This window comes from Cebus imitator, unplaced genomic scaffold, assembly GCF_001604975.1.
Source record: "Cebus imitator isolate Cc_AM_T3 unplaced genomic scaffold, Cebus_imitator-1.0 Scaffold237, whole genome shotgun sequence".
Classification (NCBI taxonomy): Eukaryota; Metazoa; Chordata; class Mammalia; order Primates; family Cebidae; genus Cebus; species Cebus imitator.
The window spans coordinates 2,124,905-2,196,993 of NW_016107552.1; positions in this window are offsets into that span (position 1 = coordinate 2,124,905).

The following is a 72,089-nucleotide window of genomic DNA, read 5'->3' on the forward strand; positions in this document are numbered from 1 at the left end:
ATTATGTGATTGTGCATATATGTGAAAGTAGGTGTGAGTCTGCCAGCAAGTGTGTGTGTTGTGTGTGAGAGTGTATAATTATGTGACTGTGCATACGTGTGAGAGTGGGTGTGAGTCTGTGAGCAAATGTGAGTGTATAAAGGTGCAGGTGCATGTGGGGAATAATTGAATGTGTGAAGGACAGTGAATGTGAGCATGAAAATATGCACAAGCGTGGGAGTGATGAGTGTGTATCTGTGTGAGTGTAATGTGAGAGTGCGTGTGCCTCTGTTTGCATGTGAGTCTGTGCTTGTTTGTGGTAGTGTGTATTAATGTACATGGGTCTGTATGAGTGAGACTGTCAGTGTGCGCTAGTGTTTCTGTGTAAGTGTGAGGCTGTGAGTCAGTGTGTTTGTGTGAATGTATGAGACTATATGCATGTGTGAGAATGGATATGCCTGTGTGAGAAGGTGAGTGTTTCAGTAAGTGAGAATCTATAAGTGAGTGTGAGATTGTGTTGTAAAGATTGAGGGTGAGTGAGCTGATGAGTGTGCAGGTGAATGAGTATGAGTGTGGAGTGTGCAAATTTGTGGGTGCATGTGTGTATGCCAGTCTGTGAGCAAACGCGAGGGTGTGGGTGCATGGGAGTGGATGAATGTGAGCATGGGAGTGTGCATGAGTGTGGGAGCCCACACGAGTGTATGCGTGGGAATCTGGAGAGGGAAGCAAGAACTTCTCAGAGTCTTCTGGATGGGTGAACGCCTGAGCTAGCTCTGCGGCCAGTGATGGAGAGAGTCAAGGATGTGCAGGGAGAAGGTGGGGGCTATTCCAAACCCCATGGCTTCTTCTTTTCCCTGGTCTAACATGCTGTTCTTTTTTTTTTTTTAATTTTACTCTAAGTTCTGGAGTACATGTGCAGATCTTGCAGGATTGTTAAATAGATACACACATGCCATGGTGGTTTGCTGCCTCCATCCCCCTGTCACCTACATTAGATATTTCTCCTAATGTTATCCCTCCCCAATCTCCCCACCTCCTGTTATCCCTCTCCTAGCCCCCCACACCCCAACAGACCCCTGTGTGTGATGTTCCCCTCCCTGTGTTCATGTGTTCTCATTGTTCAACATCCACTTATAAGTGAGAACATGCAGTGTTTGTTTTTCTGTTCTGTGTCAGTTTGCTGAGAATGATGCTTTCCATATTCATCCATGTCCCTGCAAAGGACATGAACTCATCCTTTTTAAAGGCTGCATAGTGTTCCATAGTATCTTTTGCCACATTTTCTTTATCCAGTCTACCACTGATGGACATTTGGGTTGGTTCCAAGTGTTTGCTATTGTAAACAGTGCCACAATCAACACATGTGTGCATGTGTCTTTATAATAGAATGATTTATAATCCTTTGGGTATATACCCAGTAATGGGATTGCTGGATCAAACAGTGTTTTTATTTCTAGACCCTTGAGGAATTGCCACACTGTCTTCCACAATGGCTGAACTAATTTACACTCCCACCAACAGTGTAAAAGCGTTCTTATTTCTCCACATCCTCTCCGCATCTGTTGTCTGTTGTCTCCAGATTTTTTAATGATCGCCATTCTAACTGGAGTGAGATGGTATCTCAATGTGGTTTTGATTTGCATTTCTCTAATGACCAGTGATGATGAGATTTTTTCATGTTTCTTGGCCACATAAATGTCTTCTTTTGAAAAGTGTCTGTTCATGTCCTTTGCCTACTTTTTCATGTTTTTTTTTTCTTGTAAATCTGTTTCAGTTCTTTGTAGATTCTGTGTAAATTCATTTATTCATCCATTCACTTATTCAGTCATCACATTTCTGACTACTTCTCTGCGGTTCTATATTAGAAACCAAGGCTACTATAGGAATCACACAGGGATACATTCATTCACTCAACAAATGTTCATTGAGTACTTACTAGGTATCCAACAAAGTTATTCATTCATTTATCAAATCTCTGACTCTTACCCTTGGTTCTATGGTAGACATAAAGCTTACCATAAACTGCACAGGGATATGTCAATTCATTTGACAGATGCTCATTGAGCATCTACTATGTGTAAGACAGTCTGTCCATCCATCCATCCATCCATTCATTCATTCAATATATATTTATTGGGAGTCTATTTCATGCCAGGGTACTCCTAGGTGCTAGAAATGTCATGGTGAACAAGACAGATATGGTCTCTGCCCTTGGGACATCTGGCAGAGTCACCCCTGTGTTGGTAGCTTTAGGGAATCAGAGAGTCTTCCATTCCAGGTGATGGGATAAACAGGCTTGCTCCAGGTGGTCACCTGAGGAGATGGAGGTGAGGATAAGGATGGGGCTCCTCCTCTCCTCCAGGTGCTGTCCAGAGCCTATCCTTCTCTAAATTCCTTACAGGCAGCCTCTCCTGCTACATGTGAGCGTTCTCAGAAATCCCCGCTCACCAAGGACAGGACTGCATGGTACCAGCTCCCTGTGGTGCAGCACTGTCTCCACCCAGGCGCAGCACTTTTCTTGCTCTGAGTGGTTCTGCCTTCAGCCTAATGCGTGGATATTTCCATTTCAAAAGCACTGTCATGATGCATATCCACCTCATCCCTCTACTCTCAGCATCACGGAGCTGATGTCTGGCTGGGGGGTACTGCACGTCTAATAATAATGCTTGTTATTGCAGTCAGGACTCACCCCAGCCTCCATTCTGAGCACACTAATCAAACATCACCCTGGCTTCCTCTCCAACGGCTTCTCAACCCTGCCTCCCCTGCAAGAACTCTGGCTTCGGGCAACTTCTCAGGGATTCCATGGCTTATTTTTGCCTGACCAAGCTGATTTTTTTTCCCTCTCTTATTCTCTCAAGGTTTTGTTCCTGGTACAGTTGCTGGATATGCTCCAGCTTTGCAGTGAACTGAAATGTTATTCATTACAGGAAAAAAAAAAAAAAAAAAAACAACAGCAAAGACTGCAGCTTCCCATAAAATAGGTTTTTAACCATTAGGGAAAAGCTGAGGTGAGGAGTGGAAGCAAAAATGTAACTCTTGTGGCAACATTCTTGCTGCTAATATTTGCTTAAAGTAGACTACTTGGATTCGAATCATTAGGATCCTTGTTAGGAACAGAAGCCAAGAAAGGTATTGGACGGAGAGGCAGCCCAGCCAGAAGAGTCTCCAAACAACCGTTGTTTCATTCATTCACTCATTAATTCATTCAATAAATATTTATTGAGCACTTTCATGTGCCAGGCACTGTGCTAAGTGTTCGCAGCACATTTATGAGTGGAACAGACAGACTCCCTTCCCTCATAAATTTTATAGTCATGGGTAGAGATAGTCTATAAAGAAATCACCCAACAACCTGTGAAATGGGAGAAAGTATTTGAAAATTGAATGTTTGATAAGGAGCAAATATGCAGAACATATAAATAATTCCTGCACTCAGCAATAACATCAAAAACATAAACAAACCAATTAAACGACAGGCAAAGAACTTCAACAGACATTTTGCAAATGAAGATGTGCAAATGGTCAACCAGCACATGAACAGGTGCTCGACATTACTAGTCATTAGGGAAATGCCAATCAAAACCACAAGGAGATACCACCTCTCAGCCATCAGGACAGTTACTAACCAAACAAAAAACAGCAAATGTTGGCAAGGATGTGGAGAGATTGAAACTCTTGTGTACTATTATTGGCGGGAATATTAAAAGAGTGAAATAAGCCCATCACGAAGGACATACAGTGCAAGATTCTGCTCAGATGAGGTGTCTATGAGGTTGAATTCAGAGACAGAAAGTAGAATGGTGGTTGCCAGGACTGGCAGGAGTGTGGGGATGTGAAGTTATTGTTTAATGGCTATAGTTTTAATTTTGCCACATGAAAAGGGTTATGGTGACAGATGGCTTTGATGGTTGCACAACAATGTAAATATACTTAACACCACTGAACTATGCATTTTTCAATGGCAAAGATGGTAAAACTGTATGTGTATTTCACCACAATTTTTAAAAATTTTCCAATTGCATGCTTTTAAAGTTTAACAAGTGCTATCTGGGAAAAGCACAGAGTTGTGACCACAGTGCAATCAGGGAGATGGTGACCAAATCCTATTTGATGAATGGTGAGAAAAGTTTCCCTGAGGAGGTGACACTTACGCCAATATCTGAAGGAGGAGTTGGAGAAGTAAAGAAGAAAAGAAAGGAGGGAAGGGCATTCCAAGCAGAGGGAACAGTGTGAGAAGGACCTAAGGTGGAAGGCAGGTTGTCTATGGGTAGGGCAGGTTGAAAAAAATGGTGATATTGTAGTGGGAGGTGAGTTTGAAGAGGCAGAGGAGAACCGAGTATCAGTCTGTATCTCAAATTCAATGGGATCTCGTTGGAAGGTTATACCCAGATTCCTCCTGACTAGATTCATATTTTAAAGAGCTGATTCCAGCTTCATTAAAAAGATCATTCTCTTGCAGGATAGACTGTAGAGGGCAAAAGCAAAAGGAAAGAGACCAAGAAAGAGGTTACTGCCTCAGTCCCGGTGAGACACAATGGTGGATCGGCACCCATGGGCAGGAGTGAGTGCATCAGCCGCCAGTGAGTAAGGAGCTGCTGTGAGTGAGGAATCAGAAGCTAGGTTTTCAATGGGGCAACCGTGTCAGGTTTTGGTCTGAGATGGGCAAGATTGTAAACTGGAAACTAGTCATGAGATCAAAATGGGAAGCAAGAAAGGAGACAAGGGTTGGGGCAAGGAGCTCAGGGATGAGCCCCCATCACTGGAGGTCAGCTTGCATGGACTTCATAACATGCAGGCAGACCTGATAGCCAGAAGAGCCGGAACGTCTCCATGTTTACTGCAGTTGTGTAGGTAATTTTTTCAAGCTAGTGAAACACTAATGGGACCAACTGACAGGAGGTTCCGGGTGAAAAATTCTAAAGCCTGTTTCTGTTTAGGTGAGTATCCTAAGTGTCCTATGCTTGCCTCACAATGCTGAGCTCCTGAGTCACTGATCACGTTAAGTGCTCTGTGCTGCTACGGTAGCCTTCCTTCATGACGAAAGTAAGACCCCCTTAAGAATGGAACAGACTAAATTGTTGTCAGTGTCTCAAAGCAAGATGGATCGCATGACCCTGGGCAAGAAACGTCTATTCAGGTTTATTAGGAACTTGCACCGCTGTTCTGTCACGAGCATGGTTTATTTGTGTAAAAAAATAAAATAAAATAAAGGAGAAAATCACTGTCGGTTTCATTCATTTTCAGAGGCCTCGTGTACGAATACAAACACCCACAGAAAGCAGCGAGGACAGTGAGATACTAAGATTCCCTAAATTGTTTATGACTTTTGTTGCAATAACGGTACTTTTGAGATCCCTTCTTCATGAAATAATCCTAAATGTGAAATAAAAGCTTTATGGATAGAATTGTGTAAGCTCTCACGTTACTTGTAAAAGGTGAAAAACTGAAAACCACCTAACTACAAAACCACAGCCAATAAATTCTGCACCATTCCACTCAATGGAATATTATATAGCCATTAAAAATGATGATTACAAAATATGTATGCCAAACTGGGCAATGCTTATAATAAAGTTGAGTCAACCTGTGTTTAATTCCAACTACAGAAAGACAAATCCACAATGGCAAATATCATTCAGAACAAAACTGGAAGGAAATGTATCAAAATATTAACGACTCTTATGTGGCAGTCATGGAACTGTTGATAATTTTCTTCATTCAACTTTATTCAACAATATTGCTATAGTGTGTACGCATTTGATAATTGAAGGAAGTTATTTTAATAAGAAAAACCATTGCCAGTTAGCTTAATACTGGAGAAATGGTCTGAGCCCCAAGAGAGCCCAGGTTTTCAAATGTTGATTACAGGGATCAAGGGAGGGAGGAGATGAAGGCGGCATAGGGAGGCATGTTGCATGGTGCTGATGAACTTGGCCTTGGGCTTGGTGTTAGATTTCGAGTCTTGGCTTGGCAATTCACTGACTGTGACCTTGTGTAAAGGACTCAACTTCTCTGTAAGTGGTTCCTCTTCCTCATCTGCAACATGGAGATAATAATAGTGTCCCTACACAAGCCTTGTGAGGATTATTCAAAACAAAGTGGGTAATCACTTAACAATGTACCTGGCATGTAGCCTGTCCTCTATAAACATTAGCTAGTCTTACTATCATTGCCAAGGGACTGTCTTCAAGAGACATTTGTAGAAATTGTTGATAGCCGAAAAATTCAGATTTCTTCAATCCAAAGGAAGCAGGCTGCATAGGTTCTTTGCTCTGGAAGAAGAGTGATGTTATCATTGTCTACTGAGCTTTGTAAATGGAGTTAGTGTTGCATGGCTGAGACAGAAACTCAGGCTAAGGGTGACTCGCTTTCTCTCAAGGAGCTGCCAAGAGCATCTGCGAAAGGTTTTGCATCAAATAGGCTCATGCAGTCACTGTCACACCAACTGAGGCCACTATAACTGTTCCCCTGGCTGAAAAGCAGCAGCTATTAAAGAGATATTGCCCCCAAATGATCAAAGCACCAAGTCAAACTCTTTGGCATAACCTCCTCCAAGTCTGGACTGGGTTGTCTTAGCTGCTGGATCACAACCCCTATTTCACCTCCCCCCATCACTGGGAGAAAGTAGGCTTCCAAAATTCAGTTCAGGGTCCAGATTCATGGTTTCATCCAGTTGGGGTACATGATTTTGCACTTCTACAGCTCTGCACAAGCTGTTTCCTTCCATCTGAATGTTCCTCCTGCCACTTCCACCTACCTATGAACTCCTACGCAGCCTTCAAAGCTTAGCTTAAATGTCACCTCCTCCAGGAAGTCTTTCCTCAACACCCCTTGCTCCAGGATTAATGCCTCTCATAGAAACGTTTCCCTGCCTTGTACACTGTTGAAGGTGCACATGCCTTCATTATGATCCCTGCTTTTCTTCTGCTTTGTAGCTCTTCTCACCACCGTACCTAAACTGCTCATTATAGAACTGTCTAATTTCTCCATGAAAGCAGGAATCATGTCTCTCGTCATGACTGTCATCTTGAGCAGCTAGCAGGACTTGGCACACAGTAGTTCTTCGATCAATATTAAATAGATCAATGAATGAATGAATGAATGACTTCACCTTCCTAGTTACTCCTTGTTGCTCCACAGAATAGGGTTTTTTTTTTTTTTTTTTTCAGACAGAGGAAAGCTCTTTCAGGCGGATGAAATGGCACTTTTCCTCTCTCTTGTGATGGAATGGGGACGCACAGCCCAGATCCCTCTTCAAGCCCTATTGGCAGATGGCGCTGTCAGGGAAGGCTCAGCTGCAGAGAGCTGCCTCGCCCCAGGGCATGGCCTTCCTGGGTGATGTGGGGTAGAAAGCCTGATCTCATTGGCCAAATTTAGGACAATCCTGAAAGGCCATGCTAGGCCCTGGCCTCCCATGGAGATGGCCCTGGTCTGTATCACGGTTCCTCATCTCTCTCTGCCCAGTTCAGCATTCGTCCCCATTCTTTCTACAGGTGTTCCTCTTAAAGGTTCTCTCCATCACTCCTTAACTGTCTCAAGGTCTGCTTCCCCAAGAACCTCACCTGCAACATCTTCAATCCCTGCAGAGTGTGGGGTACTAAGGAGCTACTCACTAAACATTGCATGCATGAATATACGGTGGGGTGAATCCCTCTGTGAATGCAGGCAGCCCTGCCTGTCTCTCACTCTAGGCTGTGAACTCTCCACCTATGTCTTTTTCACCTGTTACCTCAGTACCTAGCACCATTCCAAGTACCCAACAGGTGATCGACAGGTGCAGGAAGAATGATGGGCACCTGAGTTCCACAGGAGGCTAGAATGAGACAAGAGAATGTGGATGAATCAGCCTACTCCCATTTTCACTCTCAGACCTTAAATTTAAACAACGCTATCAGCAGCTGCTTTGCTAAGGGCGGGCCAGAGCACCTCTCTTTCCCTTTTCATTTCTACAATGATCAGGTGGGATGAATGAGTTTTCTCCTGTGCCTTCCTTTTCAAAGACCCTTTCATTACTGCTTGTTTGAAGACAAGACATGGGCTTGGAACACAGCTGAAGATGATAACAATAAATGTCTCTTTACAAATGACTTTCATTACCCGCAGTCAATTTGAGGCTTGCAGGGCATGGAAAGAGGCCTCAGCAGGTTTAGAATTGTGGGGGATTAGCACAAATTGATTCTGGCAATTAACTGGGCAGTTCTCTAAGGCCCAGGCCCATGAGAGGTTGCTCCTCCCACTGCAGCCTGAGTTCTGCATGTAGAAGCACTCAGGGCTGCAGAAGGCATCTGGCCTTCACCGACAACCTAGGGGCCATTTTCTAGCTGAGTAATCTCAGGCGCAGAGCCTTAGTGACCTCCCCTGTAAAATGGGGCCACACCAGAACACAGCCTCTACCAGAAGACAGAAGAGCAGCAGACATCGCAGGCTTATGATGAAGGAATGTAGACAATTTCCTTCCAGTGAGGCTTCAGCTGCAGCTTGGACTTTCCACCCCACGGAAGCCAGTGTAAAGGCTGGGATTCCAGCTAAATGTTGAATCAGCTGGATTGGATCTAACTTGCAACCATGCCCCCTTGCTAGCTGTGTGACCTTGTGCAAGATGATTATCCCCTCTGAGCCTCGGCCATTTAACCTGTAAAATGGGCTAATAATGCCTATTCTTTGAGGTAAATGAGAGAATTAAAATAGCCCATGGAACACATTTCACGTGCTGCCTATGAGCCAGAGTTTTCTTCTGTAATAATTTAGATTATGGATGCAGTTCTATGTCCAAGGCAAATATTTCAAAGCCTCTGTGGAATCTACAAAGTGGCTGACAGGGGCTGTACCATGTACTCATCCCTGGCTGGCCCAGTTATTTTTTACCAACCTGAATCAATTTTTTAAAAATATTAAACTTCAATTTTTTTAATGATTGCATAAGCAACACATGTTCATTGTAGTATATTTGGAAGCCACAGAAAAGCACAAAGAAGCAAATAACTATCACCCAGAGATAAACATTGCTAATGTTTTGGCTTATTTTCTTGTTGTCTATATTCTATGCTGTATTCACATATGCAAACGTGCATAAATATTGGTGCTCCCTCCCTTAATTTGGGTAACACATTATTACATGGCATAAATCAGACTGTAACCTGGCCTTTTTACTTAATATATCGTGAACATTTTTCTGTGTAATAAAACATTCTTTCGTAACATGATTTTAATTTTTTATTTTATGGTATTCTCATTCATGGATGTATCCTTCTTTTTTGGCCATTTTCCCTATTGAGATTTCTTCTCCCCCTAAATTCCATTATTATAAACAACACAGTGATGAACATGTTTGTGCCCCAAATATTCGTAGGCCTTTTAGATTATTTCCTTAGGACAAATTCTTCAATGGGAATTCCTAGGTGAGAAGATACTCATATTTCTGAGGCAGGATTCATGCATCCAGGGGTCCTGTGGTATAATATGATCTATTTACACATTAAATATCAACATGATTTCTAAGTATTCTGTTGCCAAAATATCTGTCTCCCCAGAAAGTCTTACTAATTTGCACATTTTCCAGTTAGTGTACGAGTATGATATTTCCTCATACCGCACCAACATTGGTGTCTTAGTCCATTTTGTGTTACCACACTAGCATACCTAAAACTGGGCAATTTATGAAGAAAAGAGGTTTATTTGGCTCATGATTCTGTAGACCAAGAAGTTCAACAGCATGGCCCTGGTGAGGGCTTTCATGCCGCATCACAACTTGGCAAAGAAGGTAAAAAGGTAAGCAGACACGTGCAAAGAGGGAAAAACAGAGGGACATCCCAGCTCACACGGGCTGGTTGTTTGTCATCTCCAAACCTCATGTTGAAATGTAATCCCCAGTGTTGGAGGGGGGCCTGATGGGAGGTTTTTGGATCAGAGGGACAGATTCCTCACGAATGCCTTATTGCCATCCCCTTGGTGATGAGTGAGTTCTTCCTCTTGATTAGTGAGAGATCTGGTTGTTCAGAAGTGTGTGACACCTTCCCCCTCATCTCTCCATGTGACTTGCTGACCCCTCTTTGACTTCTGCTATGATTGTAAGCTTCCTGAGGGCTCACAAGAAGCAGATGCTGGTGCTATGCTTCACGGATAGCCTGCGGAGCTGTGAGCCAATTAAACCTCTTTTCTTTATAAATTACCCAGCCTCAGATGCTTCTTTATAGCAATGCAAGAACGGACTAACAAACTGGCTGTATACCAATCCACTCTCTTGGGAACTAATCCATTCCCAAGAGACCTAATCTAGTCTCACTGGAGCAGGAATTCACTCACTACTGCCAGAATGGCACCAAGCAATTCATCAGGGATCTTCCCGCATGACCCAAAGAGCTCCCACCAGACTCCGACTTCCAACACCTCCACGTTGGGGATCCGTTTTCAACATGAGTTTTGGTGAGGACAAGCAAACCATATCTAAACCATGGCAATTGCCTACCAAAAAAAATTTTTTTAAGCTTTGTCTAATTTATATTTTTAAAATGTAGAATCAAAGCGAAACTCTATTCCTCATTCATACCGGTTTCCACCACAAGCTTGCTGCATAACCTTGGTCACTTCCCCGCTCTGGATTTCAGAATATTTATCTGTCAAATAAGGGGTTAAACTTTAACAGGATTCTTTTGGTTGCAAGTGACAGACGCAAAACCCAACTGGCTTTTGGTAAGAATGAATAATTTTTTGGTTCATGCAACCGTAAAATTCAGTGAGGAGAAATTCAGGCACAGTTGCGTCCAGTACTCAAATAATATCATCAAGAATTGGTTTCCTCTGTCTTTCAGAGGTTTCGATTTGGTTTGCTTCCTGGGCAGTCTCTCTTCTTAGTCAGCTCTGGCACCTCCAAGCTGGCATTCTGCAGCTTAGCAGCACCTCTCTTGTGATAGAATCCCAAGAGCCATTCCAAGTAGACCGGTGAGACGTGTGTCCATTATAAACCAGTCATTGTGGAGAAGGAAGGAGGTCTAGGCTCATCGACCACATCTATACCCTGGAGTCTCCTGGCAGCTGGGGAGTGATGGCTTCAGACAACCTTCAAGGATCTTCTAACCCCGACATCCCGTAGTCCAGGAAACTGGTTTCCCCAGCATATTTCCTGCTGGGGTTTTGCATATGTAGTTCCTCTGTGGCCAAAGTCTCCCACCCATTAAATCTCATGGACGCCTCGTTTCAGTTATCTTTGCTTTCCGGGGGGTGCTGGAATGGATGGGGAGGTTAATTATCATATAAATTTATAGACTTCTGTTTGACAAACATTGTCCTTTCCTTCCAAAGGCACAAAGCCATTTTCATAAATATTAATCAGAAGGAAATGGCAATTGACTCAAACAGGAGAGGAAGTGGCAAATTGCTTTTTCCTCTCTAGGACAGAAGAGCAACATTCATTTGTTGTATGACCAGAGGGTATCTGGCAGGCTGCCTGTTTCTGCCAGCTTTCAATAGTAATTATTAACAATAATAATATTAGTAGCTACTACTGATGATGTACCTGCTGTGTACTACACATAAATGTGATACTTCACGTGCATTCATTTTAACTCCTATTTTACAGATGAGGAAACTGAGGCTCTGGAAGATAACGTCACTTGCCCGGGAAGACACAGATACTGTGAAGTTGAATTAGGATTCAAACCCTGTTAACTTGCCCTCAACCTCTGAGCCATAACTGCTTATCATACTGCCCAGGGGTTCTCCATGAGGGAGGAACTTAACTGTCCCTTGTCATTTGAGTTTTGGGGGAACTATAAGTCAGATTTCTATGTTATGTCTTTTGGGCATCAAGGAAGATAGCTAGGGGATCCTGGCTGCTTTTGTAAAAAGTTGTCGACATGCAGACCTCACAGGCTGAGGGGCTTTGGAAAGATCTTCTCCAGCCCTGGCTTTGGGCAGGAGCTAGGAACTGGGTGCCAGGTTTATACACCTTGTGCTCATCTTGCGTCCATGATAACTTTCCCACTTAACTAGTCTTGGGCCCATTTTACAGATACCGAGACCAGAGGGATGACTGAGACTAGATCACCACTTTCACTCATTTATTTAATGCATATGTAGATGAATACTTCACTGAATCTTAGCCAACTTCCTCTTAACAAACTTGCGATGTTTGTAGACTCTCGGTCTTGCTAAAAATCATGATGACTGGTACCCACTGCCCACTGATGCCTAGCCAACACCGCTGTCATTTCCCCAGGCACTTGACACCTCTCAGCCAAGGTCCACACTCACTTCAAGTCGCTTCTTTCCAAACCTGTTTATGCTGGTTGTACATGTCATTATAATTGCACAATTTAATTAAGTAAGCCCATTAAAGAACTGCTATCAAATTAGGTGTGGGAGGTGACCGTTTAGGCTCAGAGTTAATGCATATCACATAGATATCACTTGGCAAGAAAAATTATATGAAAGACCAACAGCAAAATACATACTCGGGAAGAAAGCCTCACCTTCTGTCTTAAGGTTAGTGAATGAATGTACACGTCTTTAAGTTTAATAAAATGTGTTGAGGAATTTATCATTTTCATTCTCGGTTTTAACCATTTTCCTTTTGATTTACTGACCAATTACTCGGTAAAAAGGGCTCCTCTGTGTGTCCAACACAACCAGGTGCAGAAGGATGTAGGGTAGGCAGGAAGGTAGAGGAATTTGACACACTGAAAATGAACTCACACTTTTCTGTTTTCTCCTGTTGCAAACACTCTCGTTCCTCATGAAGAACAAACGACACCAGAATCTGCCATCATGATCAAGCCCGAATCAGTTGTCGCCATGCGTTCCTTCTGTCCCTCTTGCCCACAGACAAAGCCCCATTGAGCCACCTCTTTGACATCTCCCAACCTACCCTACCTTCTCTCCTCCCCCATTTTTCTCCCTCCCTCCCTTCTACCCTTTTCTCCTCCCTCCCTCTCTTCATCCCTTCATCCTCTCTTCCCTTCTATCCTCCCTTTCTCTCCTCCTACCTGCAAGTATTTATTCAGCCTCTTTCATGTGCTGGCCACTCAGCTGACTCTGGGGAAGCATTAGTGAGCCTGGTTGACAAGATGCCTGCCCTCAAGGAACTTATAGTCTAGTAGAGAAGACAGAAAATTAAGTCAGTAAACCAGAAAACACATTAATAATTACAGATGGACAGTGAGAGAGAACTTCAGAGGGGGCTTATTTGGAGGAAATCAAGGAGGCCCTCCATGAGGAGGTGATGTTTAGGCTCAAATCCAAATGATGAGAAAGAGCAGCAGGGAGACAAGCCAGGAGAGGATATTTTGTGGAGAGAGAACATTACAGAAGAAGGCTGGAAATCAAGTTAGAAAGGAATAAAGAGATCGAGACCAAACAGCCCAGGGTGACTGGGGTCTGGAAAATAGGGCAGCATGGGACTATCTGGGAGGTTAACAGGGTTGGAAGCCAAGATGAGGGTTTGTGTTTTATTACAAAAGGCAATAGGAAGCTTTGAAAAGTTTGGGGCAAGGAGCCAATACTCTCTTTTTTAAAACATTGAACTTTTTATTTTGAGACAGCCGTAGATTCACATGCAATTGTAAGACATAACACAGAGATCCGATGTACCTTTTACCTAATTTTCCCCAGCGGTAACATCTTGCAAAACTGTAGTCCAATATCATAATGTAGATACTGACCTTGATCCAGTCAAGACACAGAACACTTCCATCACCATAAGGACTCATTCCCACCAGCAGTGGATGAGCGATTTGATTTCTCCACATCTTTGCAGCAGTTGGTGTTTTTATTATTTTTTATTTCAGCCATTCCGATACGTGCATGGTGAGATCGCATCGTGATGTCTCATTTGCATTTTTCTGATGCCTGATGCTGTTGACTTCTTTTCACGTGTTTAATTGCTGTCTGTGTATCCTCTTTGATGAAAGAACAAATACACTTTTACAAATGTATCACTCTGCCTTTATGGACAAGCCTCTCTCCTCAGTTAGACGGTGAACTCCTCAAGAACAAGATATGACCATGAATGGTGCTGGACAAATGTGACTCAAATGAACACATTCAGAACCAGGAACATTATCGAAGCTGGGACATGGTTTGCCCTGGGTCAGGGTCTCCTTCTCGCATCTCAGACTCTGCCCCAACAGTACAAACCTTACCCCCGCTCACTGGCACACAACTGATGGTGTCAGTAACTTTCATCTAGAAAGAATTTGATGCCCAGAGACTTGCACTTGCTGTATAATTAGGTCTAGCAAAGCTTATGAATGTACTCCCAGATCATAATCACTTTTTAATTATATTTACCTTTGTCGGCAAAGAGGTGAGGTGTATCATTGGCTCTAGGAGGTAACAATTCAAATCTGCATCCAAAGAGGCAGGTGCGCTGAGGAGGAGGTACAGGCAGAAAAAAAGTGCTTGGAAAGAACCAAATAAACTGAAACAGAGCCAAAATTAAAGCTCTGACCTCCCGACTCAGTTTTCGATTCTGAGGCCAGAAAGTTGAGGGTCCTGTGGTTTGTATTCTCTGTGCACCATGAGGGAAATTCTGTTTTTAAACAGTAATATTTATTTATGGAATAATATCAACGATGAAATAAATGAGCCACATTTCCATAAATAAATAGAGATAAAGTTAAAAAACAATGTTGGGTGATTTCAAAAGATAATACACAGAGTGATATAATTTGTATAAAATTTAAAACATGCAATTATATAATTTTTATGGATATATTTTGTGTCAGACATTGCTATTCATCTACCCAGTATTTACTTCTCCTTTTGGATTACTAAAGTATTACATTATGAGCAGAGCTCATTAAAAATGTCCACACCTGGCCAGGCGCGGTGGCGTACACCTGTAATCCCAGCACTTTGGGAGGCCATGGTGGATCACTAGGTCAAGACATCGAGACCATCCTGGCCAACATGATGAAACCCCATCTCTACTGAAAATACAAAAGTTAGCTGGGCATGGTGGTGCGTGCCTGTAGTCCCAGCTACTTGGGAGGCTGAGGCAAGAGAATCACTTGAACTCAGAAGGCGGAGGTTGCAGTGAGTTGAGATTGTGCCACTGCACTCCAGCCTGGCAACAGAGCAAGACTCAAAACAAAACAAAACAAAATGCTCACATCCCAGACTTCTTGCAGCTAGGGATGCCCATAGGGCCAACTCTGGTCAACAAGAAGTCAAAGCGGCCTATCAGAAGATCTTCTGGTTTAGATGATTCTTATTCTTAATTTTTATTTTTTCATCATTTCAACTTTCATTTTAGATTCAGGGATACATATGCAGATATGTTACATGGCTATATTGTGTGATGCTGAGGTTTGGGATATGAATTCTCTCATTACCCAGGTAGTCAGCGTAGCACTCAAGCGCTAGTTTTTAAAGCCTTGCCCCTCTCCCTTCTCCCACCTCTATTATTTCCAAGTGTCTATTGTTATTATCTTTATGTCTGTAAGTGTCCAATGTTTAGCTCTAGCTTATAAGTGAGAACATGTGGTATTTGGCTTTCTGTTTCTGTGTTAATTCGCTTAGGATGATGGTCTCCAGCTGCATCCATGTTGATGCAAAGGACATGATTTCGTTCTTTTTATGGCTGTATAGTATTCCACAGTGTATACATACCACGTTTTCTTTATCTAATCCACCATTGGTGGGCACTTAGGGAGACTCCATGTCTTTGCTATTGTGAACTGTGATGTCATGAACATTGTTCGTTAAAACAATTTGTTTTCTTTTCAATTCAATTTATTTTCTTTTCTACTTATCCACTATGGGTCGAATGGTAGTTCTGTTTTGTTCTTTGAGAAACCTCCAAACCATTTTCCACAGTGGCTGAACTAATTTACATTCCTACCAACCGTGCATCAGTGCTCCCTTTTCTCCACAGCCTCACCCATATCTGTTTTTTTTTTTTTTAAATTAATAATAGTCATTTTGACTGGTGTGAGATGGTGTCTCACTATGGTTTTGATTCTTATTTCTCTGATTATTAGTGATGTTGAGCACTTTTTTCATGTTTGTTGGTTGCTTGTATGTCTTCTTTTGAGAAGGGTCTGTCCATGTCTTTTTCCCATTTTAATGGGGTTATTTTTTTGCTTGTTAAATCAAGTTTTTTTTATAGATCCTAGATATCAGACCTTTGTCAGATGTATGGTTTGTAAATATTTTCTCTCATTTTTTAGGATGTCTGTTACCGAGTTGATAGTTTCCTTTGCTGTGCATAAGCACTTTAATTAGGTCTCAATTGTCAATATTTGGATTTGTTGCAATTGCTTTTGAAGACTTAGTCATAATTCTTTCCGAAGGCTGATGTCCAGAATGGTGTTTCCTAGGTTTTCTTCTAGGGTTCTTATAGGTTGAGGTCATACATTTAAATCTTTAATCCATCTCAAATTAAATTTTGTGTGTAGTGAAAGGTAGGGGTCCAGTTTATTTCTTCTGCGTATGGCTAGCCAGCTATCCAAGCACCATTTATTGAACAGGTAGTCTTTCCCCCATTGCTTATTTTTGTTGACTTTGTCAAAGATCAGATGGCTGTAGGTATTTGGCTTTATTTCTGGGTTCTCTATTTTGTTCCATTGGTCTATGTGTCTGTTTTTGTACCAGTGCCATGCTGTTTTGGTTACTGTAGCCCTATAGGACAGTCTGAAATCGTATAACGTGATGTCTCTGGCTTTGCTCTTTTTGCTTAGGATTGCTTTGTCAGTTTGGGCTCTTTTTTGTTCCATATGAATTTTAGAATAGTTTCTTGTAGTTCTGTGAAAAATGACATTGGTAGTTTGTTAGGACTAGTACTGAATTTGTAGATTGCGTTGGGCAGTACGGCCATTTTAATGCTACTGATTCTTCCAGTTCATGAGCATCTGATATTTTCCATTTGTTTGCATCTTCTGTGATATCTTTCAGGAATGTTCTATCATTCTCCTGGTAGAGATCTTTCATCTCCTTTGTTAGATGTATTCTTAGGTTGTGTGTGTGTGTGTGTGTGTGTGTGTGTGTGTGTGTGTGTGCTGTAAATTGGACTGTATTCTTGATTTGGTTCTCAGCCTGAATGTTATTGGTGTATGCTAGTGATTTTTGTACACCAAGGTTTTATCCTGAAACTTTACTCAGGCCGTTTATAAGTTCCAGGAGACTTTTGGCAGAGTCTTTAGGGTTTTCTAGGTGTAGAATGTTGTTATCAGTGAAGAGAGACAATGTTTTTCTTCTTTTTCTCTTTGTATGCCTCTTATTCCTTCCTCTTGGCTGACTGCTCTGGTTAGCACTTCTAGTGGTGAGAGGGGGCATCCTTCTCTTGTTCCAGTTCTCAAGAGGAATGCATCCGGCTTTTGCCCATTCGGCATGATGTCGGCTGTTGGTTTGTCATAGATGGCTCTTATTATTTTGAGGTTTGTTCTTTCAAAGCCTACGTGGATGAGAGTTTTTATCCTGAATGCATGTTGAATCTTGTTGAAGTCTATTGAGATGATCACGTTTTTTGTTTTTAACTGTTTACGTGGTGAATCGCATTTATTGATTTGCATATTTTGAGCCAGCCTTGCATTCCAGGAGAGAAGCTTCTTTGATCATAGTAAATTAACTTTTAAATTTGCTGCTGAATTCAGTTTGCTAGTATTTTGTTGAGAAATTTTGCATTTATGTTCATTAGGGATATTGGCCTGTAGTTTTCTCTTTTTTTGTTGTGTCTTCGCCAGGTTTGGGTATCAGCAAGATGCTGGCTTTGTAGAATGAATTAGGGAGAAGTCCTTCCTGCTCGATTTTTTTGGGATAGTTTCAGTAGAATTGGTACCAGCTCTTCTTTGTATGTCTAGTTGAATTTTGCTATGAATCCATCTGGTCCATAGCTTTTAGTATGGATTCAATTTCTCTACACAATATTGGTCTGTTCAGGGTTTCCGTTTCTTCCTGATTCGATCTTTAAAGGTTGTGTGTTTCCAGGACTTTATTCATTTCCTCTAGATTTTCCAATTTGTGTGCATAAAGGTGTTCATAATAGTCAGTGAGGACCTTTTGTATTTCTATGGGATCGGTTGTAATGTCACCTCTGTCATTTCAGTTGTGCTTATTTGGATCTTCCCTTTTATTCTCTTTGTTAATGTAGTTAATGGTCTATTAATCTCACTTATCCTTTTAAACAACCAACTTTTAGTTTGTTGATTTTTTGTATAAATTTTTATGTCTCAATTTCATTCAGTTCCACTATGATTTTAGTTATTTCATTTCTTCTGCTAGCTTAGTGGTTCATTTGTATTTGTTTTTCTAGTCCCTCTAGATATGATACTAGATTATTAATTTAAGATCTTTGTAACTTTTTGGCATATTTAGTGCTGTAAACTTTTCACACTGCTTTCACTGCATCCCAGAGATTTTGATATGTTGTTTCTCTTTTTATTTATCGCAAAGAATTTTTTGATTACCCAAAAGTCATTTAGGAGCAAGTTGTTTAATTTCCATATAATTGTGTGGCTTGAGAAGGTCTTTTTTGTATTGATTTCTATTTTCGTACCACTGTGGTCTGGGAGTATGGTTGGTATAACTGCATTTGTTTGAATTTATTGAGACTTGCTTTATGGCTGAAAATGTAGACAATCTTGCAATATGTTCCATGTACTGATGATGTGGTTGATGGATGCAGTATTCCATAGATGTCTATTAGGTCCAATTGATCTAATCTCAAATTTTAGTCTGGAATTTCTTTGTTAGTTTTCTGCCTTGATGATGTGTCTAATGCTGTCAGTGAGGCATTGAAGCCCTTCACTCTTATGATGTGGCTGCCTATGTCTTTTCATAGGTCAGAAATAGAGGGCAATTCTTAAATACTGAATATGTACTTAGTAATATGCGAAGCACTTTCTGAAAGTATCTCATTTAATCTGCAACATAAAGTTAGTAACAAATGTGTAAAGGAGTATTGGTTCACCAAAGAGGCTACACAAATGGAAAAGAAGTAGATGAAAAGTTGCTCAATTTAGCCATCAGGGAAATGCAAATTAAAATCCCAGTGACCTATCACTATACAACTATCAGAAGAGCTGAAATAAAAAATAGCTGGTAGATACTATAATTATCGCCATCATTTTACAGAGAATACTGAAGCACAGAGATGGTAAGTAGCTTACTCAGGATCACACAGCCAGAAAGAGGCAGGGCCAGGATTCAAATTCAGCTCTGCCAGGTATCAGAGTCTTTTAAGAAACCTCAATGCTATAGAAAATTAACATGATTTTGGATGTATGTTCCCATGAAAATCTCATGTTGAATTGTAGTCCCCAGTGTGGAGGAGGGACCTGGTTGGAGGTGATTAGGACATGGACTTTCCCCTTGCTGTGCTCAAGACAGTGAGTTTTCATGAGATCTGGTTGTTTAAAAGTGTGTAGCACTTCCTCCTTCACCTTCTTTCTCCCGCTCCAGCCATGTAGGATGTGTCTGTTTCCCCTTCACCTTGTGTCATGATTGTAAGTTAAGAGGAGAGGAAGAAGCAGAGGATGAAGAAAGAGGGAATGGAGGAGGAGAGGAGAGATAAAGGAAAAGAGAGGGGAAAAGAGGAGCAAAAATAATACCTTTTGTGACTTAATCCTAGAAGCCACTCACTATCACTCCCACTACATTTTACTTGTTAGAAGTGAGTCTTGTCCACACTCAAGAGGAGAGAAATTAGTCTCCACCTTTTGTTAAGAGGATTGCTAGATAATTTAAGAACACACTTGAAAACCACCACAATGGAAGACAAAAAGGGGGCAACTGAGAGAGGCAGTTAAAAATCTCCAGGGAGAAGATGTTTATGAAAACGAGGGGACAGATACAGAATCTGATGGTTAATTACCTGTGTGTGTCTGGGATAGGAAGTTAGGAAGAGTCCACAGTTAGCTCTCCAGTTTTTTATTTGGGCAGAGGATTGCATGATGGTACCAATTCCAAAATCAAAGATTGCAGAGGAGAAGCAAATTGGATGTGAAACATGTATATGTTCAGGGGAGTCTATGTGTCTCTCACACGGACATATACAGAAAGTGGTTAGATATTTGGATTTATAGCTTAGCTAAGAAACCCCAGCTGGACCTATGGACTTGGGAACTCTCAGCATATTGCTGAAGGCTGAAGCCATTAGCTTGGGTGGGATCTGCTAGGGAACATTTTGGGTAGTGGGAAGAGGAGAGGACTGAACTTAGAAAATCCCTGGAGCACATTGATATTTAATGCTAAAACAGCAGAGAAGAGCCTGGATAGAAAAAGAAACATTAGGAAAGACCAGAAAGGTAGGAATGAAACCAAGAAAAATAAGTGCTTTAGAGCCTAACAGAAGAGGAGTTTCATGGAACAGTGTTATCAACAGCATAAAGTGGTAACAAGAGGTCAAATCATAGCAGGCATCTTGAAATCTCAATTCAGTTGCCCTACCTTGGTCAGATCCTTTCCCTTCTGAGTGCTTTGGTTTCATCATCCAGAAACATAAAAATGCTATCTCAGGGCTACTATGAAGATTTAGACAATGTGGATGGCCTAGCAGTGTTTGAGGTACAGTGGGTGCTTAAATAAGTGATAGTTTTTCTTTCATCATGCCCCCAGGATAGACACATCAATAAACATTTTCAACAAAAAAAGAACCAGAGCATCCTCTATTAAGTGCACATTTCATTTTTTTCTCTCACATGTAAAAGGGTATGTGCTGTGGGAGAGATGGTTGGTGGGTTGGGTGATTCTTCTTCAAATGGTCTGGGCTGTCAAGGACTGACTCCTCCGGTTCAAACTGCATGACGGCTGTCATTTGATGCCACTAAAGCCAGCTCAGAGTGAACCCCCATAGTGAAGAGACTACCACCCATGCCCTGGGCATGCACCCCTATCTGCAGCTGATGAGAGAGCTGGGGACGTCAGAGCTGTCAACCCAGCCTCTTATTCCAGCAGTGAATTTCCAGCAAATGGGGTATGTGTATATAATTATCAGCGATGTCGATCCTGACATTAAAACAAACTGTCTCAAACTCCCATCATCTCTAACGAATGGCAGTTTAGGAGGGAGCTGTGGGCAGAGCCGACATGTCAGCAATGAGTAGGAAAGGCATATAACTTGGCCCGCTGGGGAACACGTACAGCAGAAAAATGGAGGAGGAATTTAATAGCGCAGATTACGTTTTTAATTACTTTAGCAAACGAACTGTTCTTGTGCTTGAGTGGAATTGTTGGGGAAGCCACCCCCAGTGTTCCCAAGCTGCCTGAGTCACACTATAGTGGGGGCTGGTTCTGGGGAGCTAGAGCACTTCTAGGGTGGCACAACTGGGCTTGCAAGCTATGTGTTCTTCCCAGAGACTCTTATTCCCCATCAGTCTGTGGGGCAGATTATGATCAGCATGTTCAAGAATGCAGAAGCTGCAGGCAGTCGATCTGAAGCCTATCCCCACCATTTATTAGCTGTGTGACCTTGAACAAGATCATTGCTGTGGGTTGAGTTGTGTGCTCCCCGGATTTGCATGCCGAAGTCTTTTTCCCAAGCTTCCAGGAATGTGTTCTTATTTAGATATAGGGCTGTTGCAGGTGTCATTTGTTAAGATGAGTTCACACTTGAGTAAGGTGGGCCCCTCATCCCATGTGACTTGTGTCCTTATAAAAATAAGAGAATGTGAACACAGAGACACACACAGGGAGAATGTCACGAGAACTTGAAGGCAGAGATAAGCGTGGTGCTTCTACAAGGCAAGGAACACCAAAGATTGCCAGAAGCGAGGTGGGGCCTGGAACAGGTCCTCCCTTAGCACTTTCAGAGGAATCACAGACTTGCTGACACCTTGATGTCAGACTTCTGGCCTCCAAACTGTGAGATAATACACCTCTGTTGTTCTTATGGAAACCATAGTGCACGAATACAAGAACTTTACCTCTCTTTGCCTTGGTGTTTTAGTCTATAAAGATAATGATGGTACCTAGACCTCATAATACAATTATGAGGCTTAGGTGAAACTTGTGTAAAGCACTTGAAACAGTGCCTGCTACATGGCAAGCTCTCCACCACTGTAACCTGTCAGTTTTGTTACTAAAAGCTCTTTGCAGTGGGATAGGATGGGGGGTGGTCTTCAAATGAGAATTAAAAGAGGGAATCAAATTGAATTGGGCGCCTAATAATTAATGAGAGCTGTGTTAGGCTCCTTACACACTTTGCCCAATCTGACACTCATATCTAGAAGGGATTTGAATGCCCTTTACTGACAAGAAAGTTGAGGCTCAAAGAGGTGAAGTGACATCTTCCCCAAGGCTTCATAGGTTGTAAGCATCTAATGAAATATTCAAAGTGTGGGCATCTGACTTGGAAGACAATAGCCAAGCCATCTTCTAGCTGAGTGTCTCCACATGCATTAACACTGAAGACGTTGTTCACATTCTTGAGATAGGGAAAGTAGTAAGTGGTGACGGAACAGGCAGCAGGAACTGTGAGCAGCCACTGGGGAGGGACAGATCTGGGTTCTGGACTCAGCACCATCACTTCCTGACTGTCTGACCATGGACAAGTCACTTCTTGCTTTGAACCTTAATTTTATCATCTGTGAAATGGGAACAATATCACCTACCTGGAAGGCATATGGTGAAGACATTTGACAATGTCAGTGAAGGATAGATACTCAATAAATCTTTGTTAATGATTACCATTCTCACCAGGAGAGACTATCATGTCACATCTATTGCATGCCAGGAGCCTTGCAAAACTGGATGTTGGCGGGTCTCTGCTTGATCATTTTGTGGGTAGTCTCTCTGGGCCTCAGTTTTATCACCTATAAAATGAGGTTATTAATCATCAGGATCGTTTTAGGTGGTCACTCCTGATATTCCCACTTAGTTGATGAGTTATGACTTCAAGGCCCTTGCTCATACAGAGATAGGAGGTTAACGGCCCCTCTGATTAATTTCTATGCATTCACAATTTCTTTGAGTCTCTACTTTTGTATTCCAGTCTTGTTTCAGTTGCTTTAGCTGTATAACAGATTGCCCCAGAACTCACAGTGGTGTAAAACAACCATTTAGATGCTCACCAGATTCTGGGGGCCAGGAATTCAGACAGGGCACAGCAGGAATGGTCTGTCTCAGCTTCACGATTCCTGAAGTCTCTGCTGGAAGACTTGAAGGCTGGAGCTGGAATCATCTAGAGTCCCATTTATTCTTATGTCTAGAGGTTAATGTTGACTATCGGTTGCAACCCCAGTTCTTCTCTGTGTGGCCTCTGTCTGTGTGGTTTCTCAGCATGGGCTGGTTTGGGCTTCTTCATAGCATGATGGATGTATTTTGGAAGTAATTGGAAAGAGAGAAGGGGGTGGGAGAGAGGGAGAAGGCGAAGGAGAGAAAAATGACGAGGGAAGCTGCAAGAGAAGACTGTATCCTGCCTATGACCTCACCTTGGAAGTCCCATAGCATCATTTCCACCATTCTCATACACACACACACACACACACACACACACACACACAAACGCGCACACACACACACACACACACATTTTTGAAAAATACAACCTGTCAAGTTTTTTCATAGATCTTAGGTAAAAACACGTCATCAAAGGTTACTACAAAAAGCAATGTTTGAATATCAATGAGTAGAAACCACGTGTGTTTCCACAACAGAACACTGTCCTCCCAAGACCAAACCTCCCATGATCTGTGACCACAAAGGCCCAAAAGGAGTTTATAAGAGACAAACCCGTTGTAGGACACCCTCCTGAGGCCCTTATACAGTTTGTTTCTGTCCCCACTCAAATCTCATCTTGAACTGTAGTTCCCATAATCCCCACATATCATGGACGGGACTTCTTTAGAGGTGATTGGATTATGGGGGTGGTCCTCCCATGTAGTTCTCATGATAGTGAGTTCTCATGAGATCTGATAGTCTTATATGGGGCTTTTCCCCCCTTTGCTCTGCACTCATTCTCTCTCCTGCCACTCTGTGAAGAGGTGCCTTCTGCCATAATTCTAAGTTTCCTGAAGTCTCCCCAGCCATGAGGAACTGTGAGTCAATTAAACCCCCTTTTCTTTTTAATAAATTACCCAGTCTCAGGCGTTTCTTCACAGCAGCATAAGAGTGAGAATGGACTGCCGGGCGCGGTGGCTCAAGCCTGTAATCCCAGCACTTTGAGAGGCCGAGGCGGGTGGATCACGAGGTCAAGAGATCGAGACCATCCTGGTCAACACGGTGAAACCCCGTCTCTACTAAAAATACAAAAAATTAGCTGGGCATGGTGGCGCGTGCCTGTAATCCCAGCTACTCAGGAGGCTGAGGCAGGAGAATTGCCTGAACCCAGGAGGCGGAGGTTGCGGTGAGCCGAGATCGCGCCATTGCACTCCAGCCTGGGTAACAAGGGCGAAACTCCGTCCCCCCCCCCAAAAAAAAAAGAGTGAGAATGGACTAACACAGGCCCCTGGAAAAGAGGATACTATAGGCTTTATTTCCCTAGTTGCTGTCAGCCTAGGGGAGTGCAGGACCCAGCAGCCCATATCTTGTTAGGAGGAAAACACTTCCCCACCTGGAAAGAAGGAAGGACAAGAGCTCATGGTATCCACTGCACTGTTTGCTTAGTCCCTGCCCAAACCCATGGAGATTTCACCCTGGACAAAGAAGAGCATTATTGGCTTCTCATCTGCATCCTCTGTCATTTTAGGGCTGGCTTACATGTCATGAGGCAGGCAACTCTCTGAGCTGGACAGAAGCCTTGTGTGATTGCCCCTCGGGCAGGAGGCAAATTGAGGAAGCATCCCCGAAAATTATTTAGTATCACACAAGTCATTTTTCCCTTAGGGAGAATTGCATTCCTTTCATTATTCATTATGAAAAATTGAGGACGTATTATGTACCGAAATATCATGGTGAGCAAGTGTAGTTTATGGAATCACCGTCAGGCAGTTAGAACTCAGTTTATTGAGTGCCCTAATGAGGAAAGCAGAGGCAGCTGCAGAGTCCAGAGGAGGCTGGATTCAGCCTGAGACGCGGAGAAGGCTTCCTGGAAGAGGGATATCTGGGAAGAACCTTGAAACTAGAGGAGAAGCTAGACAAGCAAAGAGGAGGTGGAGTGAGAATGAGAGTTTTAGGCAGAAGACACCCCATGTTCAAAACCCAGAGATCCAGGTGTGGGGAGAGCTGTGTGGCCACAGCCTCTAACCCCCGTCAGTGGACAGAGTGAAGGTTTGGTCTCACCACCGCTGAAAACACTGTGCCTATTGGATATGATGATACTGCCTCTAAAAGGGCTGGCGCTGGTGCTGGACTGGACATGGGGGGGCGGGACTTGGAAATGGGATGGGAAGAAAAATGTGACTGAGGAATGTGGCAGTGGGTTTGGAAATGGCGCAAATTTTTATAAGACGATGGGCAAGAGTTGTAACAAGGAGGGGAAAGGAGAGAGGATGGAGGAGATGCAGCTGTAAGGAAGATGGGAAGGGACTGGCTGAGCTGAGGCTGCTCAAGGCAGAGAAGGGGCAATCACCATGCAAGAAGTGGGAGGCTGTGTGTGTGTGCAAATGCGTGTGTGGGCATGCGTACATGAATGCATGTGTGTGCATGTATGTGAGTGTGCATGTGTGCTGAAGATTCACTTAGATGGGATTCAGGTGCTCATGCAGGCACACACACACACACACACACACACACACACACACCGCTACACACAGGTTCCACTTTGGTCATTTCCAATGCCCAGGGGGTCCCTTTGCCTTGGCAAACTGTTTTTCTTTTTTGGTAGCTGGGGAGACGACCCCAGTTATTCACCCAAAGAAACCATGGGGGAGATACCTCAAGCAGAAAATAAAGAACTACAACGCACTGTTCTTGTGGCTAAAAACAGCTAACATTTATAAAGTACTTACTTAGCACCAGCCACTGTGTAAGTGATTTTCACAGATTATCCTACTGAGCCCTCTGCAGACTCCCTGGTGGGCCATGGGTTGACTGGAAAATACTTTGCCTCATCCCAACCCCAACGCAGGCTCCGTGAGATGAGACCTATATCCTAAAGCCAAGAGGCCTGCCAGAACTGAGAAAAGCTTGTTTCTTGCCACCCTATCACTCCATTTACTGGAGCTATTTTTTCAGATAGAACATACATGGTCTATGCCCTTTTTAGGCCGTTCCGACAGACACCTGGTTCTCTCTTGATTTTCAGGCACTGAGAGAGCATCCTGGTGAAAGCATTCCGCAGCAGCATCCTTAGTACTAAGACCTCACAGTCCACTGAGCCTAGACAATCTGACTATCCTTTTTTACAGGAATCTAGAAAGTCCACCCTCCTGTATCATCAGAATAGCCTTGGGAGAGCAGACGACCCTGTTATCAAACCCATTTTACAGATGGCAACACTAGGGCTCATAAAATCACCTGAGCATAGACAATTAGTAACACACAGTAAGTAGCAGAGGCTGGTATGGGCCAGCGGTTCTGAATCCAGGCTCATACACTTCTCTAATGCTCTAAGCGACACAACATCACCAAGTTAAATTCAAGTGGGAATGGAGTACTCTGACAGTGCCCCGAAGAAACAGAAAGTCATCAATGATTTTTTTCCCGGTGGACTATGGGGCTGGGTCTTCAAGGCTATGTAGGAGCGTGACTGGTGAGGAAGGTATGGCAGTCAGGAGAGGAAATGGCACATGCAGAGATCAAGCATTGTGATAAGTTAAGGTGAATTAAGGATTTTGGTGTGGCTTGAGAGTGGGGTGCATGGTGATAGGTGAGGCAGGGAGGAGACTCCAGGAAATGAGTCAGGAATCAGCTTTTGAAGGACTTGGGTGCCATATTGAATAATGCCGTCACCGTTGGATGATCACCACCATTATCATCACTGTCATCATCACTGTGACTTTACCTTATGACCATTAAGGACCCAAGAGTCCACAGAGGCAACAACAGCTTAAGTTTGCTGATGGGAGGTAGGGTTGCTTCATGGTTAAAAACAGGCTGGAGAGTCAGGCAGCTGCACTCAAGTCCCAGACCTCTGTCTCCTGTCGTGTGCCCTTGGATAAATTATGTGACTTCTCTAAGCTTTATTTTCCTTATCTGTAAAATGGGGATGTAGTAATAAAAATATGTAAGTCATAATTACGGAGAGCAGCAAATAATCCACACCTGGTACTGAGCAGCATATCTGGCACATGGTAAGTGTTTACGTAATATTAACTGCCATTAGCATTTTTATTGAAGGAAACCTCTGGAGGAAGCATCAGGGGCCACAGGGCAGTGGCTAGATAAATGTGATCACTCTGGAGGATGTGGCAAAAATCTAGAGCAGCCGGGATGAATCCTGGTTCAAGGCTGAAGCTCTGGGGACAAAAAGTGGAGGGTCAATTTGCTAGAAGACTGGTGAGCATCATTTAAATAGAGGATTAAATAAGCTAGCGTATATGGAGGCATCCTGTCAACTGTACACATTTGAGTATGATTACAATTAGGGCTATTTTCATCAGCTTTATTTCTTGGGGGCCTGACAGCCCCAGTCCTCTAGAGAGAAAATGCCATTTAATTCTCCCAGATCAAATATTTAACAAACATAACACTGCATAAATCAAGCCTTGCCTATGTAGCGTGCACTCTGTATTTTCAGTTGCTGAGGGGAACTCCGGAGATTTACCACCTTGGCCGACAATTCTCTGCCTGAGACTGCTATCTGTAAAAGGGACCGTACACAGGTTCTGACAGCCAAGAACACAGTACCTGGAACTTGACTGCCTGGGTTTGAATCCCAGCTCTGCTTCTTAACGTCTGCCCTTGGGCAAACGACTCAGCTTTTCTGGGTCCCTGTTGGTAAAATGAACAGAATAGCAGCTTCACTTCATGGAACGCTTTTAAAGATTCAGTGTAATGGGAGGACAGAATCTGGAGTGTGAGCATGTCTATTACCATCATCACCATTTTACCATCACCATCCTCATCATCTCCATCATCATACTTTACTTATTGTGCTTATTATTGTTTCTTTCTTTTTCTTTTGAGACAGAGTCTTGCTCTGTCACCAGGTGCCAGGCCGGAGTGCAGTGGCATGATCTCGGCTCACTGCAACCTCCGCCTCCCAGGTTCAAGCAATTCTCCTGCCTCAGCCTCCCGAGTAGCTGGGACCACAGGTGCGTGCCACCACGCCCAGCTTATTTTTGTGTTTCTTTTATAGCAGAGACGGGGTTTCTCCATGGTTTCGATCTCTTGACCTCGTGATCCACCCGCCTCGGCCTCCCAAAGCGCTGGGATTACAGGCGTGAGCCGCTGCGCCTGGCTGCCTCCCAGGTTTAAGCGATTCTTGTGCCTCAGCCTCCCAAGTAACTGGGATTACAGGCATGCACCACCACACCAGCTAATTTTTGTGTTTTTAATAGAGACAGGGTTTCACCATGTTGGCCTGATCTGGAACTCCTGGTCTCAAATGATGCACCTGCCTCAGCTCCCCAAACTGCTGGGATTACGGGCATGAGCCACCACGCCAGCCTATTATTGTTATTCACAAATTAATAAATGCATGTTTTCACAAACATTTCTGTCTTAATTTCTGATACTGGAAATGTTGTTGCTACAACCCCCATAAACAAAAGTTCTTTGGGGTCTTTGATCATTCCAGAGTGTAAACAGACCAGCAAGTTTGCGAACAAGATAGGCTGATCAGTTACAACAGAGCAGGCAGGTAAGCACTTGGAGTGCTTCTCAGATAGCAGGGATCAGTCCCAGAACTAAGACTGCAGTGGGTTTTCTGGACCCTACGCCAGGGTGGGGTCTGTTGATCTTGGCCAGACAGTGACCACAGCTGACTGGCCCATACAGGGGCAAAGGGAGGTCTGATGTCTTTTCAATCTGCAACTCCAAAACCACTGCAGGTTGACCACCCTCCAGAAGCTACAGGCAGAACCTAATAGTTGGTGCATCACTTTATAGACCATTAATCTCCCCCATGTCAGGAAGAAGTGCTTGGCTCAGGTTCACGTAATTGTCTGCTCTGGGAGTTGCTTTATTGTCTCTTTACTTTGGCCCCAAAGAGCATCATTCTACTAATTAAAGAGGTCTTTATTCCCAAGTCCTCTAGGGAGAAGGCACACAGAGAGTTATTATGCCAAGCTCGGAGATTGATTCCTTGTCCTAATGGTGTCCTTTCTGGGAGAAGAGCAGGAACAAAAAAGTTTCTAAGTATGTACTAGGTAAGGAAGGTCATATCATCTGAACATTTTCATCTGTGGTTAGGAAGACAGCCTTCAAAAAATCAGTTCCTGCAAGCCACAGACAAGTTGTGTGACCCTGGGTAAGTGTCTGAGCCTCTCTGGTCCCCAGTGTCTGCACCTGTGCAATGGGTATAATCATCACATCAGCCCCTTGTAGGACTATACTGAGGATGGACTGAGAATCCTGTTCGAGAGTGCTTAGGACCCAGTGGATGCTGCAGTCAGCATCACTAACAGTGCCTCATACTATCTGCTACTATCACAGAGAACAGACTATCACTACTATTTTAATAAATCCGTGAGTAGCAGAAGAGCCGAAAGCTCAGAGAGTTAAATTAGTATTCAAGGTTACGCAGCCACTAAGTGGCAGAGCTGGGATTTGAGCCCAGTTCTGCTTGGGTCAGAAGCAGAAAGTCCCATGGGAGGTCCTCACTGGGGTGGGGTGAACTGAATCCAGGAGCTAAAAGAACATGCTGCTTGGCGACTCCTGCTGTTTGGATCTGAGATCTGATTTTTCCTCTTTTCACCTTGAGGCGAGTTGCTAATATTTGATAGGGAACCTGAAGAACAAAGATCTGAAACAGGATTTGTGCAACCGCTTTGTCTCCACTCCTTACTTTATTTCTTTGTCCCTGAATGGCAAGAAGAGGATTTGCAGGGAGTCTGTTCGACTAGAGCAGCAGTCCCATTGCTAACACAGCTTTAAAATGATCCGAAGATATTTTAAATCATTTTTTTCCTGAAAGATATCAATTGTAAGGATATTACACAAACCAGGTGTGGAATGAATGAAGATGGGGAGGGGAGAGAAATATGGGGAATGAGGCCTAGGGGGAGACCATGGAAAGAGCATTTCCACAATTGAGCTGTTGAATTAAGGAATCGATAGAATGCCCCAATTATGGTATCAAATGGAGGGAACAAAGAGATGTGAAACTTACCTTTAAAATGAATGAGGGAGTGGAAAATTAACACCTTGCAGATCAATGACTTCTACCGATTTGGAGAGAAAGAGCTGTGTTTATGTCCTTGATATCACTTGTGGAAGAAGAGGAAAACTGTCAGATAAGAGAGGGGTGTGTGTGTGTGTGTGAGTGTGTGCGTGTGTGTTTAGGGGTTGTGTGGAGAAAGAAGCAGAGAGAGAAATATAAAGTGGAAGAGACACAGGTGTTAGAATCAGTGAACACTCCAGGTTCAATCCCAGCAGAGACACCAGTGGATTTCTGACTTTGTCCCAAAGCCCTCTGTCCCTGTCCATCCAGGTCCCCCAGGTGAGAGAGCTCAGGTGCCTCCACCAGCGTGAAGGTTTATGAGACCCTTTCCTGGCTGGGACACCCCATCTGAGTGTCCAGCCTGTATCTATGGACTGGAGTCCAGCCTGGGAACTGAACAGACTCCTACTTGTCACCTGCAGGAGACGCTGGTGGGGACAGGGGTCAGAAGGTCTATCCAGATTCAGTTCTGCTGGAACTTGCTATGTGCCCTTGGGCAAACCAACCAAACACTCTGGGCCACAATTTTTCCATTTGTAAAATGGGAAAGGGTTGAGATTAGGCTTACATAAGGTCATGGTTCTCAGGCAGGCTCTGAAAGTTCAAAAAAGACCGGGCACGGTGCTGTAATCCCAGCACTTTGAGGGAGTGAAGTAGTAGGATCACTTGAGGCCAGGAGTTCAAGACCAGCCTGAGAAACATAGTGAGATCCCATCTTTTTTTAAAAAATCAAGAAATTAGCCAGGCATGGTGGTGTGCACCTGTAGTCCCAGCGACTCGGAAGGCTGAGGTGGGAGGATCGTTTGAACCTGGGAGGTTGAGGCTGCAGTAGCTGTGATCCTGCTCCTGTACTCTAACCTGAAAGACAAAACAAGACGGTGTATCAAGTAAATACATAAATAAATGGAAAAAGTTCAAAAAAGGAAAAACAGATGTATATAGAGGTAACAAATTTCTAGTATGATTTGTGGATATCGACGCCCACTTAGTTGCAATTCCTGGATAACTCTCCAGTCCTCCTCTTGACTGGGAGGAGTCCATCTGCTCAGTAAAAAGATCACTGTATCTTCAGGCTGAGGGAGGAAAATGTTCGGAGAATTTATGTCTTGTTCTATTCCAGAGAAAAACCCCTTACAACCGGCCATGAAACTCAATGGGGAGAAGAATGGTAATGATAATATAATAATAAAGATAATTAAAAAGGGGAAAAACAAAGCCACTCAGATCAACTAGGATAATGTATGGCCAAGGGAAGTGCCTTATCATGTTTTTGTTTTGTTTTGTTTTGTTTTTGAGTAGAAGTCTTGCTGTGTTATCCAGGCTGGAGTGCAGTGGTGAGATCACAGCTCGCTGCAGCCTCAACTTCATGGGCTCAAGCAGCCCACCCACCTCAGCCTCTCAAGTAGCTGGGATCACAGGTGTAGGCCACCACACTTGGCCAATTTTTAAATTATTATTATTTTTTGTAGAGATGGGGTCTCACTATGTTGCCCAGGCTGGTCTCGAACTCCTGGGCTCAAGTCATCCGTCTACCTTGACCTCTCAAAGTCTTAGGATTACAAGTGTGAGCCATTGTACATGGCCCCTGTGAATTTTTTTTTCCTCTAAAACTTCCTGGCCTAATCTTCATCACTGTTTTATTGTTTTTGAATGGGCCACTCGCTGCACAGTAACTCCTTTTGGAAACAGTTTGTGGAAGTGATCTTCAGTTTCCAGTGCACCCTGGGTCCCTTCTTCCGTAGGGGCCTCCTCTTTGTCTTGAGATGGATTCTGAAAGGAAATGGCTCATCAGGGCTCCCATCTTGCTTTCGGCATTCATTCTGCTCTGTTCAGAAACAAGCCAAGGGAATTTACCAATTGGAAGAAAACAACACCGGCAATAATTCGGGCCGAAAGCCAGGCTTCTTCTCCCTCTCAGGCCTGTGGGCAGTCTGAGGATAGCAGCTTGATAATTGCTTACTAAATCAAGGGATCTGGCAGGAAGTGAATTCCTCTGGGTATCTCCTTCTTCATTGCCTAGAATTCACCAGAAACAGGAAATGGAATTCTTCACAAGCAAGAACCTTCTAGATGAAATAACTAAGTTGCAGCCAGCTGGAATCCAGGAGGGCCTGCAGCTCTGTAACTGTGGCTAGCATTGTGCTCTCCATTGGCAGCTATAGGCAAGCAGTCTTCACCTGCTCTGGGAGGTGAGTTTAGTCAACACCCCCGCTTGACAAGTGAAGCATGGGGTTGTCATGGCAACATGGAAGGTGTGTGGGCTCTGAAGGTTAGAGAGATGAGGGCTGGGATCTTGCCCATGGCTCACCGTGTGACTTTCTGCCATCTATTTGTCCATTCAGCCTCAGTGTTCTCATCTACAAAGTGGTGAAAACAATTTCCACACTGTTTCATAGAGTAGAGACAGTGTGCATAGAAAATCTTGCATTCAGGAAAATGCAAATCAAAGCCACGATGAGGTATCATCTCGCCCCAGTCAGGATGGCTATTATCAAATAGGCAAAAAATAACAAATGCTGGAGAGGATGTGCAGAAAAGGAAACCCTTATACGCTGTTGGTAGGAATGTAAACGAGCATAGCTACTATGGAGAGCAGTATGGAGGTTCCTCAAAAAACCACAAATAGAGCTACCATATGATCCAGCAATTCCACTACTGGGAATTTATCCAAAGGAAAGGAAATCTGTACTTTGAAGAGATATCTGCACTTCTATGTTTGTTGCAGTACTGTTCACAATAGCCAAGATAAGGCATCAGCCTAGGTATCCAGCCACAGATGAATGGTTAAAGGAAATGTGGCATGTATGCACAATAGAATACCATTCAGCCATAAAAAATAATAAAAGCCCTTCATTTCGGGGGGACGGATGCAGCAAACCATCGTGGCACATGTATACTTATGTAACAAAACTGCACGATCTGCACATGTACCCCAAAAAAGTAAAAAAAAAATTCAGTCATTCACAAAACCATGGATGGAACTGGATGACATTATGTTAAGTGAAATAGGCCAGGAACAGAAAGTCAAATACTGAATGTTTCCATTCATCTGGGGAAGCAAACGAAAGTTAATCTCATGCAGGTAAAATGTTGAAGAAAGAATGCTAGAGGGTGGGAAGGATGGGGGAAGGGAGACAGAGGGAAAGATTTATTAAAGAATGCAAAATTTGCATTTCTCTAATGACCAGTAATGATGAGCATTTTTTCATATGTTTGTTGGCTTCATATATGTCTTCTTTTGCAAAGTGTCTGTTCATATCCTTCACCCACTTTTGAATGAGTTTGTTTGTTTTTTTTCTTGTAAACCTGTTTTAGTTCTTTGTAGATTCTGGATATTAGCCCTTTGTCAGATGGGTAGATTGCAAAAATTTTTTCCCATTCTGTTGGTTACCGATTCACTTTAATGATTGTTTCTTTTGCTGGGGAGGAAGGCAGCAAACCACACTGCCATGTATGTACCTATGCAACAGTCTTGCATGTTCTTCACATGTATCCCAAAACCTAAAATGCAATAATATATATATATATACATATATATATGTATATATATATATAAAAGAATACAAAATTACCCTGATCTGAGCACCATATATGAATTGAAATGTCAGTATACCCCATGAATATGTACAATTATTATTTGTCAAAAAAAGTTTAAGGAAAGATCTTGCATTACATAAGAACTAACAAAAAGAAAAGAATGAAATGACTATCATTCGCTCATCAGTTAAGGGCCTCTGAGAGGTCTGGTAACTTGCCCATGGAAACATTCCTTGTGGGTTTCGGGTTGGGTTTGAGCCTTCGTGCTGAGACTAGGCCCCAGGATGCTTTCATTATGTACATATCATGCATAAAGCAAAGACACTAAAATGTAGGAGAAATGGCACTCTTCCCATCTCCTTGGTACCTGGTGATTTCCTCCCACAGTCCTCCCTTCCCGCAGAAAACACTTTGTTTGTGAAGATTGATGTTTTACCTTCCCTTTCATTGAGACTCACCTGACCAGAGTCCCACCCTTTCAGGGTTCCAATTTCAGCTTTTTCTCATTGCATCAGAATCCAGAATGGACGTTTCCAATCCTGGATTAAAATCAAATAACTACAGAGGCCAGTCAGTTGTCATGAATGTGAGAGGCAGCCACAGATGAGACATCAGGGAACGCTGGGTCCTGGGACAAACCCAATCTGAAATTGTCTCCATCAAAAAACTTAAAAAATATATCAAAGGCAAAATATATCTCTGGGATGCAAGTAGCTCACAGACCACTTGTAACCTTTGATCTATTTTTCATCTTCTGCATTCTGCAGAGGGAAATGTGATTTGCCTATAGCCACAGTGTGAATAAAGTCTCTCTACAGCCACAGTGGTTTAAAAGCCACATTTCTCTACTCCCAGCCCAAGGCGTTTTCTGCTCTCAAGTCTCACTAATTCATACTAGTGTGTTAATGATTGACTAAGCACTTACGGTACTCTTAGGAGGATGACAGTAATGACAGAAATCTGGCCAGGCATGGTGGCTCAGGCCTGTAATCCCAGCACTTTGGGAGGCTGAGGCGGGTGGATGACTTGAGACCAGGAGTTGGAGACAAGCCTGGCTAACAGCAAAACCCTGTCTCTACTCAAAATACAAAAAATTCGCTGGGCATGATGGCATGCACCTGTAGTCCCAGCTACTTGGGAGGCTGGGGCACGAGAATTGCTTGAACCTTAGAGGTTGCAGTGAGCTGAGATTGCACCCCTGCACTCCAGCCTGGGCAACAGAATGAAACCCTGTCTCAAAAAAATAAAAAGGGACAAAGAAATCTATGGACAGAGACAGTATATTGGGAGACATTTGTGGATAAAGGCACTGTTTGCCCCTTGCCATGGAAATGTTCATCTCTGCTGCATAGATTTATTTTCTATGCCTCCCCACTGTTCACAGGAATTGGTGATGCCCATTATTTCCTGCTTGTTTTCCCGGCATAAGAGGCTTCCTGCAGCAGCAGGGTTCCATTCTAGGGGAACAGCCCACTGGTTCCTGGATGCTCCCCTCCTCTCCAGGTCGTGGGCTTTACCACAGCACAGGAATTGACCTGGCAATGAATTCAAAGTGAATGCCGTCTTGCTATATTTCCTTATGATTTCTGCAGGAGAGAAGGAAGCATCACGCACTTTATTTGAATTCCATGACCTTTGCAAACACATGTCTGCTTCTTATTTTATTCTGTTGCAGAGGAAAATGTGAAAGCCCATGTGACAGGAGAGGAAAATGTGAGACCCCAGAAGTTTCCCTTGGCTGTGTCTCAGTGATGTATGTGTTAGGAGACCACACAGTGTTTGCAGACAGAGTGCTTGACTGGCAGTTCTGGTTTGTGCAACACCCAAGTTTTAAGGAACTTCCATTTTTCCATCTCTAAAATGAGGAGAATAATGATGTAAGAATGTAAAGATGATGGCCAGGCGCGGTGGCTCACGCCTGTAATCCCAGCACTTTGGGAGGCCGAGGTGGGCTGATCACGGAGTCAGGAGTTCGAGACCAGCCTGGCCAATATGGTGAAACCCCAGCTCTACTAAAAAATACAAAAATTAGCCAGGCGTGGTGACACATGTCTGCAATCCCAACTACTCAGGAGACTGAGGCAGGAGAACCACGGAGGTTGCAGTGAGCTGAGATCATCCACTGCACTACAGCCTAGGTGGCAGATCGAGACTCCATCTCAAAAAATGAATAAATAATGTAAAGATGATGTAAGAACTGATGTAAGAATAAAACTAGAAAATGTAGCCCAAGTGCCTAGCACAGCAACCAGCACCTATAAATGCTCAATAGTGAAGGATATTCTAATGAGGCAGCCTCAGGAGAAGTGGCACGTAGCGCAGGGTGCCACACTATGGCCTGAGGGCCAAATAAACTACAGTTTTACTGTGACATAGTCACGCCCATGTATCTGTGTATCTTCTGTGGCTGTGTTTGTGTTGCTATGACAGAGTTGAGACGTTGCCGCAGAGGGTACGGATCAGAAAGTTGCAAAAATTCACTATCTGGCTAAAGCGTAGTGACCTCTGGCGTAGTGGAATCAGACAGAGTTGAGTTCATGTCCTGATGGTGATGGAGCAGGTTGCTTTGCTTCTCTGAGCCTCAGTTTTCCCATCTCTAAATTGGGAATAATAACTGACCCTTCTTATAGAGATATCATGAAGTGTGAACGTTACAGGCTGATACGTAGTAGGGACTTAAGTGTTACTGTGCATTCTGTCACCTGTCTGCAGCCACTTGGCCTCAGACTGAGGCCCTCTGAGATCTTGGTTACTCTCCAGAGACTGAGATATGGTCTCTGGTGGCAGACAAAATCTAGCCGACAGTACAAGCATGGCCATTCGTAGAGACCAGAAGCTGGCCCCTGCTAAATTCTTGACCTGCACGAGCATGGTCACCTCTTGCTATCATTCCGTGCATAGCTCTGTTAGCATTCCTATTCTACAGATAAAGAAATTGAGCTTTGGCGAGTTTAAGTTAAATGGCAGCAGAGCTGGGATTTGAATCCAGGTCTCTCTGACTCCAGAGGCCAGGCTCTATGAAAGGCTGTCCTGCTATCCAGGCAGGACAAGAGAGGAGGCTGCTGAAGCCTCTGAAGTCAGAATGACAAATTCAGACTAGAATGTCAGAGTGGGAACGGGGGTTACGGATTACAAATGGGTCTAGTCTGCCCATTAACAGATGTGTAGACAGAGCTCCCAAAGGGTAGAGACTTGTCCAAAGGGATTTAGAGTCAGAGCAGGAAACACCACTGGGCCGCCAGCTCCCACATCGGTGCTCTGTCGATAGGCCATGGTCTCTGAGGCCTGCTGGGCTCAAGGCCTTGCCTCTACCCAGCCTCTGCTCCAAGTGGACTGGATCCTCTCGGTTCTTTGCAAGTGCCCTGTCACCCCGCCATCTCCTTGCCTTTGACGGGTGGCTCCCTCTGTGCTGGCTTCCTCTCACATCACCTGGCTGACTGCCGTTCATCCTCTAAGATCCCTCCTTAAATACATCACTGTCCTAGGAAGCCTTCCTGAGCCTCCCAGCCTGGGTCGGTTACCCCTTCCAGACTGCCAAATCCCTGATGCTTCCCCTCATTTTGCGTCATGATGATCAATCTCCCAGAACAGGAACTTAACCAGTGTTTGCTGCATGAAACAGGAATAGGAACTTAACCAATGTTTGTTGAATGAATAAATGATTGAATGAGGCCAGGCATGGTGGCCCATGCCTGTAATCCCAGCACTTTGGGAGGCCAAGGTGAATGAATCACTTGTGGTCAGGAGTTAGGGACCAGCCTGGCCAATACGGCGAAACCCTGTCTCTACTAAAAATACAAAAATTACCTGGGTATCGTGGCACGTGTCTGTAATTCCAGCTACTCTGGAGGCTGAGGCAGGAGAATCGCTTGACCCTGGGAGATGGAGGTTGCAGTGAGCCAAGGTGGCGCCACTGCACTGTTGCCTGGGTGACAGAGAGAGACTCTGTCTCAAAAAAATAAATAAAAATAAAAATAAATGATTGAATGAATGAAAAAATGATGCTCCGAGAGATCTCCCATGGAAGGGAGGAGGCTGTGGTGAGCAAACAAGAATTCGTGAAATGAGGAACAGTCCCCTCACTGCCTTCCATTCCTACTTCCATATGCCCACCCCCTCCCTCCATGGAAGGAGCACTAGAGAGAGAGAGTCAGGCAGTGATTTCAGCTGTTAGCCCTGCCACTGACTCCTGAGAAACCTTGCACTGTGCCCTCCCTCTCTTGGGGTCAGGGTTTCTTCATGGACAGACCCGAGTGAGGGTCAGCCTTGGACCAGCCAAGGTCTCATTAGCAGTGGGGTATAAGAATCCGTAGCACACTTTGTCCTCAAATGCCCCCCGGAACGTCTCCTGAAGGGTGACCAAGGCATTTTGAACCCTCATCCCTTGTTCTATAATCAGGGCCTATCTCAGGTATCAGAGATATTAATTTTTTTTTTTGCAGGGATATTTTCCTATTGTTTACCAAATTAATATGTGAGAGGTAGACAAATCACTTCATGGCTGAAGATTGGTACCAAGCTAATATGCTCAGTAAATGTGCTGATGCTGAGGTTGGGCTAATGACAATTTAGCCAATTCAGCAGCTCTAATGAAATCAAACTGAAGGCCGAGACCTATGGCCAGGACTGCGCAAATCAGGAGAAAGGTTACATAGGATGTCTTCACCATTTAATAATCGTGTGAACTTGGGCAATTTGTTTGTCTTCCTGTGACCCAGTTTCCTTCTCTGCCAAATAGAAACGATATTGACAGTATTGTCTATGAGGACTGAATGAGTTACTATTTGTAAAATTCTCGGAACACTCCCTGGAATACAATAAGCTCCCTACAAGTATTTTTAAACAAATAAGGTAACTTTTCTAATGAGGGTAATAATAGTTGGCTTATATGTAAGACTTAGAATGTAAGGGGCAAGAGAGTAGAAATTTTGTCTGTTTTGTTCGCTGCCAGGTACCCTCTGCTTATGGGAGTTCTTGCACTTAGTAAGCCTGCGAATATGTGTTAGGTTGAATGAATGCATGCGTATAACCACGATGCCGATAAAGAGCTAGATGCAAGCTCTATTCTAAAATATAAAGAAGCTTTTCAGGCAAACACGTCGAACATGCAACATAAGGAAGTCTTCAAAGAGGATGTATCAGAAAAATAAAAATGACATTTACGGGCAATAAAAGTAGGAAGGACATCTATAGTCCTTACTAGGTTCTAAGTACTTCACACAGATTGACCCATTTAATCCACACAACCATCTATCATTGCCTCCATTTTACAGATGAGGCAACTGAGTCACAGAGGTCTATTTACTTGCCCAAGTTCACACAGCAGAAGAGTTAGTGGAACCAGGATATAGACTCCAGCAATCTGACTTCAGAGGCCAGCCATGCTTTTAACTGTTATACCATACTGTCTCTTTCAAAGCAGAGCTGAGGAACCTGTGGCTACAAAAAAAAAAAACAAAAAAAAAAAAAAAAACAAAAAAAACAAACAAAAAACACAAAGAGCAACCAGGTAAGCAAACACCATCATACACAGACATACACAAAAATCTAAGGGGAAGTGTTGAAAAAATACAAAATCCCTCTTGCCTCAGGGAAATATGATCTCAGAAGACTGGGAGAGGCTCTTCCCCTGCCCAATTCTTCTTTTCTAGGTCTGGAATATGGCGAGGGCGTATCCGCTGCTGTCCTCTCTTGTCTGAGGTCTTGGATTTCTGTGCAGACCCTCCGTTGCCAGCTTCAGAACCTGGAGCCTGGAGCTACCATGAAATTCAGGTCCCATGGGCTGAAATACGCTGCTCATTTTCCAGCAAAATCTGCCTCCCCGTAGACTTTCAATGTGCAGAGCAAAACGGAAACCAGAAAGACAGAACGCTTTTATCAAAGGAACAACTCTGGGAGAAACTGAGAGGCTGCGAAGCCTTGGGAAGGCAAATCAAAGGCAAACTTTGTGGAAACACTTTGTGAAGCAAAAGAAAATTCCATCATGCTTGCAAGAGTGTGACTGACTCGGAGGGTAATTTACTTGGAAACAGAGCGAGGCTGTGTCTGCTGGATCACGCCGAAGCAGCAGACCCAGAAGGGAAGTCGGACAAACACCCAGACAAGCCGTTTGTCAGATAATTGGCATAAAAATTTTGTTTTTCCCTCACCTCTTGAATTATTTGGGTGTTTCACGAAAGATCTTATATCTTCTAGTTTTATGTGATAGCACAACCATGAAGAGAAATTTGTTCCTTATTATTTCATTTTATTCTTATCTATCTACCTGAGGATATGTTAGATATATCAGTTTCTATCCATCTATCTATCTTCCAACTATCTGAATATATATTAGATTCTATCCATTTATCTATCTTCTATCTAACTGAGTATATATTAGATATATATTAGGTTCTATCTATCTATCTTCTATCTATCTGAGTATATATTAGATATAGATTAGGTTCTATCCATCTATCATCTATCTATCTGAGTATATATTAGCTTCTATTCATCTATCTATCCTCTATCTGTCTGAGTATATATTAGATTCCATCCCTGTATCTGTTCTCTGTCAATCTATATGAGTATGGTATTAGATATATATTACATTCTATCTATCTGAGTATATATTATTAGGTTCCATCTATGTATCTATATAAGTATATATTAGATGTATATTAGGTTTTAACCATCTAAGTATATATACTATGTATCTATCATCTATCTATCTAACCTAATTGTTATATATAAAGTAATATAAGTGAAATCTAAAATGTATCAGAGAGAGAGAATATAATATGTATCAGGCACTATACTCCAGGGAGTATACACATACATTAGATTAGCCTACATGCTAGGTTATGAGGATTTAGTAATATACAAGACAGACATGATAAGACAGGGACAATCTGACCTCACAGTAATTATCACCTAGTGGACTACAATAAATCTGTTAAATGTTGGCGTGGGAGAAGCATGGAGGAGTGGGGAGCTGTGGGGTCAACAGAAGCCCCAAATCAGCCTAAAGGGTGAGAAGAATGATAGTTGATAGGGAAGAATCACTGGAGAAAGACATTATCAACAAAGAATGTTAGTCATCAAGAAAGAATCACTGGGAAAAGACACTATCAATAAACAGCAGTGGACTAAAATTCAGCATCAACATCTATAGTCTTTGTTGCTCTCTCTTTCTGTGATAATGAGCATGTCACTTCTCCTAAGGACCTGTGACCACATGCATTAAATCAGCTCAGCACTTCTCAAAGTATGTTCCCCAGAACTCCTGTCCTTCGCTCTGTGAAAAACGGGTTCCCCAGCTAACCAGGCACGAGAAACCCATAGGAGATCTTCCTCTATTGAGAACGCATACTGCACTTTAAGGCATAATAAAGGCTCCAACAAATACTACAGTAAATTAATAACAGTAATAATTGAGTTGAACCGTATTTCCAAAATGTCTTTGACAATCCATGTTTTTAAAGTAGACTCTCACTGTTCTATGATTCCACATAATGCTTTCTGAAAACTGCAGAAACATAACTGTGTTCTTAAGAACACCTCGGCTGGACACGGTGGCTCAAGCCTGTAAAACCAGCACTTTGGAAGGCCAAGGCAGGTGGATCATTTGAGCCCAGGAGTTTGGGACCAGCCTGGGCAACATGGCAAAACCCTGTCTCTATAAAAAAATACAAAAAGTAGCTGGGCACGGTGCCACTGCACTCCCACCTGGGAAACACAGTGAGGCCCCGTCTCAAAAAATAAAATAAAAATGAAGAATAAAAACACTTTATATGTGAATATTACTTTAAAGTTTGTAAGCACATTCATAGTCCCCTGCACGATTCTCACCGAAAGTCTGAGAGGACGATGTAACTCCTTCCTCCATCCTTCTTTTCCTTCCTTCCTTCCCTGAACACTTTTTTTTGAATGCCTACCTCTACCAGAATGCAACAATTGTAAAACATGAGGAAATTGGGGTCTATGCAATTTGCCTAAGGATATGAGCTAGATTTAGAGCCCAGGCTGCGTAGCCCAGGGCAAAATCTGAGAAACAGCAAGTCGGGGCCAGTGGTTTCACAGCAGCGATGTGTTCTGTGGTAACTTCTCTAAAGCCATTCTTGACTCTCACCCGCATAGAAGTAACCACTGACTCCTTTGTGTTTTCTTAACTTCTTTTTTGTTTGTTTGTTTGTTTTGAGACCGAATCTTGCTCTGATGCCCAGGCTGGAGTACAGTGGCGCAATCTTGGCTCACTGCAACCTCTACCTCCCAGGTTCAAGCAATTCCCCTGCTTTGGCCTCCCGAGTAGCTGGGACGGCAGGTGTGTACCACCATGTCCTGCTAATTTTTTGTATTTTAGTAGAGATGAGGTTTCACCATGTTGGCTATGATGGTCTTGATCTCCTGACCTCGTGATCCGCCCGCCTCGGCCTCCCAAAGTGCTAGGATTACAGGCGTGAGCCACTGCACCCGGCTGTATTTTCATCTTATGCTCCTATCAAAGGTTGTAAACTAAAACCCTCCAGAGGCCAGGGAGCCAGCCTAAATAAGCCCAGTAGACCCAGTGCAGCAATAGGGAGTGGTGGTAACTGAAGCCAGTTGAAGAAATGAGCTCTTCTAGCGGGGAGCAGCCATTACTTAATTCCAGCTGATGTTGGCCCTGTGGGAATACATAATTGGGATTTCCAGATCTTCTGATTAGCGTGTGTGGCAGGGGGATCCTCTAATATAGATTCTTACAGACACTTCTTGATGATTCTTGGCCATGATTTCGATATTTATGATGACTTCAAAATATGCTAAAGGGTTGAATTTGACTCAGAGGGCACCAGTGAGAAATCCCCCAATGAATATGCGTCAATCCCAGCATTTGGCATCCTTTATTATACTTAATTTACATATCTACTCCCTCCCCCTACAACAGGACTGCAATGGCCTTGAGGGGAGGGATTGTTGTGCATACATCTTGGATTGTCCCAGGGTCCACTACAGAGTTGGCACATTAAAGGGGTATAACAAATGTTTGTAGAATGAAGGCTTACATCCCTTCCCTCCAAAACAGCTGAAAAATAAATAGATGAGAGCTTTTAATTAAAAAGTAACAGGATGAAATATGCATGAGAATCCTATTCTTTGACAGGAGGCAGCATGTTGAAGAGAAGGATTTTCAAATTATGTTTGCCAGCAAAGCTCCCAAAAGACTAAAAAAGTTTTCTGGGCATGCAGTCTCGGCTGGCGAAATCCCCTTCTCCGTTCTGCATTGCAACTAATGCTCATTCTGTTTGGATAGTTCTCAAAGAAGAACACTGCTTGTGAAAATAGGTTACCGCCCTCGGCGGCTGGAGAGATCTACAGCTGAGGAATCCAAACACATCTCAGCTGACCTCGCTGCCATCACTTGGACTGTTAATGTCTGGGAATGCTTTTCCTCCTGATAATGAAATAATACAATTGTGTACTGCCTTCAATAAGAGCTGTGATTCAGCAGCCTGAAGGTTTAATTATGGGCTTCAAAATCAAGAGAGATCTGAATTGGGCTCCCTGCTTTGGCACAACTACCAAGGTGACCTTAGCTGGGGATTAAACCTCTCTGAATCTCAGTTTCCTTTTCTGAAAAAATATGTGAATAATAATGCTTACCTTATTTTGTTACTGCAGGTTGTAAACAGCACATCTGAAAGGCTTGGCATAGAATAGATGCTGAGTAAATGACAACTACCATCATCTAAAGAGATGGTTTCCTAACTTATCTTAGCAGCAGGATCCCTTTCCAAATTAAATTATGCATGGAATTCTGACATGGAAAATAGAGCAAATGAGAGATGCTCAGATTGGGTGGAGGTGGGGATACAAATCTGCCTCCATCCCGGGGAAACTCTTCAGACTCCTGGAACTCTAAAGAACAGAGTGTAGAAACCATGGGTCTATTCCAACTGTCTCTTTCCAGGATGTGAAGACTGAGTTGCAAGTGGAGGTGCAACTTGGCTCAAGGCACACAGTAGGTCTTCAAAGGAACTGGGGATCAGACCCAGAAAACTGGGATCTTAGGCTGGCAGTGCTAAGAGAGTGACAGAGTAGAGATGTAAAGCAATGGCTTTGGAATCTCTCCATCCTGGTTTATATCCTGGATCCATTTGTGCTGTCTGTGTCAATGCATGCATCACCTACCCTCTATGAAACTCGCTTTCCCCTGCTGTGAAATGGAGACAATGAATAGTTCTAACCTGCAGAGCTATTATGAGAAACAAATAAGTTAATATACATAAAAGCACCAAACAGACTACTTGGCACATAGTTGACATTATATCAGAAATTAATAATAGAAATAATTATAACCACATTAACAATATCTTGAGCCCATATCAAAATTTACATTACACCAAGAGCTTTAATAGTTGTTTTATCCTTACAACAACCAATGAAGTAGTGACTGTCCCCTCCATTGCACATGTGAAAAAAAAAAAGAAGCTTCAAGAGATGTAGTCATTTTCTTAAGGTCACTGAATAATACACTAGTGATGCAGGATTTTGATTTATCTTTTGCAGGGGTCTACTGAAACTCTACCCTATTGCCTTAGAGCTGCACTGCCATCTAGCTGGACTGATAAGCTTTCCACAAAAACATCCTTGGTCCACAAATGGCAGATACGTGGCATATGTACCATCACTCTCCGCTTCTATGCTCATGGCAGACATTGCTAATCGATTCCTCCAGCAGATTTCTACGGATCACAAATGGCTGATACTTGGTATGTGTATCACTGCTCTCCAACTCTGTGCTTATGCAGACATTATCAATCAACCCCTACAGTTTTTCCAACTGACCCTCAAAATCTTTCCTTATGCAAGGCTCTGTTCAGCTATTTATAACTGATAGGGGCTGGGCTCAAGAGCAACTCTCTGCCCAAGAGCAACTCTCTGCCCATACCCCACCCTCACCCCCAGCCCCAGTCCCTTGCTCTGGGTGGTTGTGCATCCAGCTGGGTGCTGCTATGCCTTGCTGAATACACAGAACTTGGAGTCAGATGGGTCACTGGGACATCTTCTCTTGTCCTCTGGCTCTCTGCCTAAGAAAAGGAACAGCTATTACAGAAAAAGCTATTTGTGCTTAAAAATAATCCTTTATCTAACAGCTGAATCACATAATTAAGAGACTTTCCCAACAAGATTTAACACTCCCATGGTATCAATGGCCATTGTCCACACTATCCCCATCTCCCAGCTGAATTTAGCCTCCTGCCCTCCGCCTGTTCCAGCAATTTTCTTGTACCTGAATTAAACACTGCTGAGAATCTGCTTGTCCCAAATTGGCCCCACTGAGATTTATGCCTCTGAAGGGTAAGGGGAGGAACTCAAGGGCATTTGGATGAGAGGAAGAAAGAATCATTCATGATTCTTTGAGAACCTGGTAGTTTGTTTTAAAGACACATGGAACTGGAGGAATGAGAAGCATCTCAGCCACGCACTTCTAGTTTTTCGGTTGTTGCTCCCGACTTCCTCCTTCTCAGTCATGGTTTTTCTTTGCTTTTGTTCTTTGGCTTGATAGGAGAAAGTATGGTACATTGATGCAGAACAAATACTACAGTCACGTTCAGATCAAAATGTGTGCAGCTCACTTCACAATTATGGAGCTGTCACGTAGCTGACAGCTGTCACATTTCTAAAAGTTACAAACATCTCTCTCCATGTCCCCTCTAGGTGTCTAGGTGTATATGTGTGGGGAGTGTGTGTGTGTGCGTGTGTGTGTAGAGAGAGAGTGAGACGTAGAGACAAAGAAAGGTGGGGACAGGCAGGTAGATGCCCATTGTCATATTCACTTCTTTGCTTTCAATTTTAATATTCATGTTCTTTTTCCTCCTTTACACTTACCTGGCAAAACTTCAACGCAGATTGAGTCCAAGTGCTGATCTTTTCCACACCTGTGTCTACACAGATACTAATGACTGGAGAAAAAAAAAAACTACCTAAGTCAACTGGTATCACTTTAAATATATGCTCAGCACCTATTGCAAGTCCGTGATTCCAGCTGCAAGACAAATTTCATAACTCTCCCTTCAACTCTCCAGCTCTGCCTCCTCAGTCTTGGTTCATGTCCCTGCTTCCTTTCCCCGAAGAAAACAGGAAGGAATTATTTGCCCCATGCCAGACTTCTTCCACACTCACCGTGCCAACCTTCCCCAGATGAGCTCATGTACCTGTCCCTACCCCCGTCTCGTGAATGCCTGTCCATGCTGACGGCCCCTCCACGGGAGTTCTGGGTTCCTCTGCCCACACCAATCAAGCCACAACACTCCAGTGATCAATCCCCTTCTCTCTCCAATCATAAGTGTCTCTCTTTCTACTGGATCATTCCGATCAGCGGATAAACTTGCCATAACAGCTCCCTTCTTAAAACAAAACAAGTAAAAATAACAAAGAACTTTGACCCACATCCAACTCCAGCCACTATCTGCTTCCTTCAGAAAAAAAAGTTACTCAAAAGAGTCATCCAGATTTTGCCAATTCTTCCTCTTCCATTCTCCCTTGCATTCACTCAAATCAGGGTGCACTGAGACCTGTGCTGTCAAGGTCACTGATGATCTTCATTTTTCCACATCCAATGGGCCATTCTTAGGCTCAGCTTACCTGAATCATCAACAGTATTTATTACAACTGATTGCTTGCTTCATCTAGAGATATTTTCTTCACTTGGCTTCAAGTGAAGCCACTAAGCATTATTAAGTGGGGATACAGTGGCATGCTCCTGGCTTCCCTCCTCCCTGCCTGGCTGTTCCCTTCCCATCTCCTTCCCTGGCTCCTCCTCAATGGCTGAACCCTACACACTCTACACACAAACTCAGGACTCTGGACTCTTCCCTTTGTACACTTCTTTATGCAGACTGGGTCTCACCCAGTCTCTTGCACTAAGTACAAGCTCTACTCCAAAAACTCCCATATAAAATATGTCTCTCTCCAGCCTCAGTCTGTCCCTTGAGCTCCAATGCATATAGTCCTGCTCATCATCTTCCACCTGGAAGCATCCCACCTAAGGTGTCCAACCTGCTGCACACCTGCTCCTCCCATATCTCATAAATGACAACCCTATCTTTCCAGCTACTTGGAAGGATATACTGCTTCCTTTTTCTCACTCTCTGCATATACTCTGTCGGGAGATCCAGACTTCTCAAATAAGCAAGACTCTGATGACTCACTAAAAACTCCATTGTTATTATTCTGGTCCAAACTGCCATCATGTAAAATCTGGATTATTGTAGTGGCTTCCCCTTGGTTCTTCCTGCCTCCATGCTTATTTCTAGCATTCGTTCTCCACATGGCAGCCAAAAGGATCATTCTGAAATGAAACTTTTTTTTTTTTTTTTTTTTTGAGACAGAGTCTTGCTCTTTTGCCAGGCTGGAGCACGGTGGCGCAGTCTCGGCTCACTGCAACCTCCGCCTCCCGGGTTCAAGCGATTCTTCGCCTCAGCCTCCCAAGTAGCTGGGACCACAGGCGCGTGCCAAACGCCCGGCTAACTTTTGTATTTTTGGTAGAGACGGGGTTTCACTATGTTGGCCAGGATGGTCTCGATCTCTTGACCTCGTGATCCACCCGCCTCGGCCTCCCAAAGTGCTGGGATTACAGGCGTGAGCCACTGCGCCCGGCTGAAATGAAACATTTTATGTCCCTTCTCTGCTCAGATTTCTCCAGTGATTTCCCATCTGACTTGGAGTCAAAGCCGCAATTCTTACCACAAGCTGCAATGGCCCTGCATGATCTATCCTTCTCTCTCTCTCTCTCCCCCTTGCTCATTTCACCCAGCACTTGGTCTCCTTATGATTCTTTGAGCATACCAGCCACAGTCCTGCCCCAGGGCCTTTGTGGTTACACTTCCCGCCTTCTAGAATGTGCTTCCCTTGGATATTTGCAGTGCTCGCTCTCATTTTCTGTTAACTCTTGTTAAATCCCATCTTATCAGAGAGATTTTTTTTTGTCTGAATACATGGTGTAAAATATATCCACCGGCCAAAACACACACACACTCTGCAAGGAGAGGCAAGAGCTCATAGAAAATATTCCAGCTCCCATGCCCAGTTGGTGGGAAAACATAAAGAATATTTTTTGAAGTCTCTGCAAGAGTCTCCAGCAGAACTGAATTTCCACTGCCCACAATAAAACTCACTCAATATCATGTCCTTTACTGTCTTTCTTTCCTTCCTTGTCTCAATTTACCCCTCCCTAATGATGCTTTCTTGGAGTGCCTTCTAAATAAATGGCCTCCACTTGAATCTTTCACTCAGGGTCTTCTTTCAGGGGAAACTATGCTAAGTGTCACTTTTGTGTCAATTGCACTTATATGACATGATGTATATTTATCAATCTGTTATCTTTGTCACCTGTCTCTTCCCACTGGAATATGAGCCCTAAAAAGATGCACCATGATATCCTCTTGGCATGGCTGCTGGGTATTTAGCACATATTTGCTCAATAGAAGAGTTTATTTATTCATTTGACAACTAGTTCTTCAGTGCCTATCTTGTGCTGGGCTCTCTTCCAGTTACTGGGGATATAGTGGCAACCAAAATGAGTAAGGTTTCTACTCATAAGGAGCTCACATTCTGAGTGGATGGATGGATAAATGGATGGATTGACGGATGGATGGATGGATGGATGGGAAGATGGGAGTGGAGGGCAAACGGACCCACCACGGCCTTACAGTCCCCAATATTTGGATGCTAAGGAGTCATATCCACTCGAGGACATTTTGCAAACAGCCCCTCATGACCTGTGCTTGCTTTTTCTACTTTGCTACCTCTACCTCTTAGCCACGGCCCTGTCAAATAATTTTTTGCCAGAAATTCATGTGTATTTCTCACTTTTGGACCAGCACATGTGCCTGCTCACTGCCTCTACAGACCCCATTTCGCATCCTCTAATGTCTTCCCTGCCCACTCTGGTTCTAATGCCATTCTTCTTCTGGCCTGTGACTTTCAAGGCAAATCTGCCCAAACTCTACATGCAAGGTAGTGATCTTTCGTCATGCACTCCTTTGCATGTACTGTGATTTGAGTGTGTGTTCATAGAAAAATTCTTCTTTCTTGCTAATGGAAAGGGAAGGCAAGGCAAGGAGTGTTTGAGCCTTTCAGATGGGATTCACGTGGAGTCCTAGCACTTCCTAGCTGTGTCCTCTTAGCCAGTGACTTCATCTCATGGGGACTCAGTTTACTCATTTGTTAAATATAGATGGGAATAGTTCCTCTCCCCCAGAATGTTGGAGGATTCAAATGAAATTATGAGTGTAAAGATGAATTTTTCTTCAAATTCTGGCTCTGTCCTCCACTCACTGTGTGACCTTGGGTAAATGTCTTCACCTGTCTGCCCTTTTGTTTGTGTAGTAATAAAATGGAGATCACTGTGAGTGCTTTATAAGACTGTTTGAGGATTACAGAAAACCATGCATAAAAAATTCTTGGCCCAGAATCTGGTGCATAGAAAATGCTTAATAAATTCTTACCATTGTTATTTTTTCTAAAGCCGTTAAGCTGAAAAGCCATAGAGAAATAACAACCACCAAGCATGCTGGGCAGATCTCTAGAACATCAAACTGCTCCAGTAAATGTGATGTCATCGGTGATAAAATCTAGCCTAGAGATGCTGCAGCTCTGGAGTTCAGAATCTTCTGTTCTTCTCTGGGCATTTTGCTTCTCAACAAGCACTTGAGAAGCAAGCCAAGTTTCTTCAATTCTGGGGAAGACAACTGCTGGAAAGCCTAGGGTGAAATATGAAAGCCTTCCTCTTCATGCTTATCCTGCTAGCAATCTTAAAGAGGGCAACACACCACCCTTTTATCTTCATCTGCAGACGAATGTAAAACACGCTGCTTGGGGGATGATGAATGGGGGAGCCTGCTGAACAGATCAGTTCCCCTTCAGAAGGTTGAGGCTCTTTCTGTGAAGGCAAATACATCATCCAAAGGCTTGCAGAAAAGGGTAGATTCTAGCCAGGAGGGGGAAAAGAATGATGTTGGTCCTTTTCAATAATTAATTTCATTTAATCTTTAGAAAATTTTATTGGGAAATACATCACACCTAAAAAACACTGAAAATCTATATATACAGTTAAGGAATAATAATAACATAAATATCTGTGCATCCACTGTTTGGCTCATGAAACAGAACATTATTAATTTAGAAGCCCCTAAAATATATCACTACCCTGAATTTTGTTTTAATCTCTCCCTTGTTTTTTCAGATAGTTTAACCATCAACTATATGTGCCTAAATCATGATATGTAATGACAACAGTAATAACAACTAGTCAAAAATAATAAGAGCTAACATTTACATAGCGTTTTCTCCGTGCCAGGTACTCCTCTAAGTGTCTTACATATATTAATTTATTTAATCCTTACAACAGCTCTTTGAGGTAGGAACCATTGCTTTCTTCAACATTCTATAAATGAAAAAGCTGAGGCACAGAGAGGTTAGGTAACTCATTAGGGTCACTCAGCTAGGAGAAGGGGATACTCAGCCATGAACCCACTTTTGGCCCCTGAGTACATAATGGCTATGCTCTCCTGTCCCTCACTATAGCGTTAGTTTTGATTGTTCTTAAACTCTATATACATGGACTCTCTACTATGAATTTTCTATGGGATTTATCTCTTTGGGTGAATATTAAGTTTCTGAGATTCACCCCCACTAATGTGCGTAGCTGTAGTTTATTCACTTTTTACACCTGCATAATATTACATTGTCTCCCTTCTCCTCTAATGTGCATAGCTATAATTCATTCATTTTTTACAGCTGCATAATATTCTATTATATCCATTCTTCTCTTGTTAGAAACATGGGTTGATTCCAGTTTCCCATTTGTTCTCTGCAGAGATCCTACCAAGTAGAATATGATCCTCTTGGTTTTACAGACCAAGAAACTAAGGCTCAGAGACGGGAAAAGGCTTTCCCAGGTTACAGCTGGCATATGCAGAGAAAGATGTTCAACTTGAAACTACCAGTTTTCAAGCTCTAGATCTTTCTGTTGTTCTGTGCTGAGATCTCAACTGCAAGCACAGCCTTTTAAATTTGAAACTGTGGTGCTATTTTTAGTCTTTTCACGAAGAAAAGTCTCCAAAGCCTCTCTTCTCTTTCTTCTAGGAGGAGCCACATTCATTCTTTCATAGAAACAAATGTACGTATGTTTGTAAACATACATACGTGTAAGTGACAAGCCCTGAGTTAAGTTTTCTGAATAGAGAGATAAATAAGGCATGCCTGGCCTTAGAATTTCTATGAGTGTATGGAAAAAACACAGATCTTCCTAATGCTAGTTAAAGTGTTCTTTAGATCCTATAGGAGAGAGAACTACAAAGGAATCTAGAAGCACAAGGGAGGAAGTGAAATCAAGGAGGAATCATTTAAGATGAACCTCAAAGGCTGAATAGGAGTTATCCTGTTAGGCAAGGGAGGGCATTCCCAACAAGGTAACAGCATCAAGACCTTGCAGTAGGAAAGTCATGGCATGCTCAGAGAGTCGGGAGAAGTTTGGGGCATCTTGAGTTACAACTGAGGGAGAGAAGGAAGCCTCTAAAGAGAGAAGCCCTAGGTTGAGTAGTCCCAGATGCCAGGCTAATGTGTTTGAACATGGTCCTATGAGGATGATTGTCATTGAGGGTTTCAGGGTGTTAAGGTGACAGGATAGGGCGACTGTTTCAGAACAATCTCATGTACAACATGGAGGTTAGTCTTGGGGAATAGTCATGGAGCTCCCCTTTGGAGGAAATGGAAGTCTGGGATTCCATTCTGGGCAAAGCTGAGGCTCCAGAAGGGAATTCAAAATACGTGTTTATAATCTTTTGGTTTTTTTTCATGATAATAACTATACACAATGTGTTTGGGATGTACTCCATTAACTGGGTGCATCCAGGAAAATGATTTTATCTCTCTGTGTTGTGAGTACCTTATTTACAAAACGAGCATAATAATATCTCCTAATAATATAAAGATATTTTTTGACAAATAAGTGAATTCATACTTGTAAAGCCATAAGAGCTGTGCCAGGCACACAACCCTCAATATTATTAAAAGTTTTATCCTGTCATCATCATCATCATCACATTTTTAGGAAACAAAACCAGGCTTTGAAATATATTTAATGATATTGCATCTTTTGACTGCCCCTGTGAAGTAGATAGCACAAACATTTTCTTCCATAGACAGAACAGAGTTCTGAGAGGTTGAGAGAGTTGCCCGTGTCACTGGAGTCAATAATAGGCTTGCAATCTCAACTTATATCTTCTTCTGTGTTTTCCGTCACGAACCCTTACACCCACTTTCAGGCCAGGACATTGTTCTGTACCCTACCCGCAATGTGAAAGGCCTTGGAAATTATCAACAATTTGAACGCTGCAATATCTCGGTCAGTACCTTGGACAGTGACGGGCATTCTCAAACAGTTAAGCACTTAAGCCACGAAGAAACACTCCCCGGGTGTTCATTCTAGCATGACCACTATCAGCCTTACCACAAATTAAATAGACTCTTCAGGGGAAGTCTAAATGCTTCCTTACTCACTTTATAATTCTGCAAGACATCCCCTGACCCTACACTCTTCTTGTTTATCTTCGAGGCTAATTCTTTGCTCTGATCACAGTGGGAAGTATGTGCCCAGTTTCTGAGCAGTTAATTAAGGCCAAAACTCATTTTCTCAAGAAATAGCAGCAAGATTAAAGCTGCAGAGTGTAAGGTATCCTTCATTATTCAGGAAACAGGCGTTTGCTTGAGGGAGGATGGGGCTGGGTGGAAGATATGAAGGAAAGGATGAAAATTACAAAACATGTTGGCAAACTCATGGGTTAGACCATTAAGATTACAAATCCAAAACTTCCATCTGTTGGATTTCTGGGCCAAAACATGAAGACCAAGAAGGGAGAATCCCTTAAAATAAGTCCGAACAAGCCCTTGTTCTAAATCTCTTAGACTAAGATCAAAGGATCACAGCAAGTTCTCCCAATGACTTAACTGCACCTCTGCTGAATCCAGAATTTTCTTCTTTGATGTCCTTCTCGGTGGAACTAAGGAGGACTCGCAGATAAACAGTATAAATGAAGCAGTCTTTCTTTGTAGCAGCTCTTATTAATGTTCAGCATTTGGACTGATTCTGGCCACCAGGAGGCTGTTTGGATGTTCTTGGTGGTCTGGTGGAGAAAGAACCCAAGCTGGAAGCTGGAGACTTGGGCATGACATCAATTTTGTCTGTTACCTGGGCCAACCCTCTATCTTTTCTGGGTTTCCACATCTGTATCTGTCAAATGCAGATAATACCTACCTTGTCTTCTTTGGTGGAGAGAGAGAGAGAGAACATCTGTGTGTGTCCATATGCAATCATAGATTGAATAATATAAGCACTTTGAAAAAGTAAACACAAAGGTGGTTAGTTTGCTTGTTTACCTCTGATCACAGATAGTCTAGTAATTATCTGTTTATATGTATTTCTTTCCCAAATGAAAGCGTGCTTCTTGAAGGTGGGGTCTGTGTCTCATTTATCCTTGACTTTTTTAACATCCAGCACAGTGTCTTGTACAGAGTGATCCAAGAGGCAGGATAGTCAAATAGTGTAGAGCATAAGCTCTGCATTAGAGAAAGAGGATTATGTTTTGACTCTGTTGCATCTCAGCAATATCTTTTAACCTCTGCCATCCTCAGGTATCCCATCTGTAAAAGGGTGCTGGCACCTCATTGGGCCATTGGGAATAGTAAACAAGACATGAATATAAAACATTCAGGAGAGCTCTTGATATCTAGTCAGTGATCAACAAACCTTAGCTAACATATTTATCTTCTGTATTCTAATTTTTGTGTTGTGAGCCATGAAAGGTGCCACGAAGGAACTTAACCACTAAGTGGGCTCTCTGTCATTTTTTGTGTGATTGTCCCAAATCTATTACAAATTTAACTGCTTCATCCACCAGTGGATACACAGAAAGAGCCAAGAGAGTCTCCAGGTGCTGTGGAAAGGTGGGAAGATTGGAGCTGGCTCTGTTGTTGTTCTGCTGAACAACCCCATACCAATTGCTTTCCACCTCCCAGTGTTAGTTTCCCCAGGTAAAGAAGTAGCAGGAACCGATTTCTAAGCTCATCCTGCTGTTTTTAAGCTCCATGAATAATCTCTGTGCTAAAAAGGAGGTCATCCTTTCAGAAACCCCTGCAGCTGCTCCCAGGGAGGAGTGGAACAGAATGGAACAAGAAATGCTTGCTTTGAACAGAGCCAAGATGATCCCATGGGCATCGATGTTGGTGACCCAGTCCAAATCCAGGATGCCTGAAAGACACAGTTCAAAGCTGAAACCAGAGACATGTACTCTGCCTTTCATTTGAGGACATCTGAGCGGGAGGGCTCTCCTGGTTCACATGCTCATCACCGCGGGGAGTCATTTTACCTGGGTAATGCATTTCCCTGAACTGATTACTCTTTCTTTAAAAGAAGTCATCAGTGGCTGTGATTCAACAAGAAGACCATTACTGCTATGCTGAAAAGGACCTAGAATCCATTTTCTTTCAAGAAATGGGATGCTTGCTTAGGGAATTGAGAAAAAAAGCAAAGTAGGCTCTTCTTTACCTCCTTCAAAAATTAGAGCATGCAAATCTTGAGGCATCAGCAGTACTGGAAACTGGGGTCTGTTTGTACAGCCTTAGCAGGAACTTAGGATCTGCCAGACAACACTCGAGAGGTTCAGCTCAATGGTCCCTTTGCCACGAATCAGCTATATGACTTTGGGCACATCCTTTCCTTTTCCTGAGGCTGGGACTCAGTTGTCTGTTCTGATGCTGGCTTTTTCTGCCCTAACACAAAAGTAAGTAATAAGAATTGACCAGGATGGGTCAAATGCCCCTACTGTGAGTCCAGTACTGCCTTGGGTGCTGGAGATGCAATGTAGCTCCTACCTACCTGGAGCTGATAAGTGAGGAAGCAGAAATATAGAAAAGTAAGTGAGAATAATATTGGAAGCAGGGTTGGAGAAGTTACAGATGCTTTGGAGGAGATGTGGGAAGGGCTGTGTGTATGTGTGCGTATGTATGAATGCATGTATGTGCGAATGCATGTGTGTTCATGTATGTGTTGGCATGTGCATGTAGGTATATTTTAGGAGGAGTCAGAGAAGCTTTCCCAGAGGCTGGGCATCTAAACTGAACCATAAAGAAATAGAATTAAAAGTATCATCTTGTGAACACTTACTATATGATGGGTAAAGAATTATCTTATTTAACTCTTTAAAACATTTTTTGAGACAGATAGTATTATCGTTATCCTCGTCTTAGAGATGAGAAAACTGAAGCTCAGAGATGTTAAGTCATTTGCCCAAAGCTGCACAGCTAAGAAGTGGCAGAGTTGGAGTTTGAACTCAGACTCTTAGACTTCGAAGCCCATGCATTAATCAGCCACCACACTGCCTCTTAGCATGGAAGCTGGTCAGACAAATAGAATGGTGAGAGGGAGCTCTAGATGGAAAGAAGAGATCATGCAAAGGTCTGCACATGAGCTACAGGGTGGTGCATCTGAGGAGCTGGTTGCTGTGCACATTTCCTGGAATGTAGTGTGTGGAATGGGTAGAGAGGGTCAAGGGAGCAGTTGGTGGCACCAGATGAGGCAAAAGAGAAATTTAAAATTTATGCTCATACCTGCAATCCTAGCACTTTGAGAAGTGAAGGTGGATGGATTGTTTGAGCCCAGAAATTTGAAACCAGTCTGTGCAATACGATACAATGCTGCCTCTACAAAGAATACAAAAAATTGGCTGGGAAGAGTGGTGCATGCCTGTCCCAGTTACTCAGGAAGCTGAAGCGGGAAGATTGCTTGAGCCAGGGGAGGTCAAGGCTGCAGGGAGCCGAGAGTGTGCCACTGCACTCCAGCCTGAGCAACTGAGTGACACCCTGTCTCTAAGAAAAATCAAAGGTAAAATTTACGGTAGGAAATAATAAATCAGAACTTTGTCCTGGGGAAAAAGGAGTTGCTAAAGAGTTTTCAGCATTGGAGAGCTATCATCAGACTTCTTGTTTCAGACAACCATTCTGTCTGCCCTTTTTTGGAGTGGAATTTCCCTATCTAGTGCTAATGGCATGGGACTTTTTCAGGAGACAGTGAATTGTCACTCCAGAGGGGTGCAGTTCTCAACTACCTTCATCCCTCCCTCACTCGGTGTCATCTTCTCTCCATATATGCCCAACAAGCTTCTGTGTCATCATGGTGACAACATCTCACAATGGGTCACACCTGTCACCCAGGGGCCCATGAGATTTTAGTAGGAAAAGAGCCATTGGCTACTTCCTGTTTATTCCTAGTCAAGGTTTGGGGGAGACACCCATTGAGAAAGAACTGATGACAGCTTGGAGAAAGAATCAAAGGCAATGAGTGGCTAACTCAATGAAAGCAAGTTTGACGTTTGGTTCTTTATGCAAATTGTGCTGCCTGCCAGATTGATTGGTGATAACTATTCTGGAGCTTTAGTTTTCTCATCTGTAAAATGAAGTGGTTAAAGAAGGACAATGTTTTCCAAAGCATATTCCAACTTACTGATTTACAAGATGCTCAGTGGGGAAATAATTTTATGACCAAATAAATTTAGAAAAGCCTGCTTACTATGGCCCCCTTTAGTTGATTCATATGATACTATGGCACATTAAAGGCTCTGACAAGTTCTGTAGAGAAGACTTTTGCTTAATCTACAGGGCTTTACACTTGACAATGGATTCTGATATGCCATCTCCAAGAATCACATCAAACCAGTGACCTATAGCATCCACACCGGGGAAATTTGAAATAGAGGGTGCAGAACTGCTTTCCTTGCTCTAGGAATTTCAAGCTTGAGATAAAGAGCTCCTGGATGTCAGAAATAATACCTCACACAGTGGTGCTGATACACTATTGGATGAAAGGAAGAAGTTCCTGATGGCTTCATGCCTGTGGCTAATCTAAAAATAATCCCTAATCTTTCTATTTTACCAGGTGCTGTATGATGTACCTGGTAATTCTTATAACCATTTATCACTCACATACTCTATGCCAGATTTTGAGGGTACGGATATAAACAAACTGATTCTCTGTCCCCCAGCAGTTGCCAGCCTCTAGGGGACCTGGCAGTAAACAGCAGGTGCCGTAATAGAGACCCATGCAGAATGGTGGATATTACACATCTTTTGTTTTGCCCTTTTCCACCCCACTGTAGCCTCCAGACCCTGACCCTATGGACCATGTCAGTAGACTTCCTTGCATTTTTGATTCCAGTTGTTTTCAGCCAATGAAAGGCACCAACAAGATACTGGAGAGTCAGAGAAGTAAGGTTGAGAATTTATTCTCTTGGCTCCCTCCTTGACAGGTCACTGTGGTGTGGGTGTGTCTCTTTTTCAAGGCTCCTGCCAGGGAATCTTGTGTACAGTTCTAGTCTCTGTGAATGTTATAACTGCTCTTCCTCCTTTTGCAGCTTCAGGACTAGAGATTGTAACAGCTCCCCAGTGTTGCCAGTCCCAGGTGCTGCACTACGCCTCGTCAGTTTCCTTTAACCCTGCCCATTGTAGTGCACACTCCATTGTAAACAGCATCTGAAAGTCTCCTTATGGTGTCTAGTTGGTGTGTGGCATTTTCTCAACTGGGACCCTGACTAATCCATGATGTGAACATAGAGAGAGGAGTGGTAGATACACAGAGGTGGGGCAGGAAGTTAAACCCCAGGAGAGGAAGGTGATGATTAGTAAAAGCTTCACAGAGGAATAAACATGTGAGCTGGGTTTTGAAGGATAACTAGGAGTTTTCCCAGAAGATGTTATATTGATGAGAGATGCACCTTAACAAAGATATAGGGGTATACAGGGGTAAACTTCAAGAATAGCTTAAAGTTAAATGGTGCCAGCTCTTTCTGAAAATATCCTCCCATGTCTCTGAAACTGACCATCTTGGAGGATGTGAAGGTAACCTCTGGTCACAAATTCTTCGGGATTTAATGACAAAGATGCTGCAAATAAGCCCTGGCAGCTCTGAGATCGCAAACAAATAGCCTGTAGGCAACACTGGAAATGCAAAGAGTTATATTGAACCCACAGAGATCTTTACGAAGAAAACCCAAGGCAACACTACAAATTGAAATAGCGTATTCCAAAACTCTGGCTTTTTAAAAATGAGAAGAGGAAGAGATGGTCTGGCAATGCCATGCTTGCATTCCCACTTGGCACCAATCAGTTGAAGCTGGGGTGCTCTCTCCAAGGCTAGCATAGGACCTGTACTTTTCCACAGTCCCCACCACTCCCTATTGACCTGATCTTTGTACTGATGTCCACAAAGCTCTATAAAAATTATCCACTGAGCCCTATAATGATTTAGATTGATAACTCTGGATATAGAGGATACAACCCCATCTATAAATTGTCTACTGTTCCTTTTCCCTCTCTCTGCCCGTGCCTTAGTTAAACAAAGAACTTTTCAACACTCTGACATGCCTTTCTCTGGATCAGTGTCTGGGAAAGGCTGGAGCATGCTTTTTGCCTCACCACCTTTGTGCGACTTCCATGCAGCCTTTTTCTTAAGTGGGCAGAGGGTGGGTTTGATCTGCCTCTTATGATCAGAGCTGGCAGGATTTTAAAAGACTGCACCAGACAAATGCTTGTTCTTTGATATACCATGCCGGCCCCAGAAGGACTCTGGGAGCATCAAAATCATCCCCCTCATTTTACAGATGGGGAAGCAGATGGAGATAATGGTAGGGCTGAAGCAAGCCCACATAGTGAATAAGGGGTGGAGGGGGAAAGAGAAGGGAACCAACATTTGGTTGGCTCGCTACTAGGTGCTTCATAGAGGAGGACTGTGTTCTTTTCACAATCAATTAGATAATTCTTCATTCCTTTCTACAAATGTAGTGATGAATGCTTGGAGCAATCGAGTGACATATCAGAGGTCACGTGACCAAAATATTGTAATGGTTTTGAACTTAGGGGTCCCAGAGTTAAATAATGGGCATAGGGGTAAATATCAGCTTTGCTACTGACAAAAAAGAAGTCACTGACTCATTCCATAAACTCTCCCTCAGAGAACATCCCAGACCTCTAAGCTCACAGAGTGAAGTGGCCCTGGACACGAGACTGTTATCATGACAGGGCAGTCTCTCCTTTGTATTGGAAGCTACTGTGGTGTGACATTGAAATGGGACAGTCTAGGTTCATAACCCATTCTTTCATTTACCAGCTTTGCATCCTTGACTACACCACTTCACCTCTCTGAGCCTTAGTGTTCTAATCTCTGAAACGAGAACAGGATGTCTCTCATGGTGGGAAGGGGCAGTTAAGAAGATCAATGCAATAATATTGTAAAGTGCCTTGCAAATCATAGACTCTACTTTAAAGATTTGGTCCTGCTTGGGTTGGGGGAGGTGGTTCCCAAGACCATCCGCTGATTCACTAGAAGCACTCACAGGAGTTAATGTGCAATTGTACTCATGGCTAAGGCAACATTATAAGGATTCACAATCAATTCAGTAAGGGAAAAGATACAGATAAGAGTCTGGAAGTCATGTGCAGGCTTCCTATGTTCTCTCTCTCCTATGGAAGATCACATAGGACACACTCTCCCTCCAGTTGCAAAAATACAGCTATTCATTTGTAATATTTATAATGCCCAGGGTAGCCTATTTGAGATTCAGAGTTCAGGGTGGTTTTCGGGGGCTGCTCATGTAGATTTTTCTGTCTAGCAACAACCACAATTCCAGACTCCCAGAAGGAAAGCAGGCATTCACCATAAATCACATTGTTTCTATAAACAGGGCACAGAGAATCAACCTTATCAGTTAGGGAATGGAGGAGACATTTTAAAAGCCAAGTTCCCAGGTGCCAGCTAAGGAGCGATTTGCAAACAGGTCTTTGTAAAGACTGTATCCTCAGGCTTGTTTTAATTCTTTTCTGCAAAAACTCCCTTTCGGAACACTTTTGCTCATTCCGCAAATCTTTTAGAAGCTTCTATTCAGTTTCTGGGACCACAAGCCTGTAGATAGAGATCAGAAAGTTCTGAACTCAGGGAATGGGCAATCTTTGGAAGAACAAAGAGAAAAACAAAAGCAGTGACAGTATAATCCTGTGCAGGGCAGCAAACCTATTGTTCTTTTCTACCTATGCCCTTTCCCTGTTTCTTGGGATAACAGGATCCCCTCCTTCTCTTTGGAGAACTCCACCACCAAACACCCAAGAAATTATCTGCTAAGACTGTTGATCACAGATGGCCACAGACACTTGCATATAAGCCAAGCCTGGCCAGTGACATTCTGTTGGCCACCAAGGGACAAAAAGTAGTTGAGATTGTGTCTCAACCCATGGCAATGTCTTAGGTGCCAAAGAATCACCTAGAGGGAGACTAGAACTACAACATGATGAAAGGGTGTCTCCACCCAACGACTCTTGATCTGGAGGGTTTGCTATTGTCGTGAGTAAACCAGGGTCTCTCCTTGTGTATCCCAGGGCAAGCCAGTGGGTCTAAAACTCAAATGATTCATAGGTAAAGCAAGCAACCATAAATTAGCAAATTAGCTCCATGTGGGTCAGTAGGGGTGGAGATGGGAATAAACTGGTAGCAAAAAGCAGGAAGGGTGACCAGATATCAAGGGAAAGCGGAAGTCTGAATTTTATGTGAAATTTTCTTATTTTTGAAGCACTGTCTTGGCCAAACAAAAACATTCCCACCTGCAGGCCACAGGTCTTCAGCTCCTACGTTAAATTTCCACCGAGCCCCAGCTGGGGTTGCCGAATTTAGCAAACAAAAATAAGATGTCCACATGAATTTGAATTTCGGACAAGCAATGAATAATGTTTTAGTGTAAGTGTCTTAGTCTGTTTGTGTTGCTAGAAACCAATCCCTACGGCTGGGTAACCTCCAAGGAAAAGAGGTTTATTTGGCTCAGGGGTCTCCAGGCTGCACTAGGAGGGTAGCGCTGGCATCTGCCTCTGGTGAGGGCCTCAAGCTGCTTCCACTCATGGTAGAAGGTAAAGGGGATCCCACTTGAAAAGCAATCCCATAGTGAGAGATGAGGAAAACGAAAGAGAGGTGAGGAGGGGGTAGGTGTTAGGTTCTTTTAAACAACCAACTCTTGTAGGAGATCAGCCCTTGTGACCTGAACACCTCCAACATTGGGGATCAAATTTCAACATGAGGTTTGGAGGGGTCAAATATCCAAACCATAGCATTAGGTGTGTCCTAAATATGGCATGAGACATGCTTGTGCTAAAAATTATTATTTTTTGGCTTTTTAAATCTAAAATTCAAATTTAACAGGGGTTAGGATTAAGGTTAAGGTTACTAACCCTATCCCCGAAGACCTGCTTGCCTTACTCCGCACAGGAGAAATAAGCTGGCTTCGACTCCACCTCCAGGCTCATCTGGGGCCTGTGCTGATTCTGCACCTTCATCAGTTACTCTTGCTGCTCAGCCCACAATTCCCCTTGAGGCCTATCCTGTCAGCTACTCCTACTGCACTTGATGGATGGGGACCACAGAGGCTTATTTGAGATATCTGGAAGAGCACCACCATGCAACTGGGGCTTACGACCTCCACAGCGCAATGCCTAAGCCATCCAAAGTTGATGGCAATGCAATACTGGGCTGAACACCGAATATCATCTGTCTTTTGATCCTTATAAGAGGGGAGGAAATCCTCCCGACCCTCACAAAGCCAGGAATTCTGATTATCTGGGGCTGATTAGAGACTCCAGAACAGCTCTTTGGGATCCAGCTCCCTCAGTTCACAGATAAGACGATGTGTCGTGCTTACTTGGATGCGTTACTCCGTAATCTCCAAACAGCCAAATGCAAAGTTTTCTTCCTCTGCGCACCAGGTATAAAAGCCCCTGGTTGCAAAGAATCTTTGTGAATGGCTGGGTAATTGGGGGTGTCCTGTTTCTCATTCTTTCCTCTAAACGTCCTTCCTGTTTGCCTTTGAATGTCCCGCTGATGAATGGCCCCACTGTCAGGCAGAGATGAGGTGATAGGAGTGGAGTTAAGTCCTGTGACTCAGTTCATTTCCTCTGCCAGTCTCAGTGGCTCCAATACCCACCTACCTGTCTTTCCCATGCCTCAAGGGAGAAACTCAAATGCTCCTCTGCACCTAGGACAAAAATGACCAAGACTTACAGAACTTCTCTGACACTGGGCATCTGTTTGCCTCTTCTCCCTAGGCTGCTTCTCTGACCATTTGAGTCTGTTAATGGCTCAACCCTTTATTTCTCCCCCAAACTGATTCAACTACCCCTAATGGGCCTCCCTGACACCACCCTCTTCTGCCTTCAATCCAGGCTCACATGAGCCTGGAGTGGGGAGTATTTGGGGTCAGAAAGAGCCAGTTTGGAATCTTGGCCGTTCCCTTGGAATGCTGTGTGACTCTGGACACGTTACTCCACTTTTCTGAGGCTCCTTCTCCTCATCTGTGACCCGAAGATACTTACTCCAAGCTCACAACATTTTAGGAACAATTAAATTTTTTATGTGATATCGGTTGTGGGCAAGAGAGGAGGAAACAGCTAAGGTTGCAGAGAACGTTCACTTTTAGAATATTCCTTATGTTTCAGACACTGCATCCATTTCTAAGTTAATCGCTTTGTATAGATTATGCGATGTAATTCACACATCCTTTCCCATGCAATAAACATTGTTTTGGGCCTCTATGTTATACAAGAGGAAGCAGGCTCACCAGGGTTTTATTGAGCGCTTGTTTTTGTTTGTTTGTTTTGTTTTTTGAGACGGAGTTTCCCTCTTGTCACCCAGCTGGGAGTGCAATGGCGTGATCTCGGCTCACTGCAACCTCCGCCTCCCAGATTCAAGCAATTCTCCTGCCTCAGCCTCCCGAGTAGCTGGGACTACAGGCATGCACCACCATGCCTGGCTAATTTTGTATTTTTAGTAGAGACAGGGTTTCTCCATGTTAGTCAGGCCGGTCTCGAACTCCCAACATCAGGTGATCTGCCCGCCTTGGCCTCCCAGAGTGCTGGGATTACAGGTGTGAGCCACTGCGCCCTGCTATTGAGCACTTCTTATGTGTTAGGTTCTATACCAGGATCTGGCAATGCAGTGAATAAAACAGGCACACTCCTCTTGGAGTTCATATTTGGCTGGGGGAGACAGATATTAATACAGTAAAGAAATGCATAAAAATAAATTTACAAATGCATGAGTGCTGTGAGCAAAATGTAGAGGCGGCATCACTCCCATTTAACTCAAACTCCTGATCGGGTCCAAGATGTTGATGGAGTGCCTCCCCCAGGAAATGACATTTGAGCTGAGAGTTGAAGCCCCCTGCCTAAGTTTGAGCTCTCCAGAATCTGACCCCGAAACAAAGATTGGAGTAAAAGTAGCTGATTCAGGAGACGACCCAGGTGTGACATGTTAAAAGGCCCATAAAACTGCACACCTCAACCGTACCTCGGCTTTCTGTCGAAACTGCTCTCTGTAACCCTGACATGACAGGCAAGCAGCCCAAACCCATGCCATCTTGGCCCCTGCGACTTGTCATAAGTAATTCAGTTCTGTAATTTCCAGCCCACCCAGGCAATGTGTAAACTAACGCTTATCTTGAATTCTGTGAACCATTTAAGTAACAGTCGGAATGTCAAAGTTCCCTGGCCCTCCGAAGCCCCTCACCCTTACCCCCTGCCCAGGAGGTAGTCTACAGAATGTCCAAAGCCCACTGGCCTTCGGAATGTCTGAAGCCCCTCACCCCACCCCCGCCCCTCACCCTCACCTCCAAGGTGGTTTACGGGCATAAAAGATCTTGACACCCTCCTTTCGGGGCCACAGATAAGAAAGACGTGAGTCCTCCGTGGCCGCTGGCAATAAAGACCCTGCAATTTGGCATACTTTTGTCTTGGCCTTGACTTTCCATGCTTGCTCTAGTACAATGCAGGGAAGCACTTGCGGAGGAGTGAAGAGATGAGATGGGGATAGGAAAGAACCAATAGCAGGTGCATTATCCAGCCAGGAGCCATTCCAGGAAACTAGAGTTCCTGTCCGGAAGCTGGGAGGCTCTGTGGAGCATACGCCACCCTCAAACTCCCGTCACTTAGGGGATGAGAGGGCCAGGGACTTTATCTCCTAATTCTCATCAGTCGCTGGTTGAGGGATTCCCACAGAGCATTAATTCTGATGCGTTAACTCCTTCTGCAAGAGCAGCCAGGGTTCAAGTGCCCAGGAGAAACATTCCAAGGGTGCTGGACAGGGCTGCTGGCGGTTGGTAGTTGGGTGGGCATGCACAGAAATGGTAAGTGCAAGGGGCTGTGTCAGGGCACCAGTAGGGTCCACTATAGATGTGTAAATATCGACTGCACACAGATTTAGAGAGATGCGGAAGTCTTCCGAGTAGACGACACTGCTTTTACATGGGCCCTAGGTGGGAAGAAGGAGCTTGTCCCCCATCTCATTTACAATAAGCAACTTGTCCCCGATCCTGTTTCTAATAAGCCGTAGAGCCAAGTTCAAACTGGGGCCCCATTGACTTCAGAGCCTTAATTTCTAAGACTTCCTGCCTCTATTCCAGCAGAGTCCACCAGGATCCAGAGACAGAAACTGTCAGATCACCCGCATGCCGGCTTCTAGAACCATGATTTAATTACAGCACCGGTGCCAGGGGCTTTGAAAGTCCCAGACTAGGTGTTTAAAACTCAGGAAGTAAGAAGGATTTTGCTGTGACTCGCTTTCCCTTCAAGGACTGCTCCCGGGGACACATCAAATCCCCAGTCTCCTTTTATCTTCCTTTTGCTTTTCCAGCTCTTTAGCCATGGACTGTTTTTTTCCTCTTCCAGATAATTATTTACACAGAAGAAGAATAATTAGCAGCCCAGGAAATGCCGCTTTGTTCTCAGCTCTCTGCCCCTGCCTGCCTCTCTTGTCTGAAGTGGTGCCTCTGCTGGGAAGAGAGACATCAAAGCCTGAGGAGGAGGCTTTACACAGAGAGGGATTTTCTTTGTCTGGCTGAAAAGCAAAGAAAATCTCGGCTTGTTTTTCTCTACCCGCTGGCTGCTGCGGTGTCTGAGGCCTGAGAACCTGCTAGTGGCCCTGCAGAGGTTAGAATAAGAGATTGCTTTCCTGGGTGGCTGCTTCGCCTCTTGGGTTCACTCTCTCTCCCTTGACCCTCTTGCCTTTCGGTCTCCTGTTCGTGAAGCGTGTGTGTGTTCTGCCATCTCAGAAAATACTAGAGGTGAAAGAACACGGGCTTGAAAACACAAACTCAAATGCTTTCGTGGTCAGCAGGTCGAGGGTCCTGGAGGCAGGGAGTATGAAATAAGGAGAAGACATGGGGTCTTGGGTGACTCAGAGAGTATATGCCCCTTCTAAAACCAGCTTGTCCTTGCCATGTCATAGGGGCCCAGTGTTGCTAACCTCCCAATTTTCCTAAAGAAGTTGGACATCTGAATTTTCTTATGACATTTTATGTATTGTAAAATACTGTGCAGGTGAAATGAAACACCAAAAGAAGGTCTGGATATACCCCCTGACCATCAATTTGCAATGTCTGATCTGTTTCAATTCTATCTTCTTACAGATAAGGGGAACATGCTTAGACAGGATTAGTAACTTAGCCAAGATCACATGTAGGTGATAAGGCCAAGACTGGAACCTGAGCCTTCTAGTACGTCATAGCTATTCTCATCACTTCACAGCCAACATTAAGTTTGGCACATGTGAGGTACACAAATAGTTATCAACTAAATAATTAGTAACAATATTAACTTTATATTGTCACTGTTACGTTTTAGCACAATACTAGGTGCTATGTAGCCTAAATATATTCATCACTACTCTTTTGGTTGCAAAGGACAGAAACCCAACTCAAAACGGTTTAAGCAAAGAAAAGATCGGCTGCCATAGGCTCATGCCATAGGCATGAGCTTTAGGTGCGGTTGTATCCAGATGTTCACACTCATCATCAGTTTCCTTTGCTATCCCACATTCTCTTTTTATCACTTACACTTTGCAGAAGTCGAGGTGTAAGATGACTGAATCGGCCACAAACAGCTCTAGGTTTGCTCCCTCCCAGCTAAAAACCCTAGTAGGCAAAAGAGTTTTCTTGTCCCGAGAGTTCAGCAAAAGTCTCAGGGCTGACTCACTGCAGCAACTTCAGTCATTGCTCATGCCTCAACCAATCTCTATGGCTAGGCGGAGGGACTGCACCCAGATTCCACAGGCTGAGATTTTCCTTAAGGGAAAATCAGGGTGCCGTATGGAGAATGAAGACATGACAGACATAAGCCACAGATGCCCACTCTAACAGTGTTAATTTCCATAGCAATTTTGTAAGATCGTTATTGTCCCTGGATCACGTAACTCACAGGCCCTTTCTACCACGGAGTGAGAGATGGGAATAACAACATGTTTTCTACTCAGAGGAAAGGAAACCATCCGGAATTTCTAAGGCAGTGGTTGTATTTTTTTTTTTTTTTTTTGAGATGGAGTCATGCTCTGTCTCCCAGGCTGGAGTGCAGTGGCGCAATCTTGGCTCACTGCAACCTCTATCTCCTGGGTTCAAGCGATTCTCCTGCCTCAGCCTCTTGAGTAGCTGGGACTACAGGCCCGTGCCACCACATCCAGCTAATTTTTTGTATTTTTAGTAGAGACGGGGTTTCACCGTGTTAGCTAGGATGGTCTCCATCTCCTGATCTCATGATCCACCCACCTCGGCCTCCCAAAGTGCTGGGATTACAGGCGTGAGCCACCACATCCAGCCAGGCAGTGGTTCTTAACTGGAGACAATTTCATCCCCAAAAGGATCTTGGCAAAGTCTGGACACATTTTTGGTTGTCCCAACTTAGGGATGCTACTCGTATCTAGTACACAGAGGCTAAGGATGCTGCAAAATATCTGAGAATGCATGAGACAACCCCCACCACAAAGAATTGTCCAGCCCAAAATGTCAATAAGGCTTAGAACCCTCTTCTAAGAGTTTACAACTAAAGAAGCCTCATATACTTTTATTCAAAGCAGATAGATGGGCAATAGCCATGCCTCCCCACAGGACCTTGTCCATTTGCTTACAGTAGGGTGGGGCAGATGGAAGGAACAGAGCTAATCCCACCACCTGGAAAAGGCATTCCACATGGTGGTACGCAAAGTGGGTTCAAGCTGGTAGGAAAAAGCTGGTCACTCATGGAGTCAGCTCAAGTTCTAGCAAGCACGATCTGTGGATTCTAAAGTGTCCCACAGGCAGATCATTGAAGAGATAAGAGAAGGGGGCATCTGGGGAGTCCATTTCAGCATCCAGCCTCTAGGCTAGGGTCCAGGCCCAAGAAGACCAAGACAGGGCTTAGACATCTCTGAGACTGAGATCCAAGCCAAGGTATCTGAGAAAAACCAGGACACAGGCGAGGGTTGAGGGAAGAGGACAAAGCAGAGGCCCAAGTGGAAGATGAGATTATGGGCCAGTGCAGACAAATACCCAAAGTCAGCTCCAAAGCATGGGTGCAGCAGATGCTTAACTATGGCGCAATCTGTAGGCAAGCACAGTCCTTTGTACCAAGGAGCAAGTGTGAGTGAAGATCAAGCCCTTACAGCTGTAGAAGGGAATAGGCAGGCAGAGGTTAAACCCAGGCATATTTTGACTAGTAGAGAATCAAGCTAAGGCTTTAAAACTATACTGTATGTGTACATGTCTGTGGATATGCGTGTGTGTGCACATTTACATTTGTGTAGGTATGTTTATATGTTTGTCTGTGCATTTCCCAAAAAAGCGTATGAAGTGGCTCTCAATCTAAGTCACCCCGACACATAGTAGGTGATCAATAACTGCTTTGTTGAATAATAGTAAAGTACACTGAGTACAAAGCTATTTTTGGTTATAAAGTTTAGAAGGTAATGTTTTCCTGAGATCAGCAAACAAAAAAGTTATGCTTATGCTGACTCGACTATCTCATCTCAACAGTTTGTTAATTCATTCAATCACTGAATTATTTTCTGATCTAAGCACCTACTTCCTGCTCTGTGCTGTGCTCCTACTGAGCATGTAGAATAATGAACAAGACAGGCACATTTTTTCCTAGAGCGTACAGGATAATACAGCTGAACATACACAATAATGAACAAGACAGGCACATGTTTTTTCCTGGAGCTTATGGATGATTTGGGGAGAAGGACACTAAAGATATGTTAATTGTTTAACTGATGGCTGCTGTCCTTATTAGGGACTGTTAGTTCATCTTAACGGAGTTGGTTGGGTTTTCAAAGAGAGAGAAAATCTACTTATGTCCACCATATTTTAAAGGATTGCCTTTGGTATAATGTACTCTCTTCCCCCCACAAAAACCATTCTTTGATGTCTTAAGACGCCATAATAGGCTTTAAGCTACCAAAACAAGAAATAAGTGATCAGCAAGAAGAAGAGCTTTAATTGCTATCATACTCATTTTAGCCCTTAACCCTTTACTGTTTGAGCTCGAATCTATAGACACAGTTTTCCCACATGGCAACTGGGAAGGCTAATGGTTGAAGGAAAACGTAGACATTCCATCAAAATGGTGTTTAGTGTTGAGGCAAACTTTGGATTTTGGGGTGGAGCCTTTGGGATGGCTGAAAAACGGGAAATAGAGTCAGTTTCATGTTGATCAGAGTTGGAAACCAGCTAACCATCCCTATCCAACGTGCAAAGAGACCTGGGCCTGTGTCAGGCGTATCACATTCAAGCCCTGACTGCGCCCTCTGCCTACTTGACATTGGGCACTTTGGGTCACTTTGTATATTCTTGGCCACTTTGATGATCTCCTTCGCAAAAGGGGGCTGATCATCTTCACCTGCATAGAGGGTGGCTTGAGCATCAGCAAGATTGTGGAAGCTTTTTCCCAATGTTGAGGGGTGTTTAGCGTACAAGGTAATATTTTCATTGTTCTCTTCACGCATCAGGTTCTTCTCATTTCTGCCACTTGTTTACACCTGTATTCTTGGCACTGCTGCCATTCCACATGAGTAATTTCCAAATTAAAACTGCTTCTCAGCTGCAAGGCCTTGGAGTCTCTCATTTATTAATCTGAATATCATTCAAGTCGACATATGTTGTTTTCTGGTTGCACCAAGTAAATCATTCCAGGGTTGGAATCAATGATCTTTGGTGTTGGAATGGTGTAACAGCAGAGAAGATGGAAATTTAGAGCAAATGGAGAATCATGGCAGAATTTAAGAAGCGGCACAGGGCTGGGTGACCATGCCCTGAAGGTCTCACCTAGTGGATGCACACAAAACCAAGATCCAGAGTGTGGAGACTGAGACCTGGCTTTGGAAAGATGATTCATGGATGGAGGCTACCCGGTGGTCTTGTCTGGCTCCCTCTGTCTTCTCCCATTCAAGCCCTGACCTCTATACGGCCTTCTCTCTTCAGGGGACCTCCAGTGGGTGGGACAGAATACCAAGCCCAGCGCCTGACCTTGGGGATTGCATTCTAAGGATTCAAAGCCAGCAGGGGGATTCTGACCCAAGGCAGCATGGCATGTACTTCGAGCCAGAGGAGGTTGTGTTTTCTCCATCTGTTAGCCAGGCATGTTTTATCTGTGAGAGACAAAAAGGTGAACTCAAACTATCTTAAGCAAGAATAAAATTATTAACAGTAGTAAAATAAAAATGGAGGGGTAGGATTTATTAGCTCATATAATTAAGGAGTCAGAGGACTGGAACCAGTTTCAGCCTTGACTGGGTCCAGGGGCTTAGGAAATATTGTCAGGGTTCTGCTTTCTCTCTAGCTGTCAAATCTGTTATCGCTCTTGGCTAGGTTTCTATTCCAATACTTTCTCCATACCTCATAGCCATTAGACCCCTGGCCCACTAACACTCTAGTAACTCAACACCCCCAGTGAAAGAAAGAACAAGTTCTTCCTGAAACCCTTGTTGGGAAAGTCTCCCTAAGGACTCCGGTTGTCCCAGTTTAGATAACTTCCCAACCTCAGTCAATCACTGTGGACACGACTGGATGATGTGACAACTCTGTTTTTGAAGATGATGGCAGGAAGATCAGTCCCACTGATACTAGAAGGAAAAGGTCTCTGATTCAAGAGAGTTATCCTGTCACCAATGGAAGCTGGACAGACAAAAACAACAAGCACTCATCGTATCAAATAATGTTTCATGGATCCCAAGTCCCATGAGATGATTCACACACAGAGAAGAAAAGTTCCAGGCTCAAATTAGCTTTGAAAACAATGCCAGCTCAGTTGCCTCTTATTTTGAAGGTTCTGAGAAGGCCTGTATTGAAGAGACCTCTTTTAATTTGTTTAACCCAGCATTTTCTAAAATGTTTTGACCACTGATTTTTTTGTTTGTTTGTTTTTCAGGATCAATTTTTAAATCATAGAAAAATGATGGGCTAGGAAGGGCTAAGATTCAAATGTTGAGGGCATCAGAATCAAACGATCTGTGGTAGGAGTAAGGTTGGAGTTATTATATACTAGGCCAAGAGTCTGGAGTTGGGCGGAGGTGTGTTGGGAGTGTGAGCAGTGCAGAAACAAGGAAAGGGCATAGCAAGAATGACTTGTCCTGGTGGTAGGGGCACAGGAGCTGAGAGCTATGATGGTGCCGCCTCCTTGGAGTCCCATCTCACTGTGGGCAGGAGAGAGATACTGGAGGCTGCAGATGGATGTTCATCTGGTGAGGGTAGAGACGCCATGATTCTAGCAAGGACTCCTTAGCTAATGAAGCTGCTCCAACAATTTGGAAGAACACAGCCACCCAGTAGTCAAAGCAAAACTCCAACAGCCACATCAAAGTGGAAAACAGAAAGCTGACCCTAACAGGACTTTCATGCTCTGGCCAGGATTCAGGGTCAGGACCTGGACCTATCAGGATCCAATCAAGAAAACAGAAACAAATCTATGGATTTAAAAGCAGGAATCTGACCAAAGGAACTGGTTATACAGAGATGGAAGGGCTGAGGAGTTTACTAGCAACTATGGGATATCACAGAGAACAGTATGGCCGGAAGTTCCTACCACTTCCTGTTAGGAGGAGTTCAGGGTCTGGAATCCCTCAGCAAAAGCTGGCACCACAGGGGGCCAGGCCAACAGTAACTGGAGCCACAGAAGGTTGACAGTTACCACTGGAGATGCTGAATAAAGAGTGTGTGTGTGTGTGTGTGTGTGTGTGTGTGTGTGTGTGTATGTATATGTGTATATATGTGGTATGTGTGGATGTGTGTATATATGTGTTCATGTGTGCATACAAGAGTATGTGTGTGCATGCATGTGTCTGTATGTGTGAATGTATGTGTGTATATGTGTGTATGTACAACTGTGGGCATGTGTGTGTTTGTGTGTATATGTATATGTGTCTATTGTGTATAGGTATATATGCATGTATGTATGTATACGTGTGTATACGTGCATATGTGTATGTGTATATGTATAAATGTGTGCATGTTTGTGTGTATATGTATATGTGTCTATTGTGTATAGGTATATATGCATGTATGTATGTATACGTGTGTATACGTGCATATGTGTATGTGTATATGTATAAATGTGTGCATGTTTGTGTGTATATGTATATGCATGCATGTGAGTATCTGTGTGCATATTTGTGTGTGTATAAGGTACATATGTATAAATGTGTGGGTGGATGTGTTTGTGCTGTTTGTGTGTATACATGTGTATGTGTATACGTGTATACGTGTGTGTGTTTAACCTTTTCCCTCTTTAGTCTACTGTCAGTATCTGCCATTGCTGATTCCAGACAGAAGACAGTTGGCCAAGGAGCCTCAAAGACACTTGTGGGAGACAGCTCCTTTGCAATTGCCTGCACTGCAAATTTCCTTCCCAGAGCAGGGGAAAGATCAGAAGGTCATGGACCAGCAGAACCCAGCTTCAAAACACAAGGTTAGGTGGTTTCCCTGATGTTTCCCCAAATCGAGGATTGGCAAACTTTTTCCTATAAAGAGCCAGGGAGTAAATAATTTAGGCTTCGTGAGCCATTCAGGCTATTGGATCTCCACTGCAGCTACTCACATCTTCTGTTGTAGTTCAAAGCAGGCTTAGACCATATGTAAACAAATGATGTGTTCTGGTGAAACAAGGAGTGAGCAGAATGTGGCTGACAGGCTGCAGTTCCCTGATCCCTGCCCTAGAGAGCTCACTAAAGGACGCTGGGGACGTACAAATACTTCACTTCTTTCAACAGGAACAGAATCCTGCATCGATCACAAAGCTAATAAAATCATCATCAAAAAACATTTTTATGCTTAAAATCGTTTCCCCCAGAATTCTGATTTGCAGTCTGTCCTCAGCTCTCACAACAATCCACTGTGTTGTTCTTACATGTGTCTTTAAGACGTGCCAAATATTGCAGCCCAGACCCATACACCTTCTCCAGCCTTACCCAGGATGGCATGCAATCTCCTCTTCCAGGAGCTCCGGGCACAGGGGAGATCTGAACAACAGGGGGTTGATTTTGAATCGTACGTAATTAACCACCAGTCAAGGGCTGATATCTCATCGCAGAAGC